This window comes from Chenopodium album, chromosome 2 (assembly GCF_948465745.1).
Source record: "Chenopodium album chromosome 2, dcCheAlbu1.1, whole genome shotgun sequence".
In the NCBI taxonomy this organism is placed as follows: domain Eukaryota; kingdom Viridiplantae; phylum Streptophyta; class Magnoliopsida; order Caryophyllales; family Amaranthaceae; genus Chenopodium; species Chenopodium album.
In genome coordinates, this window is record NC_137835.1 from 82,047,543 (window position 1) to 82,108,490 (window position 60,948).

Consider the following 60,948-nt stretch of genomic DNA (forward strand, 5'->3'; position numbering starts at 1 on the left):
CCAAGGACAAGGCATACTTAGAGTTATTTTTGTCATTTGAGGGTATGTTGACTTTACCTTCATACATGATGATTATGGATGAATAAGATGGTTCTGGACACTATGTATGACTCCCAAGGCCCTTTGGGAACCCATGAAAGTGCTTGGATGGATGCATAATCTCGCAGGGTGAAAATTTGATATAACGAAGCCAAATACGAAGACTATAATACACGAAATCAGAGCAATCTAGAAAGTGTCGGGACTTATGTCAAAAATTCATAGAACACTATGGGATGCATTCTGGGGGCATATAATATTGTTTTGACCCATATATGACCATTATTTGGCTACGTAAAGACCCCGTGAAAGCTTCTAGCCAATACAAGAGGCGTTTATGAAAACGGGTAAATTGGATGCTTAAAGGCAAATTGGATGGTTCCACCCACCCAATTGGACTCCCGGATTTTATGAACCATGGTAAACATCTCGGCAATTTTTATTTCTTGGCCAAAAAAAGTCAAAAATTTCCAAAATTGAAGGCTATTATCCACGGTTTTTGAATAATTTTTGAGGTTTCGGGACCCGGTGTCGAAAAGTCTTGAGATAATAGGGGATACATCTTAGTATCATATAATGCCATTTGGAACCATATATGATCATTATATGTTGTCATAAATGTCCGTTGTAAGCTTGAGTTTATGAAATCGGTGCAAGTTGTAAACGGGTAAATTGATCGTTGAAATTCATATTGGATGGATTTACCCACCCAAATGGACTCTCGGGGTGTATTAGGGTCCATGGTAAGTATCTCAGCAATTTTTATTTTTTGGTCAAAAAAAGTGAAAAATTGTCCAAAATTGAAGATTATAATACACGATTTCAGGTCAATTTTTGATATTTTTCAAATAATGAACTGAATGCGTGCGGTGACTCCTGGGGTCATCTAAGGAGGTTTGAAACCATAATACACCGATAAAGATGTCGATCTATAAAGTACCAAGAATGAGTTTTGAATCTATTTTGAAATTCATGAAATTTTAAAATATAATGACATCATGATGTGACTTGAATATAATGATGCCATATTGTAGACACCCATTTGTGTCTCCCCAAAACCAAACCCAGTGATGAGTACCTTTCACGTCGAATCATAATCGAATGAAACGAAAGTGTGGAAAGGTCTAGTGTTGCGGAAAGTTTTATTTCTTTTCTTTTCTCTTCTCTCTGTTTTTGAAAACTTTATTTTAAGAAAACAGCCAATCCAGTTTGGTTGGTCCATGATATGGGTCCAATAATGATGTAGTTGGATGGGGTTTGCAAAGACCTTTCCAACGATATATTATAAGCCCAATTCCGATGAATATTGAGGAAGTTATGGCCAATTTACTAAACTGGACCTGGTTTGAGCTTTATGTACGGCCCAATGATCTAGGGGAGGGCCTAATATGATTTATCATTCCTAATGCACTTAGGAATGGTTTTAGTCTTCTAGAACATTCTAGAAGGTTCTTATCATTCTTAATTCAATTAGGATTCTTCAGAGTTTTAATTGGATCAAATAGCATTTTCGACTGAAATTATATTATTTTATCTTCCAGTACGGGAAATTTATCAGATTTTCGAAAACGCGTTGAAATCCGAATTGGCGTCCAACCCCAGGCCTTGGCGCCTGGAACCAGGATTGGCGCCTGGAACCAGGATTGGCGCCTGGCGCTAGCCACTGGTCCTGGCGCTAATGAGCCAGGGCTGGCGCCAATGTGTTTTTGTGGTCTTCAGACTCTGTTTTGATAAATTATATTTTTTGGATGATTTTCTCTATAAATATCGTATCAAAAACTCCGTTTTCATTCATCATCAATCATCAATTACCATTCATTAATTCTCTTCATTCATCATCTACATTATTCATCAATTTTCAATAACATTAATTCTTTAGCATTCTTTCTTTCTTGCTTTTTCATACAAAATTCCGCATTCACAAGATCTAGAAACACCTAGCCATATTCGAAGTTGCCTTCGCCCTAGACGTGAAAGGTTTTAATTTCTGAGGGTTTGGTCCCAAATCTCTCTTTCAATTATTTAATTTAATTGTTTTGATTATTATTTTCCTTGAAGTTACTAACGTGTGTATTTTGTTATTAGAAAGAGGTACGAGGCATCCAAGTAAGTACTTTAATTGATTAATTGATTTATGATGTAGATATCATGTTTACATTGTTATTATGATATTCCTAGTATCATGTCTAGCGTAATTTTAATATTAAATATGATTGTTACGATGCCTTTTATTCTCTTCCTAATATTTATGATTGTTAGTATCATGTTAGGGTTAAAGATTTGATTTTTATTGCTTAGTGACATGCTAGGGTTTGTTATTAATCTTGTTAGTATCATGCCTAGGATCTTGCTATGTTTACTATGCTTTAACATGATTATGATGATTATGATGATGATTATTATTATTATTCACGATATTGATTATTTATTATGTTGCTTGATGATTTATTTATTTATTGCTTGATCACCTTTATTGCATGTTTAAAGGGAATTTGTACTTGCAATCACGCTTAATAAGATAATTAATAATCTTGTTTAGGGTCAATTGTGATTATAATTCAAGTAATCGCCAATAATAGATTTGTTTGTGCATTAAATTCAACCAACATAGATTAAACAGGTTTAGGGTTAATCCTATTGATTGTATGTTAGTCAGAAAGCGCACATGAATACGAGCAGAATAAAGTAGAGGCCTATTATTAGGGCAGGTTCAATCTCTTTTAGGTTGGATTTGTACCATCATCCCTGAACCCTTATTTGGTTCATGACCTTATGGAGTTGACGATCTCTTGGATCGTTAAGGGGTGTAACATTCACCTCGTGATGGTTTACAAGTTCCTTAAAAACTTGTTGGCGACTCTTTTGCTCTATCTTCTTCCCTTTTGGACGCCACCGTACTTTAGTGTATGATCACAGTGGGGTTCAAGCTAGTGGGATTAAATAAGGCTTGAAACTATTCCCTACACATATAAATATAATGATGTCATAAATTAAAAGTATATTGAAGTAATATGACTTGACTATAATGATGTTATATGTATCTAATGATATCATGTTATGTAAATGTTTATAATAATGTGATTTCATAATATGATAAGACTTTAGTAATGTCATGAAAGTATAATTATGTTATATAAGTGATGTTATATAACTATAATAGTGATGTGATTTGAAATACTACTAGAAAAGAACACATGATATGATGAACGATGTGGTGATTATGTATAATAATATTACTATTTACATGTGTGTTGATTGATATGGCATGATGGGTTGATTGATATATTTGCCACGATCCACTGAAATTCAGCCCTATATCGCTTTGATCTGTCCATCCCCTCATCCTCATCCATTCTTTTAAAACACCTATATTTTGGAAAACGAGGTTAACGGTGCATCTTATATGCTAAAAACCGCTAAGTACGGGATTAAGACAAGTCACAAATCCTAAGTGTTGGGGTGTTGGATGGTGCAAGGGTGTGTGTGGAATGTGCACAAGACATGTGCATAGTGCTCCCAAGGACAAGGCATACTCGGAGTTATTTTTGTCAATTGAGGGTATGTTGACTTTACCTTCAGACATGATGATTAAGGATGAATGAGATGGTTCTGGACACTATGTATGACTCCCAAGGCCTTTTGGGAACCCATTAAAGTACTTATTTGTAGTACTGCCAAAGCGGTTTGACAGTTCGAGTTCGGTTCGGTAATAAATTGGGTCAGTTTGAAATCGGTTTAAGTGTCTCGCGGGTCGGTTTCAGTTTGGTTTAAATAATTATCGATTCAATTCAGTTTTCGGTTTATTCTTGAGCGGTTTTAATTCGGTTCAGGTTGTAAACAGTCCGGGTAGTAAACGCTTCGGTGCAGACGGGTCGCGGTTTGTTAAAGGTTCAGTGTAAACAATTTTTATCCCGGTTCAAACAGTTTTGGGTTGGAAACGGTTTCGGGTTAGAAACAGTTCGGTTCTTTTTCGGTTCAGTTTATAACTAGTTCGGTTCTTTTTGGTTAATTTCAGTTTATAACTGGTTTGGTTCTTTTTCGTTTCAGTTTATAACTAGTTCGGTTCTTCTACGGTTTAACATTATTCGGATCGGTTCCATTTCGAGTTTACTAAATTACGGTTCGAATCGGTTTTCGGTTTAAAAAAATCTATTTTTTATCGAGTCGTTTGGATTCGGGCAGTTAAATGGTTTTGGTTTGAAACTTAATAGTACTTGCTAAACTTTTAAATAGAACCTTTTGTTGGTTAACAAGTTTAATATTAAGTCGAGACTTCATCATTTCTTAAATAGCCATCATATTATATACAAATTCTCATTGATTTTATAAATACATATCATTTCTGCTTCATGTTTAGCCATACCGATCATACTAGTTTGTAGCCGATTTGTTTATAAGCGGTCTGGTTCATAAAATAATTCGGTTTGCAAGCGGTTCGGTTAATAAACGGTTTGGTTTATATACAGTTTGGTGTAAACGGGTTGTGGGTTTTTAATGGTTCGGTGTAAACGGTTTTATCTCGGTTCAAACGGTATCAGGTTGAAAGCGGTTTCGGGTTAGAAATAGTTTGGTTCTTTTTCGGTTCGGTTTGATTTCAGTTCCGTTTAGAACTGGTTCGGTTCATTAACGGGTTCAATTCTTATTATATGGTGTAACGTTATTCGGATAGGTTCGGTTTCGGGTTCATTCACATACGGTTCGGGTCAGTTTTCAGTTTCAAAAAAACGGTTTTTAATCGGTTCGGTTCTCATTTGGGTCGGTTTATTTCGGCCAGTTAAACGATTTCGGTTTGAAATTTGACAGCACTACTTGGATGGATGCATAATCTCGCAGGGTGAAAAATTGATATAAGGAAGCCAAATACGAAGACTATAATACACGAAATCAGAGCAATCTAGAAATTATCGGGACTCGTTATTGGAATTCGCAGAACACTATGGGATGCATTCCGGGGGCATATAATATTGTTTTGACCCATATATGACCATTATTCGGCTACATAAAGGCCCCGTGAAAGCTTTTAGCCAATACAAGAGGTGTGTACGAAAACGGGTAAATTGGATGCTTAAAGGCAAATTGGATGGTTCCACCCACCCAATTGGACTCCCGGATGTTATTAGGGACCATGGTAAACATCTCGACAATTTTTATTTTCTGGGCCAAAAAAAGTCAAAAGTTTCCAAAATTGAAGGTTATTATCCACGGTTTTTGAACAATTTTTAAGGTTTCTGGACCAGGTGTCGAAAAGTCTCGAGATAATAGGGGATACATCTTAGTGTCATATAATAATGCCGTTTGGAACCATATATGATCATTATATGTTGTCATAAATGTCCGTGCAGTGGTAGGCTTGAGTTTATGAAATCGGTGCAAGTTGTAAACGGGCAAATTGATCGTTGAAAGTCATATTGGATGGATTTACCCACCCAAATGGAGTTTCGGGGTGTATTAGGGTCCATGGTAAGCATCTCGGCAATTTTTATTTTCGGGTCAAAAAAGTGAAAAATTGTCAGAAATTGAAGGCTATAATACACGATTTCAGGTCAATTATTTTTGATATTTTTTCAAATAATGAACTGAATGTGTGGGGTGACTCCTGGGGTCATATAAGGAGGTTTGAAACCATAATACATGGATAAAGATGTCCATGAGTACCAAGAATGAGTTTTGAATCTATTCTGAAATTCATGGAATTTTAAAATATAATGATGTCATATAAATATAATGATGTCATAAATTAAAAGTATATTGAAGTAATATGACTTGACTATAATGATGTTATTATATGTATCTAATGATATCATATTATGCAGGTTAATACCCGGCCCATGGCTGATATTTTGACACTTTTATGATAATATGATAGCAAATATTTTTTTGGAAAAATAAAACTTTCAAAATGTAGGTTAATACTCATTATTTGGATTCCACAAAAAAAAAAAAAAAAAAAAAAAAAAAAAAAAGGTATTGTTATCACATTTTCACAAGTTTTGACCCGTTATTGTGTTACTGTCAATCGGGTGTTCACAAGAATTTTACAAGAGGTATATTTTTCTGTCTTCGCGTTTGGCTTTATGTATATTATCGATTTAGGGCCTGTTGATATTTACTTAATTCAGTTCAGTTTCAATCATTTCAATTCAATTCAGTTCAGCTCCTAATTTTCGTCTCTCTTAAGATATTTAGTTAAGTTCAATTCAGCTCCAATCAGTTCAGTTCAGTTCAATTTAGCTCCAATCAGTTTAGTTCAGTAAATATGAACATGCCCTTAGTTTGATTAATTACTTTGTGTTTAAAAGAGGTCCAATAATCCATATATGACGGAGTATATAGGAGTAAATTGATTGGTTTCTAATTGTTACAAATTTTATTGATATAATCAGGTAAATCAAATACATTTACCACTAGAACAACCTAAAGTTTGGTAAAATTATTATATGCTTATAGTGTAAACTATTTAAACTTCTTGTTGTTGTTTTTTTTTTCCTTTTTTCTTTTTTCTTTTTAGATGACGGCCATGTTTGGTAATTGGCTTTTTAATGTCTTTTTGATTAGGTTTTGGCTTTTTAAGGTGGTCAAACAGTCAAAAAATGTGTTTGGTAATTGACTTTTTAGTCAGCGAAAAAGCCGGCTTTTAAGCCAAAATGAAAAAGCTGCTTTGAGTAACTTTTTTATTGGCTTTTGGCTTGTTGGCCCACAAATTATCTAATAAACAGCCAACAACCAACAATTAATTTACCAAACACTTTTATAAACAACCAATTTCAAAAGCCATTATAAACAACCAAACATTCTAGCTGGTCAAACAAGGCAAGTGAACCAGCCAACAGGGAACAATCATTTGCCAAACAAGGCGGACATCTATTATCCGATCTCTGAGTAAAATAAAAATCTCTAATCAAGGGTGTAACATGTTTCCCTCCATCATTCAGTCCCATCAACCATCATTATAGATGTACGTAATTATTCAATAATATATTCAATTAAATAAAACCAACATAGCACAAGAAACTTAAATTAAATGGAAAAAAAAAATAGATTTTTATTCATTTTCCTGATTTTATTAGTAAGGACTACGGAGTACATTAAACTTGAGGAGGGGTATGATAACACTGACGTAAACCACAATTAGTCAACATAGCATAATAAAGTTTCTTATCATCATGACCAGGAAAAAATGGGGAATAAGGCCTTGTGCACAAGCAGCCAATATCACCCATTTTAAGGTTGTTGCAACATTGTGCGCTTGGTTGTATAGGACTAAGCATTGACGGCCCACAGTACACAAAGAAATAACCTAAGGGTATACGGCATATAGACTTTGGCAAATCTATCATCAACACTTGATCTGTCATTATCATGCTAATTACTACTATTAACAACATTGTTACTACTACCTTATTTCTCATTATCTCCATAATCCTTGAAAATTATGGTTTCACTACTCAATGTTTTTATTTTTCTTCTTAATTTTTAGTTTAGTGTTTGATGAGAAATAATGCATTTCCTAAGCTACTACCCATGTAGCATTTTATACTGCCTCAAATGGTGATATTAGATGTTTCTTTTCCTCATTAACTTTGTGATCTCATTTTAGTTTACATTCCTTTTTTGCATTTGGATAAATTTAAGACAGAATCAAGTTATAATAAATACAAATAAGTTCGGCCTTTGACTATGACGAAAGCGTGTTGACACCAATAATTCAAGCCTCAAATTATCAAAATTGTTTATCATTTTTATTTTTATTTTTTTTAATAGTGTTTATCATTTATATACGAGTAACTCCCCCCCCCCCTTTTATGAAACGTTTCTCTTGTTTACGTATGTCAATGCAAAATTTTGATGAATAATATCTTTAATTATCAATAACTAAAGTTATAACAATTGAATGTTAATAATTTATTCAAGGAAAAATTGCCCGCAATAATCCGACCTTTTGCCCGTCCGTTGAAAATAATCCCACCTTTCGATTATTTTTTAATAATCCCACCTATGCCCCCCGATCTTTTTTAATGGTCTCAACCGGTTAGTCTTGTTATAGCAAGTTATTTGACACGTGTAGTAGGCACCCAATTAGTCCCAAAAAAAATTAAAAAAATAAATAAAATAACAATTAATTAGTTTTAGAAACCAACCACCACCAAACCATCTATCCTACCACCAATCTCGGCGCGTCGACCGCCCCTGCCACCCCTTCCCTGAACCACCGTCAAACCGCCTCCCCCGAACCACCCTTAAACCCCTCCCTCCCTCACGAAACCACCCTTAAACCCTCACGAAACTAGAATCTCCTCCCCAGCTCCCCTTGAACCACCCTCGGACCTCCTCCCTTCGTTACACCGTCGAACCTCATCACGCCGCTGAACCTCCTCACTCCGTCACGCCGTTGAACCTCCTCCCTTCGTCACGAGTCACAAATCCACAATTTTGGCCTCCCATCACTCTCCCTTGCCTCGATTTCGGCCGCTCAGACCACCTATCCCCTTCCCCCATCACGTGAGCTCCAATTTGATGGTCTGGTGGAGTATTGTGGTGGTTGGGGCTAGTGGTCTGGTGGAGGGCTGCTCCTTTTTTTTTAATTTATTTTTTTTTATCTAAACTTTTAGACAAATTATACAGTGACACGTGTACTCTAAACAAAAAAAATATATATATATTACCATTGTATCAGGTAATCGGTCACTTGGGACCATTGGGAGCGGAATGGGGGTAAAGGTGGGACTATATAAAAATAATCGAAATGTGGGATTATTTTCAGCGAAAGGGCAAAAGATCGGATAATTCCGGACAAATTTTCCTTTATTCATTGTGATCATTCTAATAATTATCTACAAAACTATTTTTTTTTAGGAATACACTTTAATAAACTCAACTATGAGCAATTTATTTCTAATTATCCCAACTCAGGTTTATTTTATATATAATAATTTTAACTATGGGTCAGTTTGCCACTAGTAGTCCTGGCCCAGTCGGTCATCAACCTAATATAATAGGTTGCTTTGACAAGTGGCATCACATGGGTGGTTCAAAAAAAATAAAATTAAAAAACTGGAGATTGAATTATGATTTGAGGTTAATAACATGTTCCAATTGAATTTGTTAAAGGATCATCTCAACCAAAATTTTAAATTGATGGTTGAAACCTAGGATTATGTTTTAATTTATTCTTTATCACGCCCCTTCACACACGAGAGCCCATTAGGCTTGACGTGTGAATGCAGCATTGACCCTACTCATACCCAACACTTCATATTCCACTTAAGGTGGGGGTGGATGAGATTCGAAGACGTGACCTTTGTATCACGCTAGACCATGTTAAAAGGATCATCTCAACCAACAGCTTAATATGATGGTTGTGGCCTAGGATTATGTTTTATACTCTATCAAAATTAATTTGAAACCAAAAGATGCGCTCTGTGTTCTAATTCTAATTCCGAGTTGCTCAATTCTTTGGTCAATATATACAAGTAAACTACGAGTTATGAAGCTAATAAAATATAAAGTACACGCAAAGTTATGGTTGTGACTTATATAATTATATTTACACTATGATAGATATCACTTCTCATTGGATTTAGTTGGAGAAAATGCACCATGCATGTAGCTTTTATACCTGAAATTACCTTACTCAAGCAATTGAATTTTAAACCTTTTCAATTACACTTTGAATTTTCTAGACGCTTTCAAAATTGAACATTTCTTATGAGAATGTTATGCTTATCTAGTATACTCCGATTGATGTTAGTTTCCACTGCACAATGTAAATACGACGGCCCGCAAAATACGATGAAAGCATTAAAATAAAACCCACATAAGTTTTGTGGCCAACTGGCCATTTTACCGCTAACACATGATCCGTTATTACCATGCTAATTACTATCATTAAAACCATCGTTACTACTACCTTCTTTCTCATTATCTCCATAATATATGTAAAATTAAATTAAATAGCTACTCAATTTTTTCCCTTCTTTTGTTAATTTATATTTAATGTTTTTGGTTTTGTGTTTTTTGAGGAATATAATTACAGCTATCAATTTGGGTAAAAGGGTCGGGTAAGAGTGGGTCGGGTCAACTCGGGTCGGATCAATTCAGATGAATTCCATAACCTATGCGGGTCGGGTTTGGATTGGGTCATGCTTGAGTTGGGTCACGTCGGGTCATACTTCTTATCGGGTTTGGGTCGGGTTAATAACAGATCGGGTTTCATTCGGGTCGGGTGAACAATAGGTCGGGTTTAATTTGGGTTTCACGGCTTAAAACGGGTTAGGGTAATTCTCGGGTTCGGTTCAAGTCAATAATTTGCGGGTTAGAATCAGGTCGGATCATTCTCAGGTTTGAGTCGGGTTCGGTTCAAGTTAATAATTTGCGGGTTATGATCAGGTCGAGTCATTTTCAAGTCGGGTCATTCTCGGGTTCAAGTCGGGTTCGGTTCAAGTCAATAATTTGCGGGTTATAATCAGGTTGAGTCATTATTAAGCTAAGTCGGGTCATTCTCGGATTTAAGTCGGGGTATGTTCAAGTCAATAATTTGCAGGTTACAATCAGGTCGGGTCATTTCTAAGTCAGGTCATATTCGGTTTCAACTAACTATAAATAGATAATTATCATTTTTATCAAGCTAATTATTTCCTTTGACTATAATATACTACCTCCGTTACAGGTTATGTGCAACGATTTGACATAAAGCAGAGAGGGAAAATGGCTAATCGTTGCACATAACCTGTAACGGAGGTAGTATATGGCAATGTACTAGGGAATTATAGTCTATAATTTAGGAAAATAATTATCTCCTTTGACCATACAACAAATATATTTAAATTTGAGGATGATACTCCTTTCTTTTGCTGGCCTGGACCGACTTGGTCTCCCTAGACAAAATTTTTTGATAAACAATAATAAGGTGGTCTAAATTGCATTTAAGGTGATTTGAAATTGGGTCAGGAATAATTTGGGTTGATTTAGATCGGGTCAATAACAAGTCGTGTTAATTTCGAGTCGAGTTAGTAACAAATCGGGTTGAATTTTTGGGTCGGGTAAGTAATAGGTCTGGTAACATTCGGATCTGGTCAATAACAAGTCGGGTTTAATTTGGGTTAGGTTAATAACAAGTCGGGTTGATTTCGGGTCGGGTTTGTAACAGGTTGGGTTAATTTCGGGTCGGGTTAGGAACAAGTCGGGTTGAATTCGGATCAGGTTAGTAACAAGTCGGGGTAAATTCGGGTTTTGACGTGTTAAGACAGGTTTGGGTCAATTTCGGTTAAAGTCGGGTTCGGTGCAAGTTAATTAAATTGGCCGTTGTAAACCGATAAATCGGTGCAAGTTGTAAACCGGTAAATTGGCCGTTTAAAGGCAAATTCAATGGTTCCACCAACCCAATTGGACTCCTAGAGGGTATTAGGGACCACGATAAACATTTTGGCAATTTTTATATCTGGGCGAAAAAAAGTCAAAAATTTCTAAAATTGAAGGCTAATGTCCACGCTTTTTGAACAATTTTTGAGGTTTCGGGGCCTAGTGTCGCAAAGCCTTGAGATTTAAGGGAATACATCTCAAGGTCATATAATGTTGTTTGGAACAATATGTGATCATTACATGTTGTCATAAATGTCCATGGTAGGTCTGAGTTAATGAAATCGGTGCAAGTTGTAAATCGGTAAATTGGTCGTTTAAAGGCAAATTGGATGGTTCCACCCACCCAATTGGACTCCCGGAGGATATTAAGGACTATAGTAAACATTTCGGCAATTTTTATTTCCGGGCAAAAAAAGGTTAAAAAATTCCAAAATTGAAGTCATATCCACGCTTTTTAAGAAATTTTGTAGTATTCGGGGCCCGGTATCTAAAAGTCTTGAAATTCTAGGGAGTACATCTCGGGGCCATATAATGTCGTTTGGAACTATATATGATCATTATTTGTTGTCATAAATGTTCTTGGTTGGCTTGAGTTAATGAAATCGGTGCAAGTTGTAATTAAACCGATAAATTTGTCGTTTAAAGGCAAATTGGATGGTTCCACCCACCCAATTGGACTCCCGTGGGGTATTAGGGACTGTCACCGTCACTTTCGGGTCGACCTAGGCCAGGCCGTCGACCACCCCGCAAAGGCGCGCAAGGCCTTCGAAATACCACTTGCCTATACGAGCAAGTATGCGCTCGGTTCGGGAAGAACGAGCCAAGTGAGGCTGGAATAGCTCACTACCATGTATAAGGCATGTGAGGTTATCAGGGATGACCTTCGGGTGCTTAGACCGTGGTGCTAGAGAAGCACGGGTCAGCTAGGCCTTGGGCCTATGGTCAGTGTGCGCGCGCGCGCTAAAAGATCCTCGGAGTGTTTGGTCGAGCAAAACTCCATAACAACCTTTGATGCTTATTGAGGGGACTTATTAGGACCCTAATAGATCATACATGGCCTAAGGGCCAAGGTTGGGTTCAAGGATCGGACTTGAGAGTCCATTATTGTGTTACTATCAGTTGGGTGTTCACTAGTATTCTAAGACTAGTGCTAAATAAAGCTCTTTAGGGGGTGAGTGCTCATTCAAGGGTCAGGGGCTGACCTAAGGGTGGCCTTAAGGCTATGGACCTTAGGCATGGTCTTGGACATAGGATGGCCTATGAAGACCATAGCGCACTTAGATGGCTAGGGTGGACACCCAATAGGACAAACCGACTCGGTGGTCCCGACTAGGAGGGATGCGGGCTGACTAGCGAAGGCTGAGGGCTTAGTACGGTGCATGCTTGCTAGTGGTGCGTGGTTTGACTAAGGGATGCTCTTGGGATCATGTTAGGGTGTCTTTATGGTGGTAACCATAGTGACCTCGGCATGGAGGAACGAGTGCGGCCCGGGTCAACGATGTCTTTGGTGCCTTCGACGAAACCATGGACTTGCGTGGCCACATGCTCGATGCTAAGGAATGACCTTGTCTTGTAGATGGTCTAACCAAAACTCTCCTTGGTGGATTACTTTGTAGGGACTCCTTGACGGTTATGCCTAGTCACCATTATGGTATGCGGTTGCCTTAAATCTAGGGATTGGCTAAGTAGTGGTGGATGGTGGGCGGTTATGCAAGGTAACCACCCACGTTGCACCACTCTCCCTAAATTATAGGGACGGTTATGCTGAGGTGGCAAAAAGGGCTAAAGATGGTTCCTAAAATATAGGACCATGTCGTTAGTAGGTTGGCTAACGGTTATCTTGACCATGATCTTCGACGTGGTCAATCAGGAACGCGGTTAAGCCACACCAGAGGGCGGTTCCTATAAAATAGGAACATCCAAGGGTGGTGGGTAGTAACCATTTGGAAGTGGGTAGTTATTCCAAAGGGATAAAGCCACATCATGTGGAAGTTACCCCCACTCACTTAATGGCCCTAGAAAATAGGAGCACTAAGGGAGTGAGCGGTTATGCTGAGCAGGCAGTTACAATGGACAGGCAGTTGAAATGCCACATAGGCACACTGATGCATGCCTCCTAAAATATAGGAGCATGGCATAGTGGCAAGTGACGGTTACCAGACGGTTACAAGGACATGCAGAACGTGGATAACTTCCCTGACTACGTGGACAGGTCCAGATTCATCCAAGTATGCATCCAAGTAGTGGGTAGTTACAAAATCATGGGTGTAGTGGGCATAGTGGGCAGTTATCTTATCTGACTGGGCTGTAGTCAGTGCCTATAAATAGGCCAAGGCATTCATTTGCTGGGCATCAGATTTCGGAGTTCTAGAGAGAAATTCTAGAGAGAGAAACTCCTATAGTTTGTAAGCCACGAAAATCAATAAAGTGTTTTAGCCGTTCTTGTCTATTGTCTTGTGTGTTCTTCTTTTAAAGTGCTTAAGTGTTGTAGGCTGGTCTAGACTCGGTCTAGACGCCATCACGGGAACCTTCTCGGTCCCTAACTTAGAAAAAAAAAACCAGTCTCCAAATTCTCCCGTGACAGGGACCATGGTAAACATTTGGCAATTTTTATTTCCGTGCGAAAAAAGTCAAAAAATTCCAAAATTTAAGGCTAATATCCACGTTTTTTGAGAAAATTTGAAGGTTTCGAGACCCGGTGTCGAAAATTCTTGAGATTTTAGGGAATACATATCGGGGTCATATAATGTCGTTTTGAACCATATATGATCATTATATGTTGTCATAAATGTTCGTGGTATGTTTGAGTTAATGAAATCGGTGCAAGTTGTAAACCGGTAAATTGGTCGTTTAAAGGCAAATTAGATGGTTCCACCAAGTCAATTGAACTTCCGGAAGGTATTAGGGACCATGGTAAACATTTCGGCAATTTTTATTTACGGGCGAAAAAAAAGTAAAAAAATTCTAAAATTGAAGACTAATATCCACGCTTTTTGAACAATTTTTGAGGTTTCGAGGCCCGGTGTCGAAAAGGCTTGAAATTCTTGTGGATATATCTTGGGGTCATATAATGTCGTTTGGAACCATACATGATCATTATTTGTTGTCATAAATGTTCGTGGTAGGCTTGAGTTAATGACATCGGTGCAAGTTGTAAACTGGTAAATTGGTCGTTTAAAGGCAAATTGGATGGTTACACCCAGCCAATTGGACTCTCAGAGGGTATATGGTAAATATTTCAGCAATTTTTATTTCTGGGTGAAAAAATTAAAAAAACAAAAAAAAAAAAAAAAAAAAAACAAATCCAAAATTAAAGGCTAATATCCACGCTTTTTGAGAAATTTTGGAGGTTTCGGCCATATAATGGACTTCTTTTGCTTCCTATCTAACAATTTATACACGTAAATTTTCCTCAAATTGGTAATTTTTTATTATTTCCATCCATCACTAATTTTTTATCACAATCAATTTTTTAACTTTTGTGTTTGGGTATTTAATGGAGTACAAAATTAGGGTCAATAATTTCTAAATTAAAGGAAATATATCACATAGAATTAAATTATAAAGATACGTTTTAGCTTTTTGAAACTTTGACTAGCTATATATGACAATAGAGTTTGGATTTTTTTATTTATTTATTTATTTTTTTTTTTTTTTTTGCGGGAGGAAATAATTTCTTTAATGAATAGTCGACATCCACAATAATAATAATAATAATAAAGACTTGTAAACCACAATTTTAGAGAAACTAACATAACTTTTACAATAAAAAATCATAATTAATTTGAATATTTGGCATAACTCACACTCCACCGCTTCAAACTTTGACTATGACAATAGAGTTTGGACATTGAATCTAATATATTATAGATATTTTCTTATTTATATATACTTAATAATTAGTGGCTTTGTTCGAAATTTATTTTAATTGATAGTTTGTTGGCTCGTTCATTATTGACCTGCTATTGACCCTCGATCCACATTAGCTCAAACCTCTATATTGACCCTATAAAATGTGACCCTCTTTGAAATAACCCACCCATTAACTAGATCTCTCTCAATTATCAATTTTGTTTTGTCGGGCGGCCTCTAGCTATATGATCATCAAATAGTTGACACATAAAATTGTCAATAACATAAAATAATCATGAGGTGTGTCCCCCACCATCACTTGAGCTTTCAAGAATTTTATAAACCTTATTATAGTAGGATAGGGATCGAGGTGTTCCCGTGAACACCACGAGTCCCTCATATAGCTATAACCTTTTACTTTGTCTCTTAATTATCAAATTGATGGCCAGTTACATACAAGCCTCTCGTTAGACTCAAGGTCACCATAGGCCTTTTTTTTACCAAATTGTGGGGGTATTTCATTCTAATCCATATTTATATGGGCTCAAGATCGAGATGCATCTCCTGCCATCATTTAAGTTTTCGATTGTAGGTCATAAAATCTTCAAATTTTTGGTTTTAAAACGTGAATTATCCCCTTCGGCTTTAAAGAATTTTATTATTGTTGAAATTTATTATTGTTGAAATTTGGACGAGGTGCTTTCGAGGATCCCATGAGACCTTAGGAGGCCTCTTGAAAGGTTAAAACCATCCACTTTGTCACTTAGCAATCAATTTAGTCAAATTTTTGGTTTTAAAGCGTGAATTATCCCCTTCGGCTTTAAAGAATATTATTATTTTTGAAATTTGGACGAGGTGCTTTTCAAGGATCCCATGAGACCTTAGGAGGCCTCTTGAACGGTTAAACCATCCACTTTGTCACTTAGCAATCAATTTAGTACCAAATTTGCTTTATTATTATCTTATTTGTATAATTCGTCAACAAAAAAATTATCACATTTGTAATTTTAGTTGTCAATAGTGGACATGAGTCATGTAACATAACTTTGTTTGACTAAAGAATTTTACAAAAATTAAAATAAATAGGTGATTTATATCATACGTAGTATAATTTAAGTATATAACAATGGATAACAAGAAATTTTGGTACTCATTTTTCAATCCATTAACTTTATTCAAGGCTCTGAGATAAAATAATACTTTAATTGTTCACTCTATCAGTCTCAAAATAACTAATAGTTACATCAATAAATCGAGTTACGACATGTATTACTCCATATCAATATAGCTAATAATTCCGGACTGAAGGAGTATGTACCATATATATCTCAAACATTAGAAGGGCAAGGTGGGAGGCCACATAAACCCATCATAAGCCATAACTTATTCTTATCAATGCCAATTTTAGGTAAAAGAGGGGATTTATAAATAGTACAAAGACAGTTAAAATCAGCACTATTAAGAGTGTTACAACATTCTCTACTTGGTGGCTCTGGTTTTGGAAGGAAGGTTGGAACACATAACCAATATTGACTAGTGGGTACCCCACAAAGGGGATCATCATTACCAACATTACTTCCTTGCATCATTACACCATCTATCATTATCATGCTAATTACAAGAATTAACATAATTACTACTTCATTCTTCCTCATCATTTTTTAATTGTGGTATTTTAATTTGAACTACTGTTTTTTTCACTTGTTATGTGTGTGTGTGTTTTTTTTTTTGGGATGATGATGATGAATGTATTTAGCTTCCAAGGTAGTGGTAACATTTATATACTAATCTATTTGTCTGAAGTTGGAAGTTTAAGATTTGGTTCTTTTTATGATGTTTGTTTCTTTTTATGAAGTTTGTATAGTGTGAATAGAGAGATATGATAGCTAATTTATAAAAGGAATAAATCCTAAATATCCAATTTTAGACTGATTATGTATTATATAACCAATAATTAGGATGCCTAAATTATTGTCTATCTAGCTCAATAAAATAAATTACCAATTAGGATGCCTAAATTATTATTGCCTATCTAGATCAATAACGTAACAAATTGTTATCTTAATTTCATAATAATAGACACGGTTTGACTTTTTGCACTATTTAGCCATTAACTTTTGACTATTATACCACATATTTATACAAAGATAATAAATAAATTAATTGAATGTTTGTCGTGTAAATGTTGTTAATTTAATGCTCCGTACTTTGGATGTTCAAACATATGCATTGCCATTGACATATATGCCTCGTCAAATTGTACTATCAATTTTTTTGAAACAGATGGAGATAATAATGGGTCGAGGCATGGCTTGTACAGACCCTCTTAAGACCTTGATCCTTTTCTTGGCCTTTTTCTTTTTTTGAATTGTCTCTTGGCCATAACTGTTGAAACCCATTATAAACCACTTATGAGTATTTCACATTGGAGAAAGATGAGATATAGTCACATTGGAGAAAGATGAGATATAGTTTCACTTTATAAAATAGAGGAATTACTTCTTCTATTGCCAATTGATTTTAGTATGGAATCTCCTTAGCCGTGTTTGTGGACCAATCTTTCCTTAATTAGATGTACGATACACCCAGGTGTATATAACAAATTTGTTACTCGTAATTTTTACCTTAGTGATCTAATGTTTTCGAAGCAAGATTAAAAATTGAAATTCAACAAACGGATACATACACAAGACTCCATCAAATAAAATTCATAAATCGACATATTATTGATCATCTCATTGCAGAACAATGTTACATATATAATTAATCGATCAATTACAAGCCTCATACTTACAACCTGGGAGGTCACATTTGACAAAGATACCTAAGAATAGATCTTTATCAATGCCATAATGAGGCAAAAGAGGGGAAGAACGACCAAAATCACAAAGGCACTTTTGATCACAAATCTTAATAATATCACAACATTCCTTTGTTGGAGGTTTTGGATTTGGTTCCTTCAATGAAGGCAAACAAGGCAAAAATACTGCTGCATTTTTCCCACAAATCTCCTGTCCTTCAACACCTTCATTTATCCCTCCAATTACCATTATCATGCTAATTACAACCATTAAACTCACTAATTTCTTTCCCATACTCTCCATTTTTTTTATAGTTATATTAATAATTGCTTGTGTATTTCTCAAGTTTTTTTTTTTCTTCTTCTTATGTCAAATTAACTTAACACCTTGATAGCTCTTTATATAGGCGCTATCTACGAGTAATAAGTTATTTGATATTTGCTTGTATTATAAGTTTTAGTCACATTATATATAATGCTCTTAAAATCATAACAGATTTTTGTTGAAAAGTTTGGACTATATAAGTTAAAGACTTTTTTTATGGATGGTTGTTCGTTTTACAAAAAAAAATTAATCACGAGACTCTTACACAAGTCCTAAGTTATACTGGTCAAGATTTTAGTTAGTTTAAAAGGGTGTAGGAAAAGGTACTATAAACACATGTATTTGCAATTCTAAGCTAAGTCAAGGTGAATACTCCACATGAAAGTTCCTTCAATGCTATAACAAATAAATACTCCATCCGTATTTTGTTACTTGCTCCATTTCTCCGTACACGGAGTTTAATAATAATTCGAATGTAATAAGCAAAATTCTTCTAATAGCCAATTTCATCAAATAGAATAATTCAAACGTAACAAGATCGAGAATCAAATCAAATTATTAACCATGAAACAAAGTAACATTTATAAAGATTTTGATTCTAACTTTTACTTATAACAATTTATTTAAACAATACAAAAATTAAAGATCTAATTAGGAGGACAATCAGGGAGGCCACATTTTTTAGGAAGAGCCAAGAAAAGACCTTTGTCAATACCAAACCTACCCAAAAGAGGGGAAGTAGCATAAGAACAAAGACACTTCTCTGTATCTTGTGCAATTGGTTTAAGGACATCACAACATTGTGGGCTTGGAGAAGGTGGATTGGGCTGCTTCACTGATGGCAAGCAAAGAGACAAAGACGATACAGGCACGCCACATACCTTGGTGGGCTGCCCATGGGCCTGTTGTGCTAGCCCAATAACAACTACCATTATTATGCTAATTACAAGCATTAAGTTTACAACATTCTTTCTCATCATCTCCGTCTTTTTTTTCTACACTTTTTCTTTCTCTTTGTTTTGTTTTTGCTTTAGTATGGATGAGTTGGGAGCTAAATGTTTAAAATATTTATACTCCAAAGTTTTGTACTATTAAGTACAAAGTTTTGGGTTTATCTGTTTTTTGACAGTTTTAACATTTGAATCATTTTTACTTGTAATATACACTTTGACTCTTACACTATTCATATATTCTATTTTGAATAGCTTGGATGATTTATACGTAAGAAACAATATAGTCATGTAGAATCTTACAAGTCTAAATTTTTAGAGTTAAGCACACAATTAGGTACTCAATTGTTAAAAATTTCACCTTTTAGGTACTCAATTATTTTTACTTTGCTTTTGGGTACTGAGTTAAGAATTCAGGCCAAAAAATTAAATCAGCCAAAGAATTCAGTACTTTGGGTTAAAGAATTTAGTACCCTTGGTTAAGTATGTGGGCCCCACCCGATTAAAAAATTAATATTTATAAAAAAAATTGTATTAAATTTGACTAAGAAACTAGCCGTTGGTTTCTCTATTTAAAGAGGCATGAACCTGGCAGAAAATTCATCAAAAACAGCAAGAAAATTCATTAAAATTCATCAATAATAATTCATCAAAATTCATTCATCAAAAGCAGCAAGAAAATTCATCAAAATTCATCAAAAACAGCAGCTTAACCAGCAACAAAATAGGTTCATTGAGCATGTTATTTAGGCATAAATTCTGCAAGGTTTTGCCAGATTTTGTAGAAAAAAAAATAAAAATAAAAAAACCAGAAACAGAAGGGCTGCTGCTTCCCCCTGCTGCTGGTAGTTCAACTCTGCCACAAAATCAGCCATTGTTGCTTCTTTTGTCCAGCCACAAAATCAGCCATTGTTGCTTAACAAATTCATCCAAAACCATTTGTCAAAAAAAAAAAAAAAAAAAATCGAAAACCCAAATTTAACACAAAAACCACAACCAATCGACATCATCAATTTGTTCAAAAAAAACCTCAAAATTCGAAAACCCTAGGTCGCAACAAACATCAACAAATGGGCAAAAAATCCAAAATTTATATCAAATTAACAACATAAACAATGAGAAATTGAGCTTACCTCAAAAAAATGGCGGCTTTTGGTGTCGTTTTCCCCAGATTTGAGCACAAAGGTTGCTCGTTGTTCTTCGACGTTCGCAGCAAAGTTTCCAGAAATGGGAAAGAATAAAGGAGCAAAAAGGGGAATAAAGAAAAAGAAAGAGAAAAAAAATGGGTTGACCCGCGAATTTTTTAATCGGGTGGGGCCCACATACTTAACCAAGGGTACTAAATTCTTTAACCCAAGGTACTGAATTCTTTGGCTGATTTAATTTTTTTGGCCTAATTTCTTAACTCAGTACCCAAAAGCAAAGTAAAAATAATTGATACCTAAAAGGTGAAATTTTTAACAATTGAGTACCTAATTGTGTGCTTAACTCAAATTTTTAATACATTCAAAGAAACATTAAATAAAAAATTTATGTTTCATGTTTTCAAGAACAATAGTGATATCTTTGCATTAAACATTTTTATGAATAGTATCTAGTTTTATAAGGAAACATATGAACATTAATTTTTTTAAAAAAGAAATTATGATTCATGTTATTTTGGTTACTTCTTAGAAAAGTCTAGAACCGTCAATGACCATCTAATTTGAAAGTCATGTCAATGCTAAATGATATACCAAATATTTATTTTCTTAAAAAGAAAGATGGTTACACCATGCACATGACATTGATAGCAAATAAAGTTGTTTAACAAATATGTTATTCAAATAAAATTCCATGAAACAACAAATTTATTACAGCATTACTCCATGTAATGAAATATTCAAATTATTGTACAATAATTAGAAATTAGGCAGGACAATTAGGGAGACCACATTTTGCAGGGAGAGCCAAGTAAAGAGCTTTGTCAATACCAAAAGTAGGCAATTGACCGTGGTTATAAACTAAACCACAAAGACACTTCAAATCAGCCTGCTTAACTGCGTTACAACAATTTGGGCTTGGAGCTGTTGGATTGGGCTGCCTCACTGAGGGTAAACATGGAAATAATGATGTTAATGATACCCCACATACAACCTGCCCATGGGCCCCTTGTGTAAGCCCAATTATTATTATGTTAATTACAAATATCATGCTAACAATTTTCTTTCCCTTCTCCATTTTTTTTCTTGTTTTGTGTGTGTTTTCAACAAATATTTGCTTCTTTTTCTTTCTTCTGTTGAATTGTTTTGAAATTGTCTTGAACTTAGGCTATATATATACTCTAAAGCTTTGGATAAATTTGGTAATTTTGGATTTTCATTGATTTATTATTTGAGTTTTTACACTCATCAATTGTTAATAATAGGCTTTCCTTATCAAAAATTTAAAAATAGAGTTCAGTTGCATATGATCAAATTCGTGTTCTGTCAAAAAAAAAAAAAAAGATCAAATTCGTTAAAAATTGGTATGAAATAGATTAAAAATTGTTTTTTTATCTTTCAAAATATTGTATTCACTCGAATAGTGTTTATTGTACTCCTTTATTGTTTTATTGCAAGAGTGTGTATAAATTAAATTTAATTTTAGGGTTTTTTTTTATGGTGTGCTCTCCCTGGAAAATGAAAATAATAGTAAAAATTTACTCCTTAAATAGCAATTTCAGATTGTCTTTGTTATTACTACTCATTATCCAGGGTGCCTTTGAATTGATATTATTATTCAAAGGATTACTATAAATTGTAAAAATCTTATCATGCCATTATGAAATGATTCAATGAGATCTTGTACATAAGAACTTTTTCATTTTAATACTTAGCCATTATACAATATACAGAGTAAAGTAATTCACCTTATTATATTCAAAATGTATGAATCGATACATAACAATATGATATACATCGTTAATTTTAGCAACTTCAAACCTATAAAATTAAAATATCATTAAATTAGTACGCAATTATATAGTATATTAACACATATACGTGGATGATTTTTACTAGTAACACTTTGTGTGTTTACACTGTTCTTATACTCTATTTTGACTATCTTTAATGATTTATACGTAAGAAAAAGTATAGCCATATGAAATTTTATTCATTTATATTTACAGTTTCATAATATCAAATTATTATAATTTATGTTTATTTTAATCAATCAAAGGTACATTTAATAAAAATAATATAATTGATATTTTTCAAGACCAATAATAGTGATATCCTTGCAATAAAGATTTTTATGAATGGTATCTGGTTTTTTAAGGTAACATATCAAGGAACATTATATATATATATATATATAATCCCTCATTTTCTTTCAAGTCTTTTGCTCAATTAAAGCTCCTCAATATTTTGTCCTATTCCTACCTTGTAAAAAGTATGAAAATCACTTATGTATAGTGTGAGGATAATTATATCCTTAAAAATGTATGTTTACGGTTTACCTATTTGTCCCTATTAATATGATATTTATTGCTTCTATGCTTTAATTTTCCTAATGTGATTTAATGATTTAACTTTTATAAATAATAATAATGTTTAAACAATTATGTCCTCTAAAATGTTTGTTTAATTATTTCCTTTTTTTTTAAAAAAAAAAAAAAAAAACTATTACGAATAGTACGCATACATTTATACCAATTAAAAAAATTATAATATTTCCCCCATTATGTTGCCAACAACTAAAAAAACTCCACGAAAATGGCTAGCTATAGCGCGTGCATCGCGCACGTTAGCCACCCTAGTATTTTAAAATAAAATTGATAGTTGCACCATACACATGTCATTAGACTCTTGCAAATAAAATTCATCACACTTTAGTATGCATATAAGAAATATACCAAATTTGATTTTCAAAAAAAAAAATACCAAAATTGGAAAAAGAAAATTGTTTAACAAAAATGTTATTCAAATAAAAACCCATGTAATAACAAATTTATTACTCCATGTAATGGAAAATTCAACTTATAATCGAATTATTATACAATAATTGTAGCTTAATCATAAATTAGGCAGGACAATTAGGGAGACCACATTTTCCAGGGAGAGCCAAGAAAAGACCTTTGTCAATGCCAAAAACAGGCAATTGAGGGTTATCAGCAAAAGCACAAAGACACTTCAAATCAGCCAGCTTAAGTGGGTTACAACAATCTGGGCCTGGGGCTGGTGGATTGGGCTGCTTCACTGATGGTAAGCATGGCAATAATGTTGTTACTTCTATCCCACATACAACCTGCCCATGGGCCCCTTTCATAGGCCCAATAACCACCAATATTATTATGTTAATTACAAAAATCATGTTAAAAATTTTCTTTCCCACCTTCTCCATTTTTTTGTTTTTTTTTGTGTGTGTTTTTTCACCAAAATATTTGCTTCTTTCTCTTTCTTCTAGTGAAAGAATGAGGATATGTTTTGAACATGTCTTGTAATTATGCTATATTTATACTCAAGAGTTTTGGTTGTAATTGGTAATTTTGGATTTTCTTTGATTTATTGGAATTAGTACACTCATTAAATGTGAATAATAGAGTTCACTTTCCTATCAAAATACAAAGTATTAGTAATAGAGTTCACTTGGATAAGATCAAATTTATGAAAGAGTAATAAGAAAATAAATTGTACAAATTGGTATGACATAAATTAAAATTTGATATTTTGATCTTTCAATATATTCACTCTAATAGTGTATATTGTGCTCTTTCTTTTTTTGTTTTTGATTGTAAGAGTGTGCATAATTTAAATTAAAACTTTTTTTTTTTCCTGATGTGATTCTAATAAAGATTGCTAAGGAAATGAAAATAATACAGTAGTAAAATTTTACTCCTCAATTAGTAATTCCAGATTTTCTTCATTATTACTACTTACTCCGTATTAATTATCCATGAAAATAAATTTAAAAATCTTATCATACCTTAATGAAATTATTCCATGATAATGTGTATAAGAAACTTTTCGTTTTAATACTTAGACAACATACAATACGGAGTTTTCCGGGGCTTAGCCCCTCGTGAGCACCAAAAAAAAAAAAACATACAATACGGAGTGATTCACCTTATTTGATTTAAAATAGATCAATGCATAACATTGTACTCCCTCCGTTTCAATTTGTTAGTCCCATATACTATTTTGGGCGTTTCAAAAAAATCTACCCATATTGAATGTATTCTACTTTTAACTTAGTTTTTATTTCCTAGGGAGTATTTTATACATATTAAATTATGATTGGTTAAATTAACGATTGTGCATTGATGACATGAATCTAAGTAAAGAAATTATTCCCTTGAATTATGCAATTATACTTGACGGTTTCCTAAAAAAAATAAAAAAGTTTAAATAAGACAAAACTATTTATGAATTGTTTTTGACTTTAATGTTAGATTCCAAATATTCTTCTTTTCTTATTTTATATGATAGTTTCCATATGGGACTATCATATTGAAACGGAGGGAGTATTTTTTAGCAACTTGATAAACTATGAAATTAAAATATTTATAAAACTTTTTTACTTGATACATAACTTTTTAAGTATATATGCTAACATTTGTGGATGAGCTCTAGATAGTAGGCACACATTAAACAAAAATATGTGACAAATATAATATTGAATCTTACAGATTAAAGACCCTCTTTAGCCTTACATAGCTACATCCCTTCGGCCTATATTTTTTCCTTTAGGAAAATAATAATAAATACTCCATTTATATCATAATAATTGACACGTTTTGACTATCAATATAATTTATTTTTTTTGAAAGAATGACTATCAATATAATTTGATCAAAGTAACTTGTAAAAACTCCGCTTGTTTGAATTATTATAAATTTAATATCTTAAAGTATAATACTCCAAGTGAAAAGATAATTAAATAAAGTAAGAAAGTCAAAGGTGGTAATTATTATAGAATGGAGGGAGTATAAAATTATGAAATATAATGCGTGATAATTATTATGAAATTTAAAAAATTACTTTGTATCAATTTTTTTTTTTTTTTTTTTTGAAAGGAAGATCAAAGCTTAGGGTCTGTTCTCATATGTTTATTTTCAGTTCAGTTCAGCTCTTAATTTCCTTTTCTTATAAAATATTCATTTCACTTCAGCTCGGTGATAGATATTATTGTTAGATAATATTTGTCGGATATATTTGTATACATTTTGTATAGTTATCTTATGAGTCCCTAATATGATCAGGATTAGGATTAGGATTAGGATTAGGATTGTAACTCTATATAAATCGATCAATGGTACACACTCCAATTTAAGGAGTTTTCCTGAAATCTAACATGGTATCAGAGCTTGTTGTAAATCAAGCGCAGAGGCGGAGTATAAAGGCGTTGCAAACGTTGTTTCTGAAGCTTGTTGGCTCCGTAATCTTTTACTGGAGCTCCATTGTCCTCTACGGCAGGCTACTATTGTTTATTGTGATAATGTCAGTGCAATCTATCTTTCCAGCAACCCTGTTCATCACCAACGTACCAAACATGTGGAAATGGACATCCACTTTGTTCGGGAAAAGGTTGCTCTAGGTGAGGTTCGTGTTCTTCATGTACCGTCTAGGTATCAGTTTGCTGACGTGTTTACCAAAGGCCTATCGAGGGAATTATTTCTAGACTTCAGATCCAGTCTCTGCGTACGACCTCCTCCCGCTTCGACTGCGGGGGTGTGATAGATATTATTGTTAGATAATATTTGTCGGATATTGTAAACCATAAAAATTCAAACCTGCAATATATAATTAAAGAGGTAGAAAATTTACGGGAACAATTATTTTCATTGATAGTTTGTGGATTATAACTCTTGTAGATCTCTTGATTCCTCTCTCCAAAGGGGGTTTTAATATGTTTATAGTACGGGGCCTTGTCGGCTTAAATCCATACTATGTACCTACAATGTTTGGTAGTAGGGAGGAGATGGGTCTTTGGGACTTATTCCATCTGAGCCTAATTAAACCCTAGATTCGACCCTCTTTATATAGAGAGTCGTAGAGTAAAATATAATAATCTATGAGATTCAGAAGATAAATATCTTATAATTTTTTATATTATCTTTTTATTTACATATATCTGACACCTAATAATTAACGAAATTTCGGTGTCAACAAATGCCCCCTCGGGACCTGTTGTGGAGATTTGATATCGGATGCAACTTGGTCTCGAAATTTTCTTGTAGAATTTGAAAGCAAATTTGGTATGCCCCCATTAAATCTACAAGTTTTGATACTTGAAGAGTGGAGATGAAGAGCGAAAATTGTCCCACCGAGCGTGCCAATTTGTAAACCATAAAAATTCAAACTTGCAATATATAATTAAAGAGGTAGAAAAATATACGGGAACAATATTTTCATTGATAGTTTGTGGATTATAACTCTCGTAGATCTCTTGATTCCTCTCTCCAAAGGGGGTTTTAATATGTTTATAGTACGGGGCCTTGTCGGCTTAAATCCATACTATGTACCTACAATGTTTGGTAGTAGGGAGGAGATGGGTCTTTTTATTTACATATATCTGACACCTAATAATTAACGAAATTTCGGTGTCAACAGATATATTTGTATATATTTTGTATAGTTATCTTATGAGTCCCCTAATATGATTAGGGTTAGGATTGTAAATTTGTAACTCTATATAAATCGATCAATGGTACACACTTCAATTTGAGGAGTTTTCCCGAAATCTAACACTCAGTTCATCTCAGTTCAGTTCAGTTAATGAGAGACCCTTAATCATTCATAATAAGAGTATTCATGAGTACATAAGGGGAGAATTCAGGTTTTCATTAGGTAGGGTAGAAATTAAATTTAGGAGGGCATTTAGCTTGGACATAAATGTTGGGCCTGGGCAGAGCCTGGAGGGGGTAAAAAAAAGGGTAAAATATCAGTAAACGAGCAGAGTCACAGACTTACAGTATGGACCAATCTAAGGAAGCTAGTAAATGTGATTTTTTTTTTTTATTTTTTATTTTTTATTTTTTTGATTTTAATATAATTTGGCAGCTTTTTTTCATTTATATGAATGTGCAATTCTCAGGTGGGTTGTTCAGTCAACTGTCTTGTGGTAAGAAGTGTGAGGTTCATTTAATGATTAATGGAATTTAGACTTTAAAGTCCATATTATTTGAGTAATGTTCAAAGACAATACTGTAGTAAAATACAAGTATATTCGAAAACAAATCATAAATCATTTGCGATTGAAAGGTAAATAATGAGAATTGCAAATTTGCAATATTATTGGGGGTCAATGTCATGACGTATGAGCTGAAAACTTGTCCAAAATAGTATCAAACCTACCTTGTTATCAGGAAATTTTATCTTAAAAGAACAACCCTTCTCTCATTTCAAGAAAAAAATAAAAATAATTGAATGAGGCATTAAATTGATGAAAAATGTAGTTTTAGGGCAAAATACAAACATTAAATTTACACTTGATAATTGTAAAAAGTTAAGAAGTTGTCAAATATAAACATTAATCACACTGATTTACATAAATTTATACAATTTTCAAGAGTGAATTTAATGCTTATATATAGCCCTTAGGGGTTCATCTAATATTACCCTTGATATAAATCATAGCATAATTGATATAAATACACCGTATATACACAAATTTAGAACTTTTTAGTGTGTCTAACTGCTTAATCATAGCATTATTATTTTTGGTGCAATTAATCATAGCATTTTGATCATCTCGATCTCCCTTGATATGCTATAATGCAGTAATACAAGTGCAACAAAGTGACATACATATAATTCACGTGAAAACATGGAAACCCGGAGAAAAACTGAAAAATTGCACTGAAGGCCTGTTCTGTTAAGCTTAATTTCTGTTCAATTCCTTTCAATTCAATTCAGTTCCTAATTTCTTTCTTTCATAAACAATTCAGTTTAGCTTATTTCAGTTTAGTTCCAGTCAGTTTAATTCAGTAAATCAGAGCATACCCTAAGATTTTTAATGATGAGTAATATGTGACATGATGTCTTATAGAGGAAACTCATGGTCTCCAATCCCATTAGATTCTAATTTAATCACATGAAAATCAATTAAATTATTTTGTTTACCCTTGGCCTAAACACTTGCATTGTGGCTCTCTCTAACATTTTACAATACCATGTAATCTATATCTATATCTATACTTAGTATTTAAAAACACAAACCATAATTTTTCATATGACACATATCATTACAAGTCCCTCACTACCACATATGACACATGTCACCCCTTTTAATCTTTTTGTTTAAGTCTTTATACATTCTATAACTTGCAAATTCAATTAAGAAAATGAAGTGTTTCATTTCCATCATAATAAAATAAAGTCGAACCAATTAATATACATCACATAAACATATGAATTATATAAAAATTGTCTTTTCAACTAATAGACTTAAAATATAACTTAAACCAATGTGTCATTTCATATCCTATAGTCTTCATGTTTATATATGTATCTAAATTCTTTTATTTTTTTCCACAGTTCTATGCTCATTCTTTTTTTCCTTTTAAGTTTTGGCAATGAAACAATTACTTCGTATTTCATATCAAAAGTCTCAACTATTGAAAAACATACCTACATATGAAATAATCTAGATAAGAACCCGTGCATCGAACGGGCCAAAAGGCTAGTTCTATTTATAAGCCTAGTAAGCTAAGACCTTCTACTTTATCAAATTTGGCAACAAACTTCAGTTTAAGATAATTCTAATCATCTACTCTTTTAATTTATTAAGGCTAATCTGAGAAACATAAGTACAAGCATGTACCATAAATGACGGGCATGAACCAAGCAATTATGAGTGTCATACACCGCGCTTGCTGGCCTTCTTTTTCTAATCAACGGAGCACACAATCGCATACAGTTCATGCAACCATTAACAACTTTCAATGTTATTTAATCTCACACAATCATATTTCACACATTTCACCAATCATGCTTATATTAACCGATCATGCTTATATTAACTCTGAGAATGCTCATGCCTAATTAACTACACAACCAGACTTTATAAGTGGTCATAATATATCAATTCCAAAACAAACAACATACTCCAGGATACGGATTTAGGGCACGTTCTCATTAACTGAACTGAGCTGAATTGAACTGAACTGAGTTGAAATAAATTGAACTGAATATTTATGAGAGAAGGAAATTAGAAGCGAGCTAAACTGAACTGAACTGAACTTATTATAGCTTAAATGAATTAAATTAAAGTGAAAATAATATGATGAGAACAAGGTTTAAGGCATGTATGCAAGATAAAAGAACAAAGATCATGTCTTGACTCTTGTCCACTTTTAAAAGTGCCAACTGCCAACTACAATCTACAAAAATAGTCGTCCTACTAGTGGCCGTTTTACACTAGCTCTTTTACCATATGCTTATAACATGCAACAAAGTATGCCTCTATGTGCTTATTGGTAAACCTTTTACTAAAATTTTATGAAAATTTGAGAAAACTTTTGTTAAAGCCACTATATTTTGAATAATGAAAATGGTTATGAGCCTCTTTTATAATTAAAAATAAACAATAATATCTATATTCGTATTAACGTGTAAAAAGAAAATAAAAGAGACAAAAATAACATGCTTGTACATGCTTATTAAAAATTAACTTTTTGGCTTTTTGTAAGAGTAGCTTCCATTTCACTCAACATTTCATCAACTACTCAACTTCATACAAAAGCTGAAGCTTCTTTTTATTTTAATTATCTGTCTTTTTTTTAAAAAAAAAAAACAAAAAAACAAAAAAACCATATAATAGTAAAAAAATAATAATTAGTCTCATGGCGTAGACCTTTGAATGTTAATTATTCATAGTTAAAAGGTAAGAATTCCTTTTGTAAAAAGACTAAAAAAAAAAAAAAGTTACTCGTATGAGAATAGTAGCTTTTTTTCTAGCGTGTTGCTTGCGATTTCATTGCCTAAGAAATCTAAGATAATTTTTCTATATATTCTATTGGCCTTTTCATTCCATGATGTTGTCTCATTGTCGTAGATTTTCAATGGTAAATGTAATTTTATTAGTAACCTTTATTCTTTGTAAACAAACCTGCTACGTAATATGTTGATTGTGGCCTACACTAATTATTACCATCATTCGTATCATTACCAGATTACCTAAGCTTGAGACCTTGAGTAGTGCTTGACCACTTGATATGTCCGTATGAAGAAGAATGCCTTGTGTATCGTTCATACATACGGAGTAATTTATATACATAAACTAAAACACACGATGACAAAATCGAGTAAGTTTACGTACAGAGTAACAACATTTTAGTCCTAATTAATTTTTAATTTTAATGATGTTATGATCTAAAATAATTATTCCTTCGCGCTTTGATCCCATTGTTGTACTATAATGTATGCTGTACTTAGTAGTAATCCCTAACAAAGAGGTTGGTATATATAATTCCTACTCATACATTTATTATAGTGTCAAAAATAGCCAGAATTTTAAGTTGTTGGTATAATGCGATAGATCTCAACTATAAAAACGTAAACTATATTTTTTAAAATTTTAAAATATCACATATATGTACATAATTAATTACCTTTATTTCTGTATAAAAAAAAGAAAAAAAAAGTATCACCTTTAATTTATTACATTTCATGATAGATCTAATTAATATCGTTTGTAGCATGATAGGCCAACATTATAACGTCAAAATTAAAAAGGGAGAATTCACATAATATTTCATCAAAAACACTACAATATAGACTGACATTGGTGTTTTAACTTTGGGGATCATCATAATCCATTAGCCATTGATAACGAGTAATTGCATACTCGAGTAGTAATTATATACAACTGTTATTGGACGTCTAGACTGTACTCGACATTCCAGCACTATAGAATTATTGGATCCCAACAATTTATTTGCTTTAATTTCTTTTGTGCGTGCTCTAGTAAGCAACGTAAACCTTTTCTTGCTTGTTTCTCACTTGTCTACTTAAAGTTGAGTATTGCACTATTGTTTGTACGATTGTTTACACTATTTATTGCCTTAACTATATGTTTGTCTTCCCATGCATTATTGCATTCTAGCCATACACTCACGTAAATTTGTGAAATTGTAATTGAATTGTCATTCACTCACGTAATTTTTTTGGGTATAAGGAGTATGTCGTTGTTTAGTATATATGTGTTCTCGTAAATATATGTCACTATATATGGTCTATTCATCAAGTATGTCTTTACTTTGTACCATAATCCCATGCTCAAATTAAAGTGTTATATTCATTGCATATTCTCTCATATGAGTATATGACTATATGAGGGGTCGAGATGTGTATGGTGAAATATTATCGTACTTTACAATGTTAAATCCAGGTATTCATGAAGATATTTAATCATGAGTGCTATTATCCATAAATGTGTACCAATCCAAACAAATTATAACAATGACTATGAGTAACAAACTTGTATTCTTTTAGATATTTAAATTCAAACTCAAACCCAAACGAATTTCAAGTTTCACTTGTTTACTCATAAAGCGGTATCACAGCCTAAATGTGTGTTGTTAGCTCAAAATACTCAACAGTAAAATTCTACTCCGATCCAAAGTGATCTGAATCTACGTCATTGTATCAATTTGTCACAAATCAAAACAAAAAATCACAGGAAAATCAAAGCTTTCCAAATTTTTCAATACAACCAATTCACAAAAATCAAATTCAATGAAGCTAAGGTCAATGCTTAACTTTATTGGCAAGGACAAAAATCCAATCACAATATATCATTAAACTTCAACAGCTCCCTAGCTAAAATCCATTAGTTCATGCCAAATTATTTAATTTTTTTTTAAAAAAAAAGCCTCGAGTAAGAATTAACAAAACCTTCCCCCCATCCCCTTTTCACTCGCAAAAACAAAACAAGAAAAAAAAAATGTTATAAAAATAATATTTATCACCTGAATAAAGTCTGGTAAATTGGCAGCACCTGTACCTGTATATCAGTACCCTCTTCTGCATTTCTGCTATGTTATGTTATCTGAATTATTTTATTCAATTATTTTTAACTGTTCATCACTTCATGCTTCAATTCTGGATCTTGCCTCTTCGTTTTATTTAAATGTTACGAGTACGAGTACTTATTTACCTTAGCAATAGGAATGGTAATAATACGCTCTCTGTTCGAAATTAATGTATTTTACATTTTTACATATATGAAGTATGATTTTCTTCGAACTATTGGTCATAACTCATAAAAGTACCAATCTCATGCATAGTCATGTTAGATGTTACATATATTACTTGGGCACTACTCCGTAGTATTATATGAAGTACTTCGTATGTTATTTTTAACTTGATGGTAATTATCTCGCTAAAGAAGTCAGAGTAAGGGTCTGTTCTCTTACGTTGAAATTCAGTTCAGCTCCTAATTTCCTTCTCTTATAAAATATTCATTTCAATTCAGTTCAGTTCAGTTCAGCTGAGTTCAGTCAATGAGAAGTTGAGAACAAGCCTAAGAACAATATTTAATATCCGTAGTAGAATAATGTAGTAGTACTCCGTTTGTTTTTAGAAAGGAGGAAATAATTTCATCAATCATCAAATTGTGAGCAAGGGTTTAAGACTTGAGATCTAGAAAATATATAGAGTATGGTACTCGTATTAGATTTGTGCTACTGTGTTAGACTGTTAGTTGAGCTCGTGTGATGGTAGTTAGATTGCTAAAATAAGTAAATTCAATAAATCAGTTGTCTTCTTGAAAATCAGAGGTCAATTTTGACATACGCCTAAATTTAGAAGAAGTTACTCAGTTGCTATGTTTGATATTGCATCAAAGGCATCAAATAGACATAGACCTAATAGTCTAATGACATTTTAAGTAATGAAGAAATATTTCATACTCCGGGCAAGAAAGATTTTGCGAGATTAAAAAATTGAAAGGATTTTGGCCTCCGATCACCCTCATTTGATAAGATTACAACCCTAAACCTTTAAAATTTGTAGCAATAACCTTACCAAGTAGTGAGTTAAATTTCACCTGGTTAACCAACCTAAATTGAATGATCATCACATTCATAGGTATACAATGTAATAGCCTCCACGTTAAAATTTACAAGATGTAAAATTGAAGCCTTTGCAATAAAAATAAACATTCAGACCAAACTCGATCCAAACAACTTGTTTCCGATATTCTCACCTTGGTAGGCTCATCTCATCGATAATACTTCATATACTTGTGAATAGAAGTGTCAATTTGGACGTCTAGGAAGGGTAAATGAAATTGGATCGAGTCAAGTTTAATTTAAGGGTCTGTTCTTATACATTGAAATTCAATTCAGTTCAGCTCCTAATTTCCTTCTCTTATAAAATATTCATTTCAGTTCAGTTCAATTCAGCTCAGTTTAGCTCAGTTCAGTTCAATTCAGCTCAGTTCAGTTCAGTTAAGCTGAGTTCAGTCAATGAGTACAAGCCCTGAATCTGAGTCATGCTAAACTTGATCCACACAAATGAAAATTAATGGCTCAGATTAATCAGGCCAGTTTATAACACCTATATTCATGGTAAACATGAAAATGGCGAGACTTTAGCTTGGTCCACAAGGTTAGTTGTTCTGCTGTTTACATCAGTAATGGTACAATAAAGTAAGACTAGGAGAAGTAAATAACTACAGTAGCAGTAGAATGACACGATAACCAAAGTAAGAAAAGGTCCAACAACAACTGCTTGCTCCATCTCTTTCTGAAGGAGTAATACAAGAAGAGTAGTATATTGAAAAAACAAAACTTTTTAGCAAGTAAAGCTTTCAGAGTCTGAGGGTTAGTTTTTTCTAGCGTAGAGCTGAGCAAAGAAATAGCACGAAGCACCATGTTTGGTCACATGCATGGGTACTCGTGTGCAGGTTTTTTGAGGCCCTCCCTTTATATTTAATTACATAAACAAGGATAATATTTATTACTCCGTAATAGTGTTCACACTATTCAATCTATGGAGTATCGTGTAACAGGCGTACATGATACTGTATACACAAAGTCATAATGGTTGTAGTCCAGAATTGGCTTATACGAGTACCAAGTACTCCCTCCGTTTCATAAAGATGTTCCTGTTTCGCAAATCGATGCAAAATTTTACCCATCTTTGACCGCAAATATCTTTAATCTCACACTAGCAAAAATTATAAAAGTTAGATATTAATAATCTACTCACCAAGACGAATCAAACTAGATCCCACATGACTATATTTGCTCTTATAGATTAAGAGAAGTTTAGAAGATTCTCTCTTTTTTAAAAAAGTCAAAGATTCAAAACAGGAACATCATTGTGGAACGGAGGGAGTATAATTTATCACGAAGAACTTGCATGTTAACTCGGACCAGGTTGACATGTAGTGTGAGGTGCCAATTCGATTGATCGACTTATCCTTACTTGAAAAATAGGCCTATATTGGGTCCTTGTTATATTTATTGTGAGGTATATATGGAGTAAATATGAGAATGTACATAGTATATTCTTCAACTTAATTTCAGTTCAATTCACTTAACATCACTTCTCATAAACAATTTAGTTCAGCTCAGCGCAGTTCAATTCAGTAATTCAGAATAGGCCCTTAGGGCCTGTTCCAATTGACTGAACTGAGCTGAACTGAACTGAGCTGAGCTAAACTGAACTGAACTGAACTGAACTGAACTTATTAATTAGTGATTTTTAACCACGGATTAGTGATCTTTGATTATTTATTACTATACATATGTGTATATACAAATGTACATAATAATAATAATAATAATAATAATAATAATAATAATAATATTATTATTATTATTATTAATTATTGATGATTATTATTATTATTATTTATTGATTATTATTATTAGTATTATTATTATTATTATTGTTGTTATTATTATTATTATTATTATTTATTGATTATTATTATTAGCATTATTATTTCAATTATTATTGTTATTATTATTATTATTATTTATTGATGATGATTATTATTATTTATTGATTATTATTATTAGCATTATTATTTTAATTATTATTGTTATTATTATTATTATTATTATTTATTGATTATTATTATTATTATTATTATTATTATTATTATTATTATTTATTACTTATTGATTATTATTATTATTATTATTATTATTATTATTATTATTATTATTATTATTATTGTTAATATTATTATTGTTATTGTTGTTGTTGTTGTCGTCGTCGTCGTCGTCGTTGTAATAAGAGCTTAAAAGAATGAAATTTGGCTTTATATCATTAGCAATATCATTAGACGTAAATTAAGAGCTGAACTGAATTTCAACGGAAGAGAACATGCCCTTAGTTCTACTAGAGAGGGGTACGTAGTTTTCAAAACTTTTTCATGTGTACATTACTACATATGTAATAATCATCTCAGTTTTACATACAAGTATAAAATACTCAATATGCAAAAGTTCAATCGAAATAGTAGGGTTTTTTGTTTCTAATTTGCGATCTATAAATAACAAGAAATATAGTACTACTCATATAATTGCATTTTTAAGACAAACATTCTCTTGAAAGGCCCACAGTTCAAACTTAAAACTTTATAGTTGTAAAGTTAATTTTATTACAGTTCTGCCAAATCCACTTCTATATCAAGTACTCAGTAGGGTTAAATTTGTAGCATTACAGTGGTCATTTTTATCAAATCTTGTACTTTTTTTGGATTTTCCAACTCATTTTTGCTGTTACAGTAGCCGTGCTCAGTACTAATTGAGCTCAATGGGAGAATGACCATTAATTTGTAGGGTTGATGACTTTATGATAAGAGTGTACATATGAGTGATCCACGTCGATAACAAAGAGAAGGTATCGCTAACATACCCGCATATGTATTTCATGTACGATAAGTTTAGTGGACTACAAAGAGCCTATATCATTTGATAAATAGTTGAAGACAATTAGTTAATGTACGCAAATACAATGCAAAAAGAAAAGATAATACGGAATAGTAAAATGTCATAGTAGATCGCAATTTGTTGAGCCGTTAATATTTTTCAATATTGGAAGAGGAGGTATATATTTCAACTTAAAACTTTAATATGCCAATTGATTTTGGTATGAACTCCTATTGACTATTGAGATATGAGGTTATTGGTGGTCCAAACCCTACTTGGGGTTAGTTGCTCAATGCCAATGCCTACCTAGAGCCCTTTACCTAAAATTTATCACACAATAATGGCTTATTTCTTTTCTTTTTTTTTTTTATTAGGGAAATCTAAATTAATAATCAATTACATTCTTAGAGCATGTTCATATTTATTGAACTGAACTGAACTAAAATGAATATAGTTGAAATGAATATTTTATGAAAGAAGAAAATTAGGAGCTGAGTTAAACTGAAGTGATTAAAACTGAACTGATATTAAGCTGAAGTGAACAGACCCATTATGACAAGTCAACATCCCTGCACTCTAATTTGCAAGTAGTAGGTGTGGGATACCGTAACGGGCTCAAAGAACCCAAGTAGGGGCTTCTTTCACATTAGTTAATTACTTTGTATTATCTTAGTGTTATGTTGTTAAGCTAATAAGATTCTAATGACAAATCTTAATAGTGTTTTTTACAATGAAGTTGACAATACAATTTTCTGAAACTCATTTTCAACTATTTATAAAATGGGAATTTTTTCTGTAGATTCCCCTTTATAAACGGGACCTCCGAAATTCAATAAAAACCAAATACAAAAAGGAAATTAAAAAAAAGTTGGAGAGGTCCCCAATAATAAAAGAGTATTGGAATATACTAATATTAGAGTAATTCCAACATTACCCACACCCCTGCATCACTCTGTTTATGCTCTGTTTTTCTCTGTTTCAAAACCCACAGCAATTTTGAAAGCAAAGTTTCTTAAATTATTACAGTTAAAAAGAGAAATTCACTAATTGCCTAATCAATTTCCCGTTTTTTTTTTTTTTTTTTTTTTTTTTTCCTTTTTCTTTTAATACAGTATGGATACTTGTACTTCTCAAACCAAATTTATTTTATACTCCGTACTTCATCGCATGGTCTTCAATACGTATTTTTGATCATCAACATATTTAGTTACTCCGTACATATTTACAAAGTTTATGAAAAGTTGATCGTGAAAAAATACACACGAATGTAATACAGATTAGCATCTCAAAATCCTAATTTTTTTTTTTTTTTTTAATGCATATACATTAACAAGAAATTTAACATCCTAGTTTTAGAATTTTGACAAGAAATAAGCTTTGTAATATAAACAAAAACTGGGCCCAATGTTTTTTTTTTAAATAAAGTCAAATTGTTACAAACATTCTAAAATATAGAAAGTATGTTTATTTAACTTATAGGATCAGATCAACTCTTATTGGGGTTTGATTTCACATCATCCTAACATACGAAGTATATTTTTTAGACAACCATATTCAATAATGTAGAGTATATTAGAGAGTTTGAATAATACAAAATCAAGTCTTAATTGAAAAAAAAAAACTCTCTCAACAAATATTATTGCATAAGTGCATAACCAATTCTGAAACTCAATACATTATCAAAGCTGATACAAACACTCGTTGATAGTCTAAATCTATACCCAAATATACTTGTATAAGTAATTAAGGGTGTGTTCTGTTCAACTTAGGCCCCGTTTGGTTTAATGTAAAACATTTTCAATGGAAAATTAGTTTTCATGGAAAACATATTTTCAAGGAAAAACACAATTGTAAATTAGTTTTCCTTTGTTTGATTGCATACAAGAAAAGTCTAAGAAAAATAAAAAATAAGAGTGGAAATGTAAGGATGAATGAAAGGGAAGTGAAAAAAAGAAATAAGGAGGAGAGAGGAAAATGTTGTTTCCCTTGTTTTGAGAAAGAAGATGTTTTCCATCATTAAGGATGAAATTTTCCACCCTTGGAAAAATTGTTTTCCACCCCTTAACAAACCAAACAAAGGAAAATGAGAAAAAATGAAAAATTTATTTTCTATGAAAACCTTTTACTTCAAACCAAACAGGGCCTTAATTTCAGTTCAGTTTGTTTTAGCTCTAATCAGTTCAATTTATAATTTTCTTCTCTCATAAACAATTCATTTCAACTCTATTCAGTTCAGTTATTTTCAGTAAATCAGAACATACCTAAGTACCCAATAAGTTACTTTGATAGTCAAATAGGCCAACACGTTATTTAAAAAAATTAAAATAGAGTGGAGTTAATACAAAGTAATGTGTATAAAGCTAATCTCCAAACTAGCCTTTTATCTTCCTTTACTTTCTCTCTTGTCTCTTTCATCTAATTACTTTCCCTTACCACTTTGTCCCCCCCTCATCTGTCCTCTTCCCCTCTTTCTTTAATTCACCCATTCTCTCTTTCCTTCCTTCACTCTCTTTATAAACTTCCTACTATCTCTTTTTTTTTTTGGCTCAAAATCAAAACACACCAACAAAACCTCTTTCTTTCTTTCTCTTAATTTTAAAAAAGAAATAATGGATGTAAGTTTTCTTTTTTTTTCTTATTCAAAAAATTTATGAATATGATGATTAAGGGTAATGATAAATTGAATTTGATGTTAATTAACAGGAATATAGGTGGAATTATCATGTGCCGGCATTTGGAGGGTGGGATTATGAAGAAGATGAACTGCCTTATACGCAGTGTTTTGAGAGTGCTAGACAAGCTGGTTTTGCTCGTTTTGCTGCTGCTTATTCTGATTCTGCTGATGTTGAAGATAGAGATTTGTATGTTGCTGGTGATTTGTACCAAAATGATATTCTTACTCCTGCCGTCATCGTTGTTCCTCGTCGTAGGGTACGTTTAGTCACGTATACTCTTTTGAAATGAAATGTAAATTATTAGTGTGTATACTATTTTGGAATGAAATTGGCTGGTACGTTTTTGTTGATAGGTCTTGTTGTGGTTTTTGTGGGAAATAAAATTGGATCTACATATAATTGATCAAGCAGATTTATATGGTTTAATACATAATTATGAATTGATATTTTATTAATGGAAATTGTCTTACTGAATATACCATGAATAAAAAAAAAATGTTATTTTTAAAATGCCGTTATTATAAATGCTTCTACTGTTGTTAGCCCCACTGTCTGCATGCCACTATTTCCTGCTAAAAAGCATCTAATAGAAAAAACCTTAACATTCTTTTTATTTTCCAAATTAATTAATTGATTAATTATTCTTGGACATTAGATAAATTCTGAAAGGCAATAACTAACCTATTTTTGTTCATATTACTACTATGTGACATACTATTGTTGTATGAAGTTGTAAAAATGCACATAAATTATCTAGTTTAGTCAATTATTATTGACCATTCTTGTAGGCCAAATTTGTTGATTGTTAGTTGGATCCGTATCATAGTTCATTTCACAATCATTGAGAAGTTCTAAAATCACAAAATGGATAGAATTTTGTGGCTAGAAATGGAGTACATATAACATATTCTATTATTTCATGTCTTAATAATTTCATCCTCAAGATACACACACACCCCTATAGATAAGATAGCGTTGATATAAAGTACAAAGTATATTGTTGTACTAACATTGATGATGTGGTGTTACCAAAACACGAAAAAACCGTGTCCAGTGTTCAGTATATTAGTCTCCCTATCAACAAATTAAATCATAATTAGATAAGTAGTGGCATGCTCCATGTTTATAAAGCAACAACTTAAAGTGTTACAACATGTGCTACAACATGATGATGATTTATGTTGAATAACACCAATGTTTTGCATAGTAATATGTATTCTTTACTTGTTTATTATATCATTATTTAATAATATGTTTAGTTGTTGATTATGATGATAAATTGACAAATGTAAAATGTTTGGTAATTGGTTGATAAAAAAAAAGCAGAGAAAAGGAGGATACTCAAATAATAAGAATGTGAAAGGAGTAAAAAAACAGGAAAAGGAAGAATATAATTGGGGAGGATATTCATCATATGACATAAAGGAACCACCAAGTCCAATTATCTCACCTCCAAAGCCAACTAAGAAGTCTAAGGCTGTTGATGAAGATTTGTACAAAATTCCTCCTGAATTTCTCCATGTCAAACCTAGAAAGGTATTTTTATTTTCCACTTTATTATCTTTTCTTTTTTATTTTTTCCCTTTAATGTCTCTTTTTAAATTTTTAAGAAAATTAAACTTTTTTCAATTTTTAAGTATATTAGTATAATTATGTTTTTTATTTTGCATATAGTCATCTTTGACAAAGGAGTAAAGAAAGAATTTTTTTTTTTTTATCATGTCTTTTTAAAAAAATTTAAAAATTAAAGAGTTGGGACTTTTATTTATTTTTATTATTCTTTATTATTGCAACATATATAGGGTTTTATTTTTTTTCATAGTCATCTTTTACAAAAGAGTATAATTTTTTATTTTTTTTTATTTTTTTTTATTTTTTTTATTTTTTTGCCTTTTTTGCTTTTCTCTAATTATTTTTTTGTTTGGCCTTTTGTATTGCATAAGAAAGGATTTGGACTATTTTCAAGCTGTTTGCAGCCTGCTTGTGCTTAATTATACAGCTTAGAGATAATGCTGGTTTATTATCAATATAGCTTAGTCTTAAAAGCTTGAGGAATTGGAAGAGAAGTTTAATATTTTCGGCATGCAAAATATAATCATGAGAGTTAAATATGTTGGCCTTGAGCTAATGAAGAGGATTAAGGGTGTAAACGAGGCGATATTATTTCGAATATTCCTCCATATATATAAATGGGTTGTAATATTAATTTTCTTCCAATTATGCTTTTGTAAAAAGAAAAAATTCAGTTGAAGAAAGGGGAAATTTATGGGTTGTTATGACTTATGTAAATTTATGGCTAGTTTACTTTCTGAATGGTAAAAATTGGAGCTTTTCCAAAAGAAGCTACGCATTCTTTTTTAGTCTTTTTTTCTCTTTTATACTTTAATACACAAGCATGTCACGAGATGTATTATGGTACGTGTATTAAATATGGTTTAGCTAATTTTAGGGTCTTTACAAATGTACCTTTCATCACAAACATTTACATGAAAAGATGAAAGGATTTTGCTCCAAAAGAATTACAACTTGAGATATTGGTAACCCTTTATCTTTATCTTAGCTTTGGTCTTTTAGCAATTCTTCTTCATGAAGATGGAAGTTATTGTGGATTCTAACTAAGCAAAAAGAAAATGTCTCTAATATATTGCTTTCTCTTGTTATGAAGTATGGGTGCTGACGTAATTATGTACCATAGTATTTATGTAAGACAACTACATAAGTGCATTTGCATTTGGATGATGCGCCTCTACAAACACCTACGTCATCAACCCCTCAAGCATAATATATCCGAGTGTATAATAGACATTGTAGTGTGTCTCAAGACATATACTCATATCTATATACATATATTCAATGGTATATTAGACACTTTGGTTATTGACATTTAAGTAGGTATGTTAGTGAAAATTTCTTATAAAAAAAACCTAGGTACAGTCTACACATCTTATCTTAGGACTGTTTTTCACATAGTTTATGTAATTAATATGTATGTCATTTTCTCTTTTAAAAAAGAAAGATCTATTAATATGAATCTTCTCCTGTTAAATCAAGTTATTGGAAATTGAAGCGCAAAGTTAAGGAAAATCAATAGAGAAAGAGACTTGGATACGAGAAATGTAGGCACCCCCAAATTATCAAAGCTAAGACAATTGCTAAATTTAAAGGCTTCTTTGAATCTTTGTTCATCTTTACATTTTTGAATTTTAAACTTTATCTTTTTATCTAAAGAAGTGCACCCTTATACTCCATATTTAGAGGCCATTAAAGCTAAAGAATTGTCATTATAATTTTTCTATGTTCCCTTTTTAACCCCAAAGTGGAGCCTTGTTAAAAAGTAAAGACATTATATTTAGTGTTCAAAGATGAATGATAGTCCCCACTAAGCACACCCACAACTAACTAAATAGCTTTATAGTTTATAATTGCACGATTGGACTCACAGGTGCATTACTCACAATTAAACCAACCCTTAAAAAGCAAGGTTCTTTCTATCTTCATATAAAATATACCTCAAAAACCTTTGTTTAAGAGCTATCCTATCTAAATCTGGGCAGTTTTGATAGGGTTGTTCGCCTTCATTTAGTCGTACTCATAAGTAGTCAATAATAATAATAATAATAAATCAATAGATGTCAGTGTCATATGTTCCAAGCAGGTCTCACACGGCCAATTTATGGCTTGGGGAGGGCGGGGGGGTGTCGGTTGTGGCTGTGTGAAGTAAAGTTACGGGTTTATGGTAGAAGAATCAGGAGGAAGTACATAACATTTGGATCCTCGACCTGTTACAACAGGACTTTGGCTTGTCAAAAACATGACAAATTCACACTAATTACACTGATCTACGCGTGTTTTTGTCACGAATTCCTAATTTTATACAATTTTCAAGAGTGTTTTTAATGCTTATATATAGCCCTAAGGGCTATGTATAGCATTACCCTTCCAAAATACGGCATGAATATGGAAAGTTAGAAACTCGGCGGAATAGCAGAAAAACGTCTAATGATCTCAAACTTGATTCAAGTTTTTTGGGCACAAATGAACACTTTCATCATGTAATTGATTAATATTGACTGAGGCAAGTTTTACAACACTGTGAAACTCTCTACTACCTTTCCAACCAAAACTTAATATACACACAATACATCATCCCAAATCACCCATGAATCTTACATACACGCTTAAAGAGATCGAGGAACATCATGAAGCTTGTAAAGCTCTGACTCGAGCAGTCAACTCTCTTACTCGGCTCCTTAAACGATCAGGGTTGCAAAAGAAATCAACAAAAACACGCCTTTGGAACTCTACCTCAGATGTGTGATGTTTGACAATCTACAGAAAAAGGACAAGTCATTCATAACGAGTGTAAGAACTAAATTGCAGAATCTTTTACTGAACCCTATAGTATGAAGTTTCAGATGAAAACTGATAGGTCTGATACTACACATTCATTATATAGAGCATGCATGACTTAATATCATCTAAATCCAAAGATGGATAGCACATAACACAAACCTAATACAGCAAATCAAACTTCTGAATTATTATATGAATAACAGCATCACTGTATATATTATATGTAAAGAAGTTGATGGTTCCAAAAGCCCAAAGACTTAAACTCTCTTATAAAATTAAGAAAACAAAAACACATGAAGAGAGAAAACAAAGTTATCATAACACCAAAATTTTACCTCGTTCTTCTTGTAATGTTCAAAATTAACATTCTCAATAGCAGCAGAGAGTCTTGCATTGATCTTTTCCATTTCATCAAGCTCCTTGGTCAATTGCTGTCAGAAGAAGTGCATTAAGATTAATTTTATCATGCACAACAAACCGCACCTTACAGAGGACTTGCAAGTGACATTATAATATTTTTAATCAGCTCGTCTAGCAAGCACCTACATTGACATGATGAAGGGTAACTTGTGCAATAGTGAGCCTGGTGCACATTAACAGTTATTGTGTTTATCAATTAGGAAGGATGGAGGGAATAAACCTACATACAGCTGGAAGACTTAATAGCATGGCTGCGTCACAAAGCACTCATTATATTCACACAAGCAAGGACCATCGTAGTATATTCACATACAAAAATGCAATATCAACGTCAAGATGTATTGAGAAAAGGCCAAGACAAGTGAGAGACTATATATGATAGCAATGGGCAATATTCAGCTTGGCAAGTAAAAATGAAATGGTGAGATACCCTTTGTGTCAGTACAGGAAGCGCTGTCGTTGACGAGGCAAATAGCAACTGCTGCAAACTCTGAATTAGAGTACACCTGAAAAATGGAGATGGGAGCCCCTTAAAACAAAGCAATAGATAAATCCTGCAAACTTCTTCAAACTAATTAGGGAATTGCAGAATGATAGCAGATTTTTACTCACAGCTCATTGATGCATCTATTTCGATCCTCGATAAGCAGATTTTCTAGGTCAGATTGAAGAGTCGTCAAATCTGACTGGAGGCTAGATATCTGTTGAACAATTCCTGGAGCTGATACATATGTTGAGGCACTAGTTTGGGCATCTGAAAAATGCATAGATTAGCAAACATGCACATAAAAACAAGACTGGCAATCTGCTTTGGGGGTAAGGGACTGGGAGGGTGGAGATGGAGGCCAGGTGTAAGCAGGCAAGCAGCCTAACCCCCAAGTAGCTGAGGCTAGTAGAGAAAGAGGCTAAAATATAAAAGTTTTGACAAGAGCAAGTGATTACTTGAATATATGCTTAAAAGATCTCTAACACCATGCAAGAAATTGTCCCTGTCATCTACGGCCCCTTGCTCTTGTACATCAGATGCAGCTTGAGTCAAGGCTTGACAACGACCCTGTCAAGATAACAATATCATCATGAAACAAAGACATGAATCCTGGAATGAAAATAAGTCCTACACAGGTCCAGAGTAGTAAATTATTAGGACATGGCAAGAATAAATGAACAAACACCCAAGGTTTCTTTACTCACCCACTGAACATGATAAGCAAAATAGATCACATTCGTCATAATCATAAACTACCTCTGCTCCTTTAGGTTGATCACAGTTAAAATTTGCACAAAGAGAGGTGTATAAGGTGCACCATGCGTAACAAACAGTCGGGGATACAGAATTATCAGCGAGGTTTATGTGAGAAGCAGAAATGAGAGTATTGTAGGTGGCATTTGTGTAAGATAATGTAGGAGAGTGTTGCATGTAAGGTAAGCAGGGGAAAAAGGTTTAATAATAAAAAAAAAAAAAATAAAAAAAAAAAAAAAAAAGAACGTTACAAATATGGATGAAAGAGTAAGTGTAAATAACTCTAACGAATTGCTGAAAAAGGACTGCATAAAAAGGAACAAAGGTAAAGGTAGTACAAATATTTCAAAGCAATTTTGGGGCGTTCTTGCTAGCTTACTATATGATCACGAGGTGTGGAATAGCATTCACCAGTCACCACACTGCCAGCAAAAGGACAATGGAATACACAATCATGGATATTACCAAGCCTCATCTTTTAAATAAAGGAATACGAAATAAATAAATATCGTCTATCGCTCCAGATAAGTAAAAATAATTGATTCACTTTTTCCTTTGTCATACTCATAGTACATTACCTTTGTTATTTCATTAAGAGTAATGCTTGGACTTTTTCAAACAAGATTTCTTTAGGAACCAAGTACAATAGATAATATTTTCGGCAGAGTTGTTTATTCTCATACTGGTTTTTAAAGTCATTATCCACAGCAACAAGAAATTTAATTGTACTACTAGTATATTCTCTATTGAGTTAGAGCACCAATTGCAATCATATATAATCATGACAAGTATTCAATGAAACATACCACTCGTCCTTTTGTTGCCAAGAGGTATGACTGAAGTTCTGACTCGATAATTTTAAGCAATGAATATGCTCCAAGCATTGTTTTCTTTTCCAACTGGCATGCTATCTTTAAAAACTGATGTCTTGCAAGCTGGTCAATCAAATGATTGATGAACTGCCAAAAATAAAAGCAAAAACAATATGAAGTTAATAACCAAGTTGTACCCTAGGCAACAACTGACAATTGTTTGGCTAATAGAAATTTATCCAAGCCTAAAGAACAAGTACGATAGCGTAAGATGATACGTCAATTCAAGTATTACATAACTCTTAGGGGGCGTTTGGTTCGCAGAGTGGTATAGGTTTGGAATCAGGAATAGGGTTAAGGTGGTATCGGGTTGGAACTTGATACTTAATAACATGTGTTTGGTTTAATTCTGGAATGAAATATCATCCCCTTAATTTCATATATTTGATACCTAAGGGAATGGAATGAGCCAAACCCACCTTTCCCCCAAGGTTTCTAAACCCCATACCTCATGGGTTTGAGGTATGGGTTTAAAAATCATATTTTTGACAACCAAACATATGGTATGGGTTTTGGTCATTCTAAACCCATACCTAATACCTATAATCCGCGAACCAAATACCCCTTACAACAGTTCCACCTTGTTGGGCAATTTCATTCATAGACAAACATAATTTTCCATTGGAAAGTACAAAGCTTTTCAGAAAAATCTTACATAAGAACAGAATTTTGAACGCATAACTCCGAAAGGAATTGTAAAGTAGTGTGCAATTAACTGTGTTTCAGGAAAAAAAATGCTATATAAACCACTTATCACCGCGTAAGCTCCTTATTTGTGGAATTCAGGAGAAGTCTAATGTAGCAGCAGAAAAGAGAGGAACAAAGGGAAACGGAGATGCTTTAACAAAGTTCAAGATTATGTAAGGATCAATCAAAAGTGTAAGAAAAAAAAAATCCCCATCAATTGACAATGACCACTGGAAGGGTCCACGGGTTTTGTATTCTGGGACATCCATGGCTAGCATCCAGTTCACCACATGGTAAGCTTTTGGAGGACAAACTGAAGTACCATACATAAGAACAGATTATTTTGGCAATTGTAAGTATTAACTGATAGTGGAACTGATGAGAACAATCCACCAGGCATTAAAATAAGTTTTCCTTACATTTTGTAGTTAACTTAAAAAATAATAATTCTATATACAGGTACATGCTCAAATTGACTAGAGAAGGATGTTCTTCCATCTTTGCCTATTTCAACAAAGCATATACTAAGTGCACGTGTTTTGGCCATTAAGTCAGCCCTGATTCTTTGCAGCCACAATGTTCAGCTGCTCACAGCTGATTCCTCATAACCCCTATCCCACCAGAAAAAGCAGGACATATGGGGGAGCTGTGCTAATGATAGATGTATGCAATATTTCATTCCTCATTTGTGATGCAATTGGACAAAAATATAAAGGTCATTTCAGTATCTCCTTGTATTGCAAACTTTTGAGTGTTGCAACACAGGCGACAAGCATTTTATTTTTAAATAACAAAAAAGATGAATACAACTCCACAAATGTTCCATCTTACCGCCTTTTGCCGATTAATATAGAACTCCTGACGCATGATTTTTAAATCATAATCACCTGCAATGGATGGGGTAAATGTGCATTTAATTAACTCAAGAAACAACAAATAACTATAAGCTAAATCAAGGGACAGAAAACTAGGGTAAGCCACTAGTTGAGTGAAGAGATAAATTTCAAACACTGGATACCTTGCAAAATGTACGTGTCTTGAAGTTGAGCCAATTCCCAACAAAGATCAGGAATAGTCTACACAGATTAGGTAGAAAAGGGTCAAAAAGAAAAGAGATTTAGTACAGATAGTGAGAGCAATATCATCTATCAAGGCCACCATAAGATACTGAAGTGAAAACTGAAAAGTATGGATAAAACAACGAACTTACAAGCTGGAGAAAGCAATATATTGCATTATGACTATAGGATTAACTTCAAAGTAAAATATATTGTGGGATAAAGTGGTAATATTTGGGTATTCATTCAAGCCTAATTACTCTGGATCACTTCAACTTTTAAAGGCATAGAAAAACATGAGCATAGTTACAACTTATTATAAGAGATACCCACCCTCTATTTCCATAATTTTCAAGACACAGGCAAGAAGCAAGCTATAGATAAACTTATATGATTATATTTTTGACCCTATATTCCTTTATCATAAATGTCCAGGAAAACATCGAGAAAAATTATCTACCACGGCAGTAAAGGAGTTACACTAGAATTGTCCCCAAAATGTAGTGTAAAGAGGAACAATATGCCTGTTGAGAGGAAACAAACCTCTGATAAAAACTTGTCTTCTTTGTGATGAAGATTTGAAAGCTCTCCCACTAATTCTGCATGTTTCCTCCTGTCCATTGGAAGTACATATGAGCTCATATACTACTATCAAGCAAGCACCACAATTGGCCACAGAGCCCACAAGGAAATGCAAGAGACACCAGCATGCTCATAAACAATTCGAAATTAAGAACAAGGTTACATGTATTTTAAGCAAGTCATTGAATTAATTAAGGGCCTGTTCTCTTCAGCTTAATTTCAATTCAGTTCAGTTCGGCTCCAACAGTTCAATTCAGTTCCTGATTTCCTTCTCTCATAAACAATTCAGTTCAGTTCAGCTCCAATCAGTTCGGTTCAGTTTAGTAAATCAGAACATGCCCTTATTCGTTTTATCAAAAGATGCAGAAACTTTAGACCTGCTTTCATTAATCCCTCATAAATCTATGGGGTCCTAAATAAGAAGAATATCACAACAGGTATAATAATCCCAAATGGCTAGGAAACAAGACCGTCAAAGGCCCATCGGCACCAAATTTTTGTACACAAGATTACAAAAATATAAATAAAAATAATTTTTAAGAAAACAATAAAACCTTTAAATCCAATGTATGACCATAAATCCAACAAACACAAGCAACCTACGCTAAGAAAGGCAATAACATGCAAATAAATAAATAACTTAACCAGCTATTAAAACATGTGACTGGCTTTATGATATGATGCAAATTAAAAATTTACCTATGCAACTGAGAAGTTAAAAACTCACTCTCTCCATCCAACTATGTCATCATAGGAAAAAGACATCCGCATTTTAAACTCACATAAGTCACATTTGCTATAAGTCCAATCCATCAAAGAAAATATTTCAAGAAATCGTTTTACGAAATAAGTTCACAACCAGAATCCCATGTAATCAGGTTATACCCGCTACACTATTTGCTAGGTAGGGTCGTTGATTGTCAGGGGATATAACACTCAACTGCTTTTTTTACTGCATTAAAGTAATTCAGTAAGTTCTTTTGGAACAAACCATGAGATTATGACAACTCTTGTGGACGTAATGGAAGGAATATATAGTATCAACCTATTTTAGGGTTCAGGACATTCTACTTTAGTCTAGCATACAATCTGTGACATTCTTTTTGGGTAGTTAATAGTTTCTCTAACGACAAATTATCCATCTCCATGAGCAGGGTAGTCTAGAGAGAAAGCTCTTTCTAATCTGGCATTTCTGGGATAGAGACAGGTACATAAATCAATCAACATGCATTTAAACCAATGGCTAAGCAATCCTTTAACAAAAAAAGAGCAAACAAATTGATAAATTCAAACCTTTGAGATTCACCCCAAAAGACAAAAAATAAGTTCTCCCTTCCTTTCCCAAAGAATAAAAAGAATAACAAATGTATATAAATAAGTTTAAAAAAAAAAATTAAAAAAAAAACTATTGATGTCATATGAAAAACAGAAAAATTAACCAGATTGACCTATTACCTGAGAGAATGGAGGTCCATATGAATGTGAGCTTCATCTGAAGCAACTTGGGATTTAAGTGCCATAAGAACAGCTTGCTGCTTAGCATTCTCTACTTGAGCCTCCACCCACTGCTTCTCACTTGTCCCAAATCTGCCATACATTAATTGAGGGGGTCAGCACTAGTGTGAAAAATGATCCACAAAGAAATAAAACTCAAATTTCACCCACAACAAGAATGCAAGACAAGTAGGGCAAATTCATAGCACTTCTATAAAAATGGGAGATTCCCTTACTCTCCATCTCCCCCAAGACAAAGACAAGTAGACAACTATCTAAACAAGGAAATTAGATTACTATTTAACATCTCTATTGTAGAAATGTAGGCCACTGCACTGTCTCAATGAAATCTCCGCATAGCTGTTATAAAATGTATGTTGTAGAAAATCAAATTAAGAACAGGTTGCTACAATTAGGTAGCATATCCCATGCAAAACACTAACTATCACCAAGATAATAGATCAATTACTAAAACATACGAAGTATGTGTATACATACATGGAGCGAAGTCTTTGCAGCTCAGAGACACGTTGATGATGACAATTTTCTAAATCTGAAACACAGAGAAGAAGGGTCAAAATCAGCATCTTCTTGGCTAGCACTGATTGACAAGGCACAACAAAGCATCAATAGCAGATACATTACTTTACCTGTGAGGCTTTCATCAAGCAACAAATCAATGGACCAATAGATTAATTGCCAAACTATAGTTCTGTATTGATTTTGGCATAGAAATTTAACAGTGCCCTATGTGATTAGAATAATATTCCCAAACTTACACACTTGTCCCCATCAAAAGTAAGTGGTAAACTTATTACGGCAATCACTGAACAAAGTGAAGGAGCATATTCACAAAACAAATATCACTATCCTGAAAAAAAAGTTGAAGTTGTTGCCCAAGGGTTCCCAAAATAAAAATTGGAACTTCAAAAGGAGTAATACTTTCAGAAATTAGATGTCTACAGATATTTATAAATAAAGCGTTCCCAATTAACATAACAAAAAAATTCAGAAAATGATGACAGATAAACAAACCAAGACCAAAAAGTCATGTGCTTTCATTGAATGCATAGAAATTCCTTGTCATAATTTATATCAATGAACAATAAATCTTGATGTTAAATTTAGCGTGGAACATGAAATTAACATAATCTTCAAATCACTCACGTGTTCCACAAGTCAACATGGGATCTATATGTCTCATGTGAAGTGGGAGTCACAGTATTTAACAGTCATATGCGACATTTATCATGCAACCACTATAAATGTGTAAACGTTATATATCAATCACATGAACACTTACAATTTTTATGAGTAAGGAAAAGGAGATAAGACGGGGGAAAAAAGAAAAAAAAAATGACTAAAGTACCTCTAACGAGAACATTCGAGATGTCATCCAAGCTCACCCAAGAGCATTTAGCTTTTCCATCCTGAGCAACTAGCCGAAATGGGACCTTATAACAATAATCAAACATTACACTAATCAATAAGCCATGAGGCTCATGAACAAAGGATAGCACTAGAGATGCAACATGAATTTGAAATAAACAGCTTCAATAAATACGTAATTACATGTCATACATACCGAGTCCAAATGCTTGGAAAACCACTGACTTAGTTCCTTTGAACAAGCTGAGTCACTATTTAGGTACTGATGAAAATCTGAGTATGCCAAATATATGCCTTCATCTGCCAAAATTTAAAAAATTGATTTTTTTTTTTAAAAAAAAAAATAAATAAATAAAATTAACAACCAGCCACATCACAGCAGAAGTTTACAATCAATATGAACCTGGCTATGATGGCTACACCTTCTGTTTTTACCCCATCACATAATTTGTAATTTACAAGTTGGTACTGGGGGATAGGGATATAGAAGCCATTCACTAATTGACATACGTAACTAACTATTTATTCCACCCTGTAAACAGAAATTATTTATGCTTTAACTATTCCTAGCGCACTGTGTATAAATAACCCTTTTCTTTTATTAAGCAGATCATATCATCAACAGCAGCAGCAACAACAACAACAAAACCTAGTTGTAGAAATCGAATCAGAAGAGCAATAAGATAGCCAACAGATGTCTTCATTAATGCAATATCAAAGTTTTGCTATAGTTTTCCCTAAGTAATTTGACTCCTATCAATCAATCAATCAATCAATCAAAGCCTTAATCCCAAAAGTGGGGTCGGCTAACATGAACCAAATTTGATTATTCCGTGTAGTCATCAACATAAATCTTTCTCCTCCATCCCTTACGATCCAAAACTTCATCCTCACGTAAATCCATGCACTTCATATCCTTCCTCACACCTAAGTAATTTGACTCCTACCTTCAATAAATTAAAGGAGTTAAATTCAGTCATTAAGTGGAGATTTTGATCAAAAGTTCACATCTTTCCTCCTATAAACTATTCCTATACCTTCAACACAAGGAATAAAAAACTTTCCTCTTCAGGACCCTTTACTTGGGCCCTATTGACGAATAGCGTATAACTGCTAGAGTTAGCATAGATGAAAGTCATATCTAAATAACATTTGGTTGCTTATATCAGATGATAAAATTTTGGGTACTTAAACTGGATCTTCGTCAAGGTCATAAATTATCCATCCTAGGACTCTAGGAGGCCTGGTTGTCAACACAACAATATATAACATTGAGCTTTGAAGATTGATCACCACGTGACAGATTCAGAAACGTTAATAGGACTTGAGGAACTCAGAGATAATACCTCATAAAGTCATAAGGCTCATACTAGTATAATATAAATAATGTCATAGTTCCAAAAACTAATTCCTTTCCTATTAACATTTTAAGAAGGAATTAAAATATTATGAAAATCGAACTAGTTAAAAAGACAGAGCAGATATATACCATTTCCAGAATGATAATGCGCCAACTCCTGTGCAGTTGAAGCAATCCTTCCAAGAACTGCATTCATCTAATAAACAATGAAACAACATAAAACAATTGCAGACATGGATGGCAACAAATCTCAATGCCAGTAAAGTCTTCCAACAGGAGGAATAGCGCCCAACAAGAGAAAAGTAAATAACAAGAAACCTCAATCTTTTAGCTATATCAAGTAACTAGTCCATTCACAATCTCGTACCAGAGCAATACGCATACCTCCACATTTTTTGATGAAAGGCTATCTTCCATTGTACTAAGTTGTCCTGTAACAGAAGATGTTGCTACAACTCTTGCTCTTTTCCCTTGGATCAAAGATGAAGCCTGGCCAGTGAGTGTATCATATTGAGACTGCAGCTGGTTAAGCTGTCTCTGCAGCTCTAGAGCTTCAGCTTTGTATGCCGAAGTTGCATCCCTAAACTCACAGCAGAAATAAGTTACGGAATCATACAGCACAAAATGCTCTTCTTTCTTTATAGATGGAGCATAAAATATTGACCATGCACTATATGCAACTATGATAGCAGATATACAATTACATTTATTAGAAAACATTTTTACTTGGTGATAACAATATTAATCAAATATTTGGACATAGAGCTTGCAAATCTCTTCAAACTGCATAATGTGAAATTGTCAAGAACTATATTAATTCACAGAAGCTGGGCGTCCATGCAAGACAATATAACTGCAAATTAATATCATTAGACAAACTAAATAGGACACTCTGCAGCACACTGCTTGCTATAGGGATTGTGCATTATCCTGATGGCAACACCAAAATAGAGATCTTAGTTCAAAAGGAAAACTGGGGTTGTGCAATTTATCATTTACCACATATAAACAGTCATATGGTGCTACATGGAACAGAAAAAACTACAAAAATCTTTTCACTATTATTTTATCAGAATAAAAGATAGCATCATCACTTAATCAAATAGAATCATAGGTCATTTTGATAATCATATATATATATATAAGTCAAGAAAGGAGAAAATCACCAACGCATTCTATTTTCAAGACTTATTAGCACTATGTTTGGAAAAAGAGAAATGGAGAGAAAGGAAGAGGAGAAAAAGGGAAGGATGCACCATCCTCTATTTGGATACATAATGCAAGGAGGGAAGGGGAGGGAATTGGAAGGATCCATTGTTGGAGAGATTTGGAAGGAAAATGGATGTTCAGCTTCCCCCTCCCCTCACCTCCCTTTCCATCCCATCTTTTTCCTTCCCCTCCCTTTCCCTTCACTATTGTTATCCAAACATAGTATAAGTGAATACACCATCAAATGATCTTATTAAGCCTAAAATTTAATGCATTTGGGGGAAAGCAACTATCACGATACCTAATTTCCTTCAGCCCTTCTTCAGCGCCAAAAACAGCCTCCTGATTGTCTCTCCTAGCGGAAAAGGCAGATATACTATCATGGGCGAAATCCAAATCTTCCCCCTGTAAAAGAAATATGATGATTCCAGTGGATAACCAAAGTTGAATTTAGCACATTAAGAAATCAAAATTTCAGTCCTGTATGATATTTTTATTTCATTTCAGAAGAGCACATGTGTATGAGTGTATCCATCTAATTATGCTCTAACACAGAATACTGCAAAAGATGCAAATGGACACATCTAAGAAAGGCGTCACTAGATGATGAACTTTCCAGTAACTAAAATCAAGCAGATAGTCACACAAGAGAAAAGACATTATGGTCATACCTCCAAGAACTTTCCTTCTTGTATAAACTGCTCATACCTGGTATATATTGAAATGTTTTTTGAATTAGTAAGCAAAATATGAAAATCAAATAAATTTATACTACATCTATCACACAATATATAGGACCACTATTACATTTTCACTTGATACCAGCAAGCCCAAGCCATGTTGGTACAGTCCTCTCCCGGAAAACTTAGACTAAGCATGAGTTGCATTTGTCCACAGAGTGTATTACTAAATTATCATGTTGTGGTTCTGCTAAGAGCTAGATTGATCTAGAGTATACTCACACGCAGAGAGAAGTAACAAGAAAAAACTATGAAAATAATGCAAGTGCAAATTTGAATTTGGGAATTAGGATAGGATGAATCTATTTAAGTAATGAACAGAGTGGAAATTACCTAAGACACTCTCTCCCAAGGCTACACTGAAATCTCTACTATCTGAATTATACCCCATAAAGCATGCATCCATCCATTATTCTATTTTCTCCTACCTAGATACACTATGTCACCACATAACAAACTATTTTGACTCTCACACTTAGTCTATTACCACCTAAACAAACTCGATAAGTCGGTCACTAACTCACATTATAGGTGTCTAGCACAGCTGGTCTTGATCTATTAAAAGGACTCAGAAGGAGAGTGTTTTTAAACCCACTCCTGAAGTGTTTATAAATTATTCTTTAGGAGAAGATGTAATAGACTCACTTGGAGGGGTAGTATAGGTATTCTAGTTTTATTAGTTTATTAGGGTTAATAGTCCTTGGTATAAATAGAGAGGTAAGTGAAGGAACTAGGCAGGCAGAAATTTGGAGTAGTTTCTTAGGAGAGTTGTGACCTAAAGTCACTATTGGAGCTTTGTAGGCTAAACCTACTACTATCGTTTGTAAAACCATTAATTTGTTAATCAAATTTCTGAGTTTTTCTCCTTCGTTGTACTGTTATTACACCGAGTAATATCAGTTTATTACAGAAGACTTCCAAACAATTTTCTTAAATTTCCTATCATTTATTGTGACATATTTCCCCCAACTAAAATAGAAGGCAATTTTGGAATAGAAATCCTTAAGCTCATACATAATTAAAATTCCCTAAAAATTACACACAAACTCAGGTAATGTTTGGTTGACAAAGGAAGTAGAAATTCACATGAAGTTGGAATTTGTGGGAATTAAATTGCTTACTTTTTAGATCATGGGATTTTTCTAATTGTTTGGTTTGCAATGTGGGAAATAACTTCCCATAGGAATTTAGATTCCTACATATTGTGGGAAGTAAAAATTCCACCATTTTTTTGTGAACCAAACAACTATCACTAATTACAATTCCTAGGATTTTCCAATTCCCACATTTTCTTATGTTAACCAAACAACACCTCAATTTCAAATCGCGACAAGCCAGCACTCCGTGTTAGGTCAAACAAAATTCAAACCATAATTTCAAAGGAAGACATTTGATTAATCACCACAACAAACACTTAATTCTGCACTAAAATTATTCATTTAAGCCCTAAAACTATCCCAAAAAATAATAATAATAAAAAATTAAAAAATAATTCACCTAAATAGCAACAAAATTAATTATCTGCCAATTGCAATCACAATTTTCCAAATTTCACAACAAATTACTGCATATGCAATTCCAAACACTGACATTGTCTTGCTTGGCATTAAATCAAAATCAAATCAAACCCCATTTCAATTGAAGCATAAATATGATAAAACCAAACAAGCAATGATGAAAAATCAAGTGAGAGAAACGTAACTGAGAAACCTCCAAAGGAGAGAGAACATTAGAAGGACGAAGATTGGAGCAAAGCCAGTCAAGAATAGGTCGAGCGTCGTCGTATTGAAAAGGCCATTCAAAGCTATCTGGGTCCAATTTCTGGTGACCTTCAAACCCTAGCTCCCCCAACAATCCACACAATCTTGCTCCACTCATAATAAATTTCTGGAAAAATCGAAGAAATTACTCCAATTCGGAACTCATCAGATCCTGAAAATGTAATTAACCAGTGATTTTTGTTCGTTGTGATCGATTAAATTGAGGATCGATTGATTGAATTTGAGATGATGATGAGAGAGAATGTGAGTGAGTGAGTGTGTTCGAATTGTTTGGAGTTTTATGCGTTTTTTTGAAGTTTTATAATTAATCGAAAAATGGAGTTTGAAAAATGGAGAGAGAGGGGAGAAGCAGGGGAGGAGAGAGAGTGATGCGTTTAAAGGGGGTAAATGGAATTGGGCTTCATATCATTACTTTTATGGATTGAGATTGATTATGTTGTCTGAGTTTAATTGCTCCCTTTTGGGCTTAGCTCTAGCAAATCTTTAGTAGGTTGGGATTTGGACAATTTGGTAATGACAAACTTTAGTAGATAGATTTTATTGTACTATCGGTTATTGGTTATAAAGTTACAATAAAATGAGCAAAAGTTATCCTAATATGAATAAAAGTTACCCTGACATAAATAAAAGTTACGAAGTATTTATGCTTTATTGATAACAGTTACCCAAAAAAATTGTAAAAGTGATCCTAAATTTTATAAAAGTGAACCCTGATGTACAGTAAGATACTGTACACGAGAAGTATACAAAAGTTAGTGTTTCGTAAAAATGTTATTTGCCTCAAGTTGGTAGTCTTGGACTCTTGGTACTCCCTCCATTGGGGACAATGAAATATGCTTAAGCACGGCAACGTGTGGCCTTGGGTCATGGATCGCCTTTAAAAAGTTTTGACACGATATATAGCTTGTGCGTTTTGGTTCAAGGCATGCAAGCTTGGAGCAAATCACGGCCTAATTTAGCTCACAATCATCTTTAGTAAGCTCATTCAAAATAAATTGCATCTAGCATTTGTTAGAGAAAGACGACTAACTTTTATTACTCCCTCCATCCCTTTATTAGATGTCTATTTCTAGTATTTATTACTCATATAATAAATATAATCGGACATCTAATTCAAGGACGGAGGGAGTACTAAAGTCATATGTATGACCGTTTGTACCTATGCTTTTTGTTTTATTGTTGGAAGAAACAATCCTAAGTCCTAACCATTGTTGCAGTATGGAAACCAAATGTATGTTCTCCTTCCCTTACTTAAAATGTTCCTCGTTAAATTTTTCCAATGTTGATATGTTAGGAATTTCTATAGTGAGTTCTATTGAACTGATTAATTTTTTTATTTGATATAAATTTATAATAATAGCTCTAGTTTGGTATAACCTAATTTTTTTTTTTATTATTATTATTATTTTTTTAACAATGGTATGACCTAAATTTAACAAGAACAAGTAGTAAGTAATGAGAATAAGGTAAACCCCGATCCTTTTTCACAAACATGTATCCTAAGAATTTCGAATACACATTTTTTAAAATTTTTAATTATCTAAATAGTAATCTTCTATAAGGACCCCGAAAGGGCAAAGGCCCAATTGATCAAACTCACAATTCAAGAAAAACCGACAAGCCATGTCTCTCTCTAGTCTCTATCCCAAATGACAAATCCTATTCACTTGTAAATAATATTTCTTGTATAATTTGGGAAAAATAGTATTGTGGGACTCGTATTGAACTCGGATCCGCAGATCCACTAAAGTTGAGTATGAATTCTTTAATACCTAACGAATTTAGTTGGTTCTCAATTCAACTTAGAATAACTTATTTGAATACGAATCCATTAGGGTCTTATCTAGATCCGTCCTATTGTCATTCATACTCATACTTCGTATATGCTACTCTACATACTATGATGTGATATGTGTTGAGACTTTTATGTGGTAAATAATCACGTCATTTAAGGTTCATTCTTATTTTCCGGAACTTCTAATAAAGTGAATAGTCACTTGTTCATCTAACCCTCATCCTCCAATAAATTCGAGAATGACATAATCAATTTCACAAGCACATCATCACAAAATAATCTGTGTTGTTGCCACTCATCAATTTCCCGCAGGATTTTTACTTTAATTAACCAAGTATTTGAATATTCACTTAATCAATTAAAGAACAAAGTGTTCACAACTCACTGATTATTCTCCTAATGTGTTTATCAACAATTGGTTCTGTCATGATAACGCAGTAAACAAGCTGAAAGATGCACATTCACTAATCTATGCTCCGTACCAATTTAGTGGACATAATTAGCACTTTAGTGAAGGAATTTAGCTTCTCATTTTATACTCCGTTATAGCCAAGCATGTGAGTATGTAATTAGTGGATTTCATAATTGAAGCTACAAAAATAGACTTTGTTTTTAATTTTTATGTAGACGAAAAAAAAAATAGACTTTGTAATAAAATAATATTCGTCAATTTGATTTGTAGTGCTAATAAACGACCAAATGGATTGACCTCAGGTTGGACGACAGTGAAGATGCCACGACCAACGACCAATTTTATTTTTACCAATTTTTAATCTTAATTTATCCTTAACAAATGCACGGGAGGACAAATAATTTATAAGTACAAATTGACAATTTAATAAATACTCGTAATTAGTGGAGCTACTGCTATTCAGCTAATGCATTTTTATAATGATTAAGATGACGACTATAGTAATTAGTAATATTATAATTTTAGAATTGTTATAATAATAATAGAAACTTTGTAGGATAATGTAAATAATGTTATAATCTCTGCTAGAGTGCTAGGTCTGCAACGTTGCATTTGTAGGTTTATAGTGCTGTACTATATTATTATGTTAAACAAATTGCAGAATTAGTACATAAATCAACGGATTACAAAGATAAGGACAAACTAACCCATATTATCCAAACCACTCCTTAAGGCTTGCACTCTTATTTGGACTTCTTTAGTTTAATTATTTACATTTAAAGTACTTTCTTATCTCGATAATATTTTGTTTAAATTCAACAAAAGACTCGTCACACACAATGTACAATGTGAACTACTCATTCTTATTCAAATAAGGCATAGGCTCATAGACTAATAGCAATCAAATTTTCATCTGTTTTCAACTTTTATTTTATGAAAGGTGATAAAATATCATGTGATATCTAATTAATCATACTCGTAACTTATCTTTTCTATTTTATACTATATATATTGTTACGGAGTTGTTATATTCTATTACTTCTCTTTCAACTACGGAGTAACTCCACTTGCAATAACACTTTTAAATTAAAATAAATAAATAAGAAAATAAAATCGTCATCTGTGTAACAACTTCTCTCAGGAATACTTAAATAAGTCTTTTTACAAAGATGGTTAACACTATATACGTAGGTAGTGAGGCTCAATTTTGTGACCATGTCCACCAAGCAAACTCTTGATGAATGATGATATATTAATACTAGTAATAAATTTGAACATTTATAGATTATACAGACAATCTTTATTAATAGTACGAGACAGTAGACTTGACATGTATCATGTTCAAGGAGAGTGGTTGGAGATATATGGCCAGAAATTTTAACAATGTTTTAAAAGAGCAAACATTATAAAATGTGATTTTGTTACATCACCAAGAAAGCAAATTAGTTAACTGATAAGATCCAGAAAAGATGAGTAATTTCTCTTTTGATACTTAATAAAAGCAAATTAAAACGTTGTAATCCAACAACAAAACAACACAAAACCAAAGAAATGCTTCACAATTTCAGAATTTCTAAGTACAATAAAAATAAAAAAATAAAAAGGAGAGAGAAAATAAATACTGTAAGGGTGCGTTTGGTTGGGGGTATTCAACAAAGGGAATGGGAATCAACTGCCCCGATTCCCTTTGTTGTTGTTTGTTTGGCACTTTCTTTCATTCCCTTTACCCTCTCCATTACCCCAAATCCCTCCAACTTCATTCCCCACCCCCCCCCCCCCCTCAAGACTTTTCCATTCCCTTTCCTTAGCCACCACAACACCACCATATCTAAACCAACCACCACCATCCTACCCTATCCCACCACCAAGCCACCATCGCCACACCTCCACCATCCCTCGCCGGATCTTCCCTGCCCATCGTCGGAGCTCCCCCCTGCCTCGCCGGAGCTCTCCTCCCCCGAAAAACTCCCCCACTCCCCGCGAAAACCCTAAAAACCACCGCCTAACCGTCAACACCACTACCATCAACCGACCCAACTTCACCAACATCACCGCCCACCCAAATCACCCTAAACCCACTCGAAAAAACCCACGCACCCTCCCTGAAAACCACCCACCGAAATCTCCCAAAACCACCTCCCCGAAAACACCAACCAAAATCTCCCAAATTTGACCTAAACCCACCTCACCCAATTTGTCACAAACACCACCCATATCTCCAAAACCTCCATATCCACCATGAAAACCAAGCAACTAGATCTAATAAAAAAAAATTTTAAAAAAAATTGAGAGTGAAGAGGGCATCAACGACGGTAGAAGAGCAGCGAAAAAGGTGGGAAACGGTGGTAGGTCATGAGGAGGGTGGTGGCTAATGTGGTGGTGGTGGTAAGTGAATGGCAGATTTAAGGGGTAGTGGTGGATTGGTGGTCGTAGAAGGAGGAGGGTAGTGGTGGTTGAAAATCTGATTCCCTTTGTTTATGTAAAACAAACAATAATACAAAAATGAGGGATTAGCTTTCCTTTCTCCTTATTTCCCTTTGTTGATTCCATTCTGTTTCCCTTGTGTGAACCAAACGGCCCCTAAATGTAATTCGTACAAGTATAGACAGTCGTTCAAAAAATGGAAATGAAATGGCAGAGTTTAAGAGGAGTGGCAGAAGAGCAAGAACGATCCATCACTCAACGCAGAAACTACACTACAC

General features: G+C 33.2%; 2 protein-coding genes and 2 pseudogenes across 2 annotated transcripts; 1 reads left to right on the forward strand and 3 right to left on the reverse strand.

Annotated features, from left to right (window-relative positions):
• Window positions 1-21,232: 21,232 nt before the first annotated feature.
• LOC145577686 (putative lipid-transfer protein DIR1 pseudogene) lies at window positions 21,233-21,544 on the reverse strand (annotated as a pseudogene).
• Window positions 21,545-23,368: 1,824 nt separating this feature from the next.
• Window positions 23,369-23,689, reverse strand: LOC145577694 (putative lipid-transfer protein DIR1 pseudogene; annotated as a pseudogene).
• A 14,925-nt stretch (window positions 23,690-38,614) lies between these two features.
• LOC145603579 (uncharacterized) lies at window positions 38,615-41,410 on the forward strand. The gene is made up of 4 exons (XM_081659508.1): window positions 38,615-38,794; window positions 38,883-39,110; window positions 40,181-40,390; window positions 40,802-41,410. The coding sequence occupies exons 1-4, from the start codon at window positions 38,789-38,791 to the stop codon at window positions 40,856-40,858; spliced, it is 501 nt and encodes a 166-aa protein (XP_081515634.1). The 5' UTR covers window positions 38,615-38,788; the 3' UTR covers window positions 40,859-41,410.
• Window positions 41,411-42,848: 1,438 nt separating this feature from the next.
• On the reverse strand, window positions 42,849-56,392 carry LOC145590042 (AUGMIN subunit 3-like). Its single transcript, XM_081646776.1, has 18 exons — window positions 55,961-56,392; window positions 54,190-54,226; window positions 53,820-53,923; window positions 52,694-52,889; window positions 52,439-52,505; window positions 51,146-51,249; window positions 50,930-51,014; window positions 50,059-50,113; window positions 49,522-49,653; window positions 48,028-48,097; window positions 47,445-47,502; window positions 47,258-47,313; window positions 45,674-45,826; window positions 44,570-44,681; window positions 44,240-44,381; window positions 44,058-44,133; window positions 43,543-43,638; window positions 42,849-43,183 (listed from the first exon to the last, which is right to left on the reverse strand). The coding sequence occupies exons 1-18, from the start codon at window positions 56,134-56,136 to the stop codon at window positions 43,052-43,054; spliced, it is 1,851 nt and encodes a 616-aa protein (XP_081502902.1). The 5' UTR covers window positions 56,137-56,392; the 3' UTR covers window positions 42,849-43,051.
• Between the last annotated feature and the right edge of the window lie 4,556 nt (window positions 56,393-60,948).

Excerpts from the sequence above, each read along its gene's own strand:
- LOC145603579 (XM_081659508.1), top strand. Across the intron at positions 39,111-40,180 it reads TCGTTGTTCCTCGTCGTAGG|AGAAAAGGAGGATACTCAAA; the intron begins GTACGTTTAGTC and ends AAAAAAAAGCAG. Across the intron at positions 40,391-40,801 it reads TCCATGTCAAACCTAGAAAG|GATTTGGACTATTTTCAAGC; the intron begins GTATTTTTATTT and ends TGCATAAGAAAG.
- LOC145590042 (XM_081646776.1), bottom strand. The coding sequence starts at position 56,136 with ATGAGTGGAGCAAGATTGTGTGGATTGTTGGGGGAGCTAGGGTTTGAA. Across the intron at positions 48,098-49,521 it reads ATGGACCTCCATTCTCTCAG|GAGGAAACATGCAGAATTAG; the intron begins GTAATAGGTCAA and ends TCCAATGGACAG. Across the intron at positions 44,134-44,239 it reads AATAGATGCATCAATGAGCT|GTGTACTCTAATTCAGAGTT; the intron begins GTGAGTAAAAAT and ends TCCATTTTTCAG.